Genomic DNA, 72,089 nt, shown 5'->3' with positions numbered 1-72,089 from the left:
TCGACGAAGTTCAAAGGCTCGTCGACGAGGAGAAGCCGAGAGGTTTCGAAAAAATCGGAGATCTCAGACTCGTTGACGAGGTCTTGGTCTCATTGACGATAAGACTATAGAGTCTCGTCGACGATGGCGCAATTCGTCGATGAGAAGTGGCCGGGTCAAGGGGCTATAAATAGAAGTTTCATTACTTCCAAGCTAAAAAAACTTAAATATCTTCTCTCTATCTCTCTAGAACTCTCCCTACTCTTCATCTCTCTAGATTTCTTCACCGTTCGTCATGAGAATCATAAATCTGAAGTTACCACCAGGATCGCGAAAGAATTCTCTACAAAATCTACGAATTAAAATCTTGTTTCGGAGATTTTCGGGTTTTGGCTTAAAATTGAGGTAAGGCTCGGTTTTCTTTTCTAATCCAGTAGTTTGGTAGAGGATGGCGTTGTGAGTATCGTCTCTACTATTGATTGTAGATTTTGGAACTCGGTTTGTTATTTAGGGGTCTTAGAGTTTTGGATTTGCTATTTGGGGAAAGGTAAGGGGAATTGTGTTTATATCGGTTATTTTTGAAATCGGACTCGGTAGAACTATGGTTCATGGTCCTGTGTGTGTTTTGGCTACTTATTTGGGGAGATCTAAGGAGGGAAATTATGGGTTTTTCATGATTACAGTTTTGGGAAAAAGGAGGCGACAGGCTGCATCCTTCGTTTTGTTGAAAACCTAATGTATATGTTGATTTATACTGTGTTATAGGGATGGCCGTGCCTTGGCTTGTTTTAAATTGTATGTGTGTAAAATCATCAATTTAGATTACCAAATGGGTGTGGTTTATTTGGTTATATGAGCATGCATGTGTGTGTGATTGGTTGAAATGCTAGTAGGAACATGGTTCCGAAATTGTTCCAGGTACTGAGTGTCCGGCTCTATATCCGAAGGCGTATGAAATTGTTGGCCATAGATTGGCAGAGTGTCTGACTCTAGATCCGAGGGCGTGAGCTTATTCCGGCAGATCAGGTCGAAGGGTGTGGATCCACCAGTTTAGCGCCAATACGATGCCATAGGAATCGGGGACTAGCCATGTGCCGGTGGCGCCGTGTTACGTGGGTTGGATATAGGCCAATGCCATATGTCGTGAGCCGGCTTTGGGCCGATGGGTGTGACAATACCGGGATTGCTGATCATGTGTGTGTGTGCGTGTATGCACTGTTTTGAAATTAGTACTGGAACTACATTTAACTATGCGTATGTTGCATCATGATAACACTCAAATGCCATACACCGATATAATCTGTGTTCTTCCTTACTGAGAGGTGTCTCACCCTTATTGTACGTACATTTTTACAGGTCCTTCAAGTAACCAGAACTAGCATCATGGTGTAGAGAGCGTAGTGGCCGGTGTACTGCGATTAGCGCTTGGGTAAGTGCTAGGACTATGTTTTGGTGGGTTGCCATTTGGAGATGTTTTAGGCACCCGGTTGTACATTTTTTATAGAGCCTTGTTTCTGCTCTTATATAGACTCTGGTATAGTATTGCATATGTATATAGAATGACCGTATTTTCGTTGCGTATGTTCTGTTACATTTGGATGTGTATAAGGTGCTTGGGAACCCCACGGGGTCGGACTCTCATCCTTTGTACTGTATCTGTAGATGATTTATATGATACAGGGACAAGTCAAATTACATTTTCACCCCTGGGTCCCATTTCCGGGTTCGGGGCATGACAAATCCTCCCTATAGGTCACAGATGCACCAAATAATATATATGAAGGCATGAATTTGTGCTTATAACAAAAAAAAATCCATATCTATTTATAGACCTTTAAGAACTGGATATAATGTTCAAGGTTTTTAAAAGAGCTTTAATATTCAAAAAGCATAGTGATGCATGTGAGATATTTATGCTCTTTTTATAAGAATGGAGCCGAGCTCCCCTGAATTCTTGATGATTATGTAAGGATGACGTTTAATTATTCAATTAATTTTCACTTATCCTTTCAAAAATATTTTAACATTCATTTTATCATAATCATCTTTGTACATGGTTTTACTTGGGAAAATTTTACTAAAATTTCGATAACATGTCATCTGCAAATCGAACATTTTCCCATAAAACTTGTACCTAATAGCTGGTTGTTCTCAATAGATAGATCATATAAAGCATGCAACAACCTAAAAACCATTACCAGCAAACATTATTTTTGTAGTATATCATTTAAGCACAAAATCACAAAGTACCAGAAATAAGCAACCATATAGATCCAAAGATATTAAATAATTTTAAAAATAGGGATCATATGAGAAAACAAATAACTGTGGCCAAGGAACATTTTAATTAAAAAAAAAATTCAAAATAAACATCACACTTAAGCACATGCAACAATAAATTCAGAACAGATCTAAGCCTATAATGTTGGCGAGCATAACAAGATAGAATTTTAGTTAAGGTGATCCCCCTATCAATTTGAATATGTGCTTAGATTCGGTTAATTACTTATACTATTTACTAATTGAGAAAATTTGTTAAAGTGATTGAACATTATAAGTCCTAGAGCACTCATGCACTAGAAGTCAAACATTTTAAGTTATGTGTAGTGTTTTGTGCCCCAAGAACAATCCATAGCAAATGTTGATTCAATAGGCGAGAGATATGATGTTCATGGTACCTAAAAAGGCTTCGAACTCAAAAAGTAAGCAATGAGAATGTGAGTCCATGGGGCTAGTGATTTTAAACCTTTTTCTTAATAATGAGGCTTAAACCCCCTTGGTATAATCTTAAGCACACATAAGTGCATTTAAGGGCAAGAATGAATTTTCATTTAAGCACATTTTGTCAGCTTTACCGTGATCCCAAGAGGGGGGGGGGTGAATTGGTATTTTTAAAATTTTAACCCCTAGGTATTCCTCATAACAGCAGTATATTCACAATCCTATGGTCAATCTAGTGCAAGTAATATAAATGTATCAGAAAATAAATAAAGCAGTTTAATCAATCACACAAACACCAGAAAGAAGTAAAGAGAGGGTGACACGCAGATATGTTATTGAGGTTCAACCAAATGCCTACATCCCCGCCTTGGCTAACTAGTACAAGGATTACCACAATAACTTGCCCACTTAAACGGGTGGAGCAACACCTATACAAACCAGGTCAATTAGCATAGGGCTGACCTCAACCTTTACACCAATCCTCACCGGGCTGGATTACAACCCCCTCAGGCCACGCCTGGAATCACTCAGTTATTACAATCAAGTGGTACAATATGAAAGTGCTTTCACGTAAAGCAGATTTGTACCCAAATGCATTCAATCACATACACCACAAAAGACTTAATATGTAAGCTCAGTGTGGTCTAGATAGTTCAACTCTCAAAGGTATTTTCTATTAGTGTAATGCGTACGTGAGAGTGTAAACAAGCAATCTTTGTATTTCAGTATGTTCTCAATCAAGATGCTCAAACAAAGATATCATGCAAGATTCAAATATTCCAAATAGCAGAATATGTCAATCACTTCAAATAGTGTATAAGCTTGGTTTGCAAAGGATATGTAATCTTTGTATTCAACAAATGATATAAACTTGAATAAATATTGCCACAAAGATTAGTATAACAAACACAAATATCTTTCCACAAAAATGTCAATATGAATACCACAAGATATTTGAGTAAGTTTGAAAATATTTTTGCAAGCCAAAAACAAATACAAACTTCCTAAGTTATTACAATGAAAATGCTACACTTGGAAGTTCAACAAAGTCTTCTTAGGATAGGCTTATGAGAAAAGCCTCCTAAGAATACCTAGGTTATGCTCTCGTAAAAATCGATTCAAACACTTAAGAAATGAGAGAGCAAACCTCTAAACAATAACATTCAATACACTTACAAATGATGCAGAGAGATGAAGAAGGTAAGTTTGAGTGAATTTAGAAAGAGTATGAGCAGTAGGATATATTTTGCTTGAGAGAAAATTTTTGAATATATTTGCTAATCCACTCTATAATTTTCCCAAATGAAGGGGTATATATAGACACCCCATGAATTATGACCGTTGGAGACCTATTAGGAATTATTAGGAAAGTTTAATGGCATTTTAAATATTTTAACCCTGTTTAAAAAATATTTAACCGCGGTAAAAATCAAGGCAACCCGAGAGGTCTGGTTGACCAGAACAGTTTTGGTTGACCAGAGTTCGTATGGTTCGGTCGACTAGGAAGTTTTTGAACTGAAGGCTCGGTCGACCGTAAGTGGGCGATTTCATATTTCTCCGAGGTTCGGACGATCGGGCCATTTTGAACTGGCTGGCTCGGTCGACCAGACAGTTGGGATTTTTCCTGAGGACCCTCGGTCGACCAGTTAGTTGGAGTACAAAATTGGCTCGGTCGACCAGATGGTCAAATTGTTGACCAGAGAGGTCGATCGGGGGATTTGAACTACTCTGATTCGGTCAACTAGGGCCTTGGTCAATTGTTGACCCAAGCCTGTTTCGATCGACCGGGGCAGAATAAACTGCCTTGGCTGGTCGACTGAAAGTGCACAATGTGTGCATTTCGGTCTAGTATTAAAACATACAAACTCTATTCAAGTGCCTAACAATCATAGGTGCAATGGTGTGTGTCCTAAGGTCACTTGGGGTCCAATTTTGTAGTCACCAAAAAAGTCTGGTGTTACGATGATTCCTGCGGATGCTCACGCAATGTGATTTCTGCCCAGTGCTCTGAATGTCAAAATGAAGAAATTCAACCAAGCGCGGGTAAACAGCGGGAGTAACTATGACTCTCTTAAGGTAGAAAAATGCCTCGTCATCTAATTAGTGACGCGCATGAATGGATTAACGAGATTCCCACTGTCCCTATCTACTATCCGGCGAAACCACAGCCAAGGGAACGGGCTTGGCAGAATCAACAAAGAAAAAAGACCATGTTGAGCTTGACTCTGGTCCGACTTTGTGAAATGACTTTAGAGGTGTAGGATAAGTGGGAGCCGGTAACGGCGCAAGTGAAATACCACTACTTTTAATGTTATTTTACTTATTCCGTGAATCGGAGGCGGGGTTATCGCCCTTTTTTTTGGACCCAAGGCTTGTTTCGATGGGTTGATTTGGGCAGAAGACATTGTCAGGTGGGGATTTTGGCTGGGGCGGCATATCTGTTAAAAGATAACGCTGGTTTCCTAAGATGAGCTCAACGAGAACAGAAATCTCTTGTGGAACAAAAGGGTAAAAGCTCATTTGATTCTGATTTTCAGTACGAATATGAACCGTGAAATCATGGCCTATCAATCCTTTAAACCTTCGGAATTTGAAGCTAGAGGTGTCAGAAAAGTTACCACAGGGATAACTGGCTTGTGGCAGCCAAGTGTTCATAGCGACGTTGCTTTTTGATCTTTCGATGTCGGCTCTTCCTATCATTGTGAAATAGAATTCACCAAGTGTTGGATTGTTCACCCACCAATAGGGAATGTGAGCTGGGTTTAGACCGTCGTGAGACAGGTTAGTTTTACCCTATTGATGACAGTGTTGCAATAGTAATTCAACCTAGTACGAGAGGAACCGTTGATTCGCACAATTGGTCATTGCGCTTGGTTGAAAAGCCAGTGGCGCAAAGCTACCGTGCGTTGGATTATGACTGAACGCCTCTAAGTCAGAATCCAGGCTAGAAGCGATGCATGTGCCCATTGCCCGTTTGCTGAGGTCGACCGAAGGGTAAATCCTAAGGTCTTTCTACGGTCACTTTTAGTTCGTATTTGATTTGAGCTTACATAATAAATCATGCATGTGTTATGTGTGCTTATTATAAACCAAATATCCTAATTACTATTATAGACCCTTTGTATATGAATTAAATACAACATGAAATAGAGTACAATATGAATTGGGTCTTCTACTTTAAGCTTTCACGTGCCATCAATGTATCTACTAATATAGATATGCATATGAACTAGATATTCATTAAATACATGAGTATTTGTCATTATCAAAACTGGGCGTAACCTATAAGGTCAACACATTTAATATATATTCATCCTTTATGAAAAAACTCAGTATGCAAGTGAGTATAGGCGTTAAGCTCTTATTCATTTGTCTTAAAGGTGGGGCTTAAACTTCCCTGTATATTTGCATGCATACATACTTGCATTAAATTCAATGATGATAGTCATTTAACACCATTCCTTATATATTCATCCTATCAAAGGATTTCAATATGCAGCAAATAATAAGCATTTAGCACACAACATGACATATTGCATTTTAATTTAAAACATGATAGCCAATCAAGGTTATACTTCAAAGGTAATGCAATAGGGGTTCAAAATAAGAATAACACAACTCAAAATACTCAATGAGTGTGTGTGACATAAACACTCCCCCTATGTCATGCAATTCTCCTAGTCTATGGACCATCATCAAGATATAAGATATTTAATTAAATAGATGATGCTTTACCATTTGGGTCCTGAGTGAGAGTACATAACCCAACGATTTGGACCAAATGGTGTTCATGAACTAAGTTCATCCTAAAATACAAATAAAATGTGTACATGTCTTCAAAATATATTGCGGTTTGGATTTAACATGTACATAACTATTTGGTTATTTTGCATGCGTTTTCAATTAAGGATGAAAAATTAATATTCTTTTATGATTTACTCATCCTTTCAAAAATTTTTTAGCATGCATTAGATTATTATCTTATTACATGATTTCATTTTTGAGAAAAATTCTACTGAAATTTTGGCAGCATGCCATCTGTAAATTGGACGTTTTCCCATTTTACCATGTACGAGAAACCTGATAGATTCAAGCAAGCAATTTATAATAATATGCATCATGCAGATACAATTCAGATTGAGCATACAAGAACCTATAATATCTACTACCAGCATGTAATACACATCATTGCATCAGCCATGCAAGAGGCATTCAATACAAGCATGCAATCCAGTAGTTCATGCAACAATTCAAATCAAATATAAACTATCCATCAAAAGATGTGATTGTTTTGTGAGTAATGGATTGTGGCATTCAGCTCAAAGCAGATCATATTTTAAAAAAAAAAACATATCCATCCATCAGAAAATATATTCATTTAGCACAAATGGACATTTGCATTCAACTCAACAAAAAATCATCCAAAAAGTGTAAGCATAAATTTAAAATGTTTATTGGATGAATTTGAGGCAAGGCTGCTCCTCCTCAGTTATGCAGCCAAATCATTAAGTGTCTTGGCCAATAGCTTTAAATTTTCAACTTGCAGTTATTTGGCATCTACCGATTAAGTTAAACAAATGATTTCTAATGGCGAATATGGGCTTCAAATGCATTTTTGCTTCATTATGAGTTTAGGGTTATGATATAGTATGATACTATGATAAATTCCCTAAAGCCCCACTCTTAGCATAATGGACAAAATATGCTATATTTAAAATTATTTATACTAAAACACATAGCATTATATCACCAATTAAAAGTCATTGTCCATCAAAAGGGGATTTTCAAATTTTAGCATGCAATAGCCAATATATTCATTTTGTAACCAATCAACACAATGATATATTTGTTAAGTGAATAGATTGGACATTGTCAATTAAAATTTTTCATGCTAGCTTGCTTTTCTAATAATTTTAGTATAATAATAGTGCATTCTAAAATTTAAACTTTTAAACATAAAGCACTATTTAAGCATTTAATCATCATTACCCCTTATTTTATCCTAAAATCTTATGAGTATCAGCAAAATTTTCTTCTTAAGTGCACCTCATAAGATGGCATGTTATAATCATAGAATTATCATATGATTCACGACAAAAATCTAACACAAAATATATCATGTAAATCATAACATAAATCATTCAATAAATTAGAAGGAGGATAGATGTACCTTTATGTTTTACTCCTTCTTAATTGTTTAAGCTCAGAGTGGCGTCTTTTTTTCTCTCGACTTTTCAAAAATCTTATGGTTCCCAAAATACTTAGCACTTAGAAAAAATATAAACTTGTAAAAGCATTAGTGACTAAGGCATAGTAAAAGTATGAACGACACACAAGATGGTATGCATTGAGAAACAGGTCATGCACATTTAAGTCATTTTCAGGTTTGGGAAACTATACATTTTAAAAACATTTTAATGGGATATGAAAGACATCGATGAGCACTTCAAAATTCTCCAAACAAATGATTTAAAAAAAAATTATTTTCAATTTTTAAATAGTAAAATGTTCACAATAGAAGCAGTGGAGGATTTGTAAAGGTTTAACCCTTAAAACAGGGACACTAAAAAATGAGCCGTTGCAATCTTTATGCAAATAGCGGTTAAACTTATTGCAACCAGGCTCTGATACCAATTGTTGGAATTGGTGTATACCCAAAAGGGGGGTGAATTGGGTATTAAAAATTTCTACTTGGTTGAACTCAATTCGCTGCTAGTATTTCACAACCTAGGGTCTGTCTAAGCATTTCCAATTAATCAAGTATGCAAATATTTAAATCAAACAAGATTTCTCAGTAAATTAAATACTTGCATACAATCACCACATCATATTCCATTTAATCTTCAAAGCGTGTATGTGAAAATGATTAAGCCATGAAAGTAAACATACACATAACACGCATATCTCATTTAAATATAGGGCATGTAGGCAAAAGTAATGACAACGATAAATGAACAAGCATACATGAGCGAAAATTAAAGTGCGCAAATTTAAACGAGATAGAGTGAGAGAAACACACGATATCTATTATCGAGGTTTGGCTAAACCAGCCTACATCCCCACCTTGGGCATACCTGCCAAGGATTCCACTATCCCTGTTCACTTAAATGGGCGAAACAGAAGCCATTACAACCTCTCCTTATGGGGCAAGGCAAATCTCAGCTCAATTACTAGGCTGAGTCCAAATGGTCTCCCTTATTGGGCAGAGACGCCCCAGTTCAATTATTGGACTGAACCCAACCAGTTTCATTTACGGGGCTGAGACTTTCCAATTCAATTAATGGGCTGAATTCAACCGATACATGGAAATATTTTTATACATATTAAAACGCTTCTAAATACAAGCATGGATGTACACATTAAAAGTTCAAATACATGCACTCTTTATTGATATGAAATGTGCTTAGTAGAGTAAGGGTACTTTCAAAATACATTTGCACAAATAAAATATATGTGTGTGTATAAAGATATATTCTCCAACAAAGATTTTTGCAGATAAAAATGTTTGGAAAATTTGGAGTTTAAGCTCAAGAATAATATTTATGGAATAAATAATATCTCGCAAAAAATATTTATCAAGAAAATAATCGAGAGAAACTAAAGCAATACTCTCAAAAATAATTTTCAAGATAAAAGCTATGTGAGAGTAAAAGCTATAAATTAACAATATGAATGCCCAAAAATAAATGTCATCTCTTCAAAAGAATTTTTTGAAATAAAAGAATGGAAGAAAGTTGGAGAGATTTGTTTAAAAGATTTTGCTCCAAAAGAGTAATTTTAGCAATAAAAATTTGTTTGGATTAACAAAAGATTAGAGAGAAATTTGGAGTTAATCAAAGTTGTTAATTTGGAGTAATGAGGGGGTATTTATAGATTTTCATGAAAAAATAATGGTTGGGGACACAGAGGTTTTTTTCGAAAAAGATGAATGAGTATAATTAAATTTAACCTCAGTTAATTACAGTAAAAATTTGCCAACTCGAGAGGTTCGGTCGACCAAGGGTAAGGGTCGATCGACCAACCTATGTAAATTTTGAATTTTCAGGCTTAGCTCAGTTGAGGAATTGAATAGGATGGTCGACTAAAAGAAAGGTTATTCTGAACCCTTCATGGGTTCAGTCGACCATGGCAAGAGGCTAGTTGACCATTCATGAGGTTTAATCGACCAAAGCAATTTTGAACTACAAGTCAGTCGACCAAGTGGTTGGAAAAGTAAATGTTAATGGATCGGTTGACCAAGGAAGATTAGTTAAAAAAAGGTCAGTCGACCAAGGCAAGTCAAAATGTTGACTTTTCCAAGGTTTGGTTGACCAAGCTGATTAATACTGAAACTGGTCGGTCGACTAAGCTCAGTAACTTTCTCAGTTTAAGCCCTAATTTGACCCTAAATCTATTCCAAAAACTTTGTATGATTTTATACTTTTTAGAAAATGGTTTTTGGTGCAGGTGTTGGGTCTCCTATGGTTAGCATAAAGTTGTTGTGAGCTTTCAAACATATCATGCAAATGCATGTATTATTACAGAACAAAAATATAAAAATTAAATGCAATATAACTAAAATCAAAATGTCTTCTTCCTTTGCTCTTCATTTTCCATGGAATTCGCCAGGAGTGTGTGAGCTTTATGTTCCTGCTGGCTTCCATTTTTCGGTATCTTATGTTCATGCTAAAATGACAACCTGTTCACACACTAAATGCACACATAAGATACCGATGCTTTGTCAGGATCAAAATAGGGATCAGACTCAAAAAGTCAACAATTTGTTAGCACATCGTATTTGAGAAATTGATCGATAGTTAAATATCTAGTTATTTCTTAAGGAGTAGATGTAGGTAAAGGTTGACCGAATCGTTATAAATTGGTTGTCTCTTTATATGTGTTGCATGTTTAAATCATTTCATTGTAATATTATTATTATGTTTTGTTGAAACTTGATTAAAATTTGAATTCCCAATTCACCCACGCTTACCTCTTGGGTGCTTTATATTGGACCAACATGTACTTATTAGGTGAAAGCCAATAAGAAAATTCAATGAACTTCATACATGTGAAAATTGGCATTAAATTTTGTCCTAAAGCCAAACCAAACCAAGAGGATGATGAATATAGAGGACCTACCCATCCATATTGTTTGTTTGTTTGCTTCTTAAATGCTAAATATGTGGCAAATAGGTGCCCCTCTTTATATATCTAATATTAGTGAATGTAGAATCCATTTGCCATATATTTAACATGTAAAATACAAGCACATGAACACATGAAAGGATAGGTTCCCTGTATAATTTCTCACGAATTAGGCTACTTAATAATTAAATTCAAAATTAAATGCAAACAAGCAATTAATGCAACTACACAAAAGTAAATACGATAGGCAAAAAAATTCGCAAACTTGTATAGTTGTCCGACTTTTTTAAGGCTACATCCACTCCCTTAAGGACAATCCTCCTTGAGGTTCCACTAAATCAATTTTCCTTACAATCCCCTTGCTTCACCCAGTAGCAAGGACACTAAATACAAGAGTTAAAAAATTACTAAGAGAGACCTCACAAGGTGTGTATACAAGTGAAAACACTAAATAACTCTCAAAGAATAAACAAGATACGTTCCATGAGTTTTGAGAATTCTCTCAAGAGTTAGCAAATTTGAGCTCAAATAGAGTTTTTTTAGAGAGGTGAGAGTTTGAGACTTTCAAATATGAGTATAAACATCTTAGATACTATTCATTAGGCTTTATAGGGCATATATATATTGTTGTATAAAACTCAAATTTGCACAACGCAAGTCAAACATAGCAATCAATGAAATAGCAAATATAGAACACAACCAAAGCAAACAAATGATAACAAGAACAACACAAGGAATTACGTGGTTTGGCAATGCTTACATCCACGGGAGCAATCGACAAAGAAATATTACGGCTTTCCCTCCAAACACCCAACCAACTTAACATTCACATTCAAAATTCAAAATCAGCGTCGTTGCCTAGAACACAACCATTGACAGTTTTTGCAAACTGTCAATATTTTGAGATACTGAGAGCAAATTGTCTCAGCAACATTCAGAATCCTAATTTTTTCATGTTAAACTCTTTATTCAATAGAGTCTTTAATTGATTTACCTCAGTTATATCCTTCGCAACAATTAGCATGTCATCAACATAAAAAAAAAAAAAAATAAGAGAACTATCATCAAGACTCTTTACATACATGCAACAATCATACTTATTCCTCTTATAGCTAATCCAAATCATGTAGGAGTCAAAACGTTTGTACCACTGCCTCGGAGACTGCTTCAACCCGTAAAGTAACTTCTTCAGTTTACAAACTGAGTGTTCCTGTCCAAGTTGACTAAACCCTTTTGGTTGTACCATATAAATAAGCTCCTCCAAATCACCATGGAGAAATGTTGTCTTTACATCCATTTGCTCTAAATGGATTTCATAATGTTCCTCCAATCCCAACACTACCCTGATGGAAGTGTGTCTGAAAATAGGGGAGAAGATTTCATCATAATCAACTCCTTTCTTTCGCGAGTAACCCTTTGCTACAAACTGAGCCTTGAACTTCTCTCCTTCCTTTTCTGATACTGCTTCTTTCTTCCTATACACCCACTTGCATCCTATCGCCATCTTCCCTTCTAGAAGCTCCACCAACTCCCACGTATGGTTCTTATGCAATGACTCTATTTCCTCTACCATAACACCCATCCATCTACTTTTCTCTTGGCTATGCACGCTTCTTAAAAAGTAGTAAGATCCTTGTAACTGGTAATGAGAACATAAGACACCAGATCATAAAATCCATACTTGAGTGGTTTTTCTGAGCTAGAACTCCTTGCATTCTAAACATTTTCATCATTGCCCTGAGTCTTTAACTCCACCTGCACAACATGCTTATTTTTGCTCTAGTTTTCTGGCATTTGTCTCTCTTATTCTTCCTCCTAAGTATGTTGCAACATGAATTTTTCATAAAAAATCACATCTCTACTAACCACCACCTTGCTTGCCATTGGATCCCATAACTTGACCCTTTCACACCTTTCTAACACCTTAGAAAAATGCAACGTCTAGAATTTGCATCAAGCTTTGATCTCTCCTTACTAGAAATGTGCACATAGGTTGGACAACCAAATACTTGCAAACTAGAGTAGTCTACTGCATTACCTATCCACACCTCCTCTGCAACTTTCCCCTTTAGTGATGCCCTTGGTGATCGGTTAACCAAGAAACATGTCATACTCACTGCCTCGACCTAGATGATCTTTGCATGCCCTATATTCAACTTGAGACACCAAATTCTTTCAACTAGAGTTTGGTTTATCCTTTCTGCCATACTATTCTATTGTGGTGTTCGGCATACTATGAAATTGTTGTCTTTTTAAGCTTTATCCCATTTTGATAATGACAAACGAAGGCATCTTAGTTGTGCTTTAAGTGTGTTCACATGAATGACAGTTTAAGTGTAAGCACAATGACCGATGCAAGGTGGAAGCCATGAATCATTAAAGATGATTTTACTTGGTCGATATCATGGAGCCCTTGAAGATTAAGTTTGAAGACTTGAAGAATTTAGGAGCTATGTAAGTATATTTCCCTTGAATATGATTTGAAGCTCAAACATGACCTTAGTTGGACCCTAGGCACTTAAGTTTTTGTGAAAAATCATTTTATTATAGTCAAAATAATTTCAAAGGCTTAAAATGTTTTTAAGCATGAAAAGCTAAAAAGAATTTGCTGATTTCAGGCTATTCGGACGACCGGAGCATAAACTCGGCTGACCAAAAATTGTGAGAATCGCATTTGGAAAATGGCCAAGAACCCAGGCGACTGAATTAGCAAACCAAAAATCGTGAAAAATCACATATGAGAAATTGCTGGGAACTCGGGCGACGAAACAAGTAACTCGGGTGATCAAACAGGAAATTCAGGCGATTGAATCTTAACTTGGTCGACTGAATCTATTGGGATAGTGGTCCAACGGCTAGAAAACAGTCGGATTTTCAAAAATAAAATATATAAAAATTTGTCTAACAGTCATATAACGGCTACAACTCAAGCTTGCCTATAAATACAAGGCTTCTAGAGTTGTTTAGAAGATGATTGACCATTGATTCATATTGAGAATATCATTTACATCATTTTCAAGTTCTCTCACACTTATATTTCTCAAAACCTTAGAGAACACCTTGTTTCTCCTTTGAGTTTCATTCAAATTCATTTGGGAGTGTGTTAGAGTTGTATTTCAATTGTACTCATTAGCTTTATTGAGGAGCACTCATCGTACACAATTTGATTCTTCATTCTACAACAACGGTTTAGGTGTGAACCATGTCAAGCAAGGGTATATTGCTTGAGGCTGTAAGGACATCTCCACCTAAGTGAAATGAGGGATTGTAAAGGCATCTTCGCCTGGTGAAGGAGGGGTTGTAAAGACATCTCCTCCTGAGTAAAGGAGGGATTGTAAAGGATTCTCCGCCAAGTGAAGGAGAGAGGTTGCTCCGCCTATTGAAGGAGTGGATAGTAAAATCCTTAAGTGGTTTTCTTGAGATAAGGACGTAGGCTGAAATTGCCGAACCTTGTAAAATTTTGGTTTCGCTCTCTCTTTCCCTATACTCTTTTATTTCCAGACATCTACGATTATATATTTTAAGATTGATTTTACATACTTGGAACACAAGCATAAATTGAGTTGATAGTTGTTTAAATATTTGATTAAATTTTTAAAACACCTAATTCACCCTCCTCTTTGGGATTAGACCAATTCTAACATAAATGTCTCCTTATGGCATGCTACTCGCACAACTCCATGAACCTCGACTTAGTGTACTCAGTTCCATTGTCTGACTTGAGGTATTTAATTCTCCTCTCGGTCTGATTTTCCACCTCAGCATTTTACAATTTAAACTTGGAAAATGTCTTTGACTTGTGCCACATGAAGTACACTCTGACCTTTTGTGAGTAATCATTGATAAAACTCACGAAGTACATATGTCCACTCGTGATGCTACTCTCACCAGCCTCCAAATATCCTAATGAATGTAGTCAAGAATACACCCTGTTCCATTTCGCAAGAACACAATACTTGTAAAAATTCACCCTACATGTTTTGACACCCTTCAAAAGATTCCTCTTATGAAGTTCCTTCACTCCACGCTCACCGATATGCTCTAATCGCATATTCCATAAAACAATATTATCTAACTCATAATCTGTAGCTGCAGCTCCACCTACAACTGTAGTACCCAGTAGTGTATAGATATTCCCTGCTAACTTTTGCCCCTTCATAATTGTTAGAACGCCTTTATACACCTTCATTACCCCACTTTCAGACTTGTAACTAAGCTCATTACAATCCAAAGTGTTTGATGAAATTAAATTCTTCTGTAGATCCGGTATGTGCCTAACTTCACATAATGTTCTCACAATACCATCAAACATTTTAATCCTAATGTTTCTTATTCCAACAATTTGGTATGAAACATTATTTTCCATTAGAACATAACCAGAATTAACTGACCTGTAGGTGATGAACAAATCTTTATTTGGTGTCATGTGATGAGAGCACGCCAAATCTAGGATCCAAGAATCCGTGAGGCCATTTGAACTCGATGAAACAGAAAGCATATCACCATCACCGCTCTCTGAGTCTCATTCTTCTACTACATTTGCCGATTTTGAAGAATCATCTTGATTTTTTTGCATTCCCTTTCTTCCTTTCTGGATACTCCGATTTTATGTGCCTCTTTTTCCTGAATTTAAAACACCATATATCCTTCTTCTTCTTGGACTGCGACCAGGACTTATTATTACTCAATCCACTCTAAAACTTGCTTCTCCCACGTTCTTGGTTATCCTTCACATCAAGCCCTTCACTTTGTGAACTCTCATTACTGACCTTCTTTCTTTAATGTAAACCTAGTAGAGCGCTTGTTACCTCTTCCAAATTCAGGGTTTCTTTTCGCTATGTTAGAGTCGTAACCAGATTTTCGTACGTATGAGACACAGGTAGGGAATTCAATAGCATCAACACCTTATCTTATTCCTCAAACTTCACATCAACCCACATAAAATTTCTTATAATCTAATTGAATACATTGATGTGTTAGTTCAAATCCGAACCCTACGACATCTTAAGCCAATAAAACTTCTACTAAAGATACAACTTATTCTTTAAAGACTTAGACATATACCGGCTTTCCCATTTCTACCAAAAAACCGCAGGAGATTCCTTATCCATGACGTGATACAACACGTCATCAACCAAACAAAGCTTGATAGTTGGCACAGCCTTCACTTCCAATTCCTTTCAACTTGTTTCGTCCATACCTTCCAGTTGACTTTCGTAATTAGCCTTCACCATACTTTGTTACACTAACATATCCTTAACCCTTCTTTGCCATAGTCCAAAGTTTCTCATTCTATCGAACTTTATAGAAGAAATCTCAGAAGCCATTGTAACCAAAAACTCTGATACCAATTTGTTGTGCAAATTAAATGTGCAGCAGAATACTGAATCACACAATGCAGCAATCAATAGTAAAATATATAGAAAAACACAATCATGTAGATTATATGAAAGCAATAAAACAATGAAATGAAGAATTACATGGTTCAATAATGGCTACATCTACGAAAGCAAAGACAGTAAATTTTCACTATTTTGTGTCCAAAGACATAAAGTTACATCATACAACATGTATATATAAAATTCCCGGAGGTTTTTCTCCTGAAACCCAATCTATGCAACTTCCCAATTCAAAATTTGAAAACCAACATTGAATAATCGAGCAAAATCGTCGATAGCGTTAGAATTGATGTATTCCCAAGAGGGGGGGTGAATTGGAATTTAAAATTTATCGCCTAGGTTAAACCAGATGAACAACAGTATATACAAAACCTAGGGTCAGTCTATTCAATTTATGAATGTGTTGATAAATATAATATGGAATTTAATTCATACACATCATTCACCCATAATAACATACATGTGCGGTAAATATGCGGAAATGTAAATGAACACACAATATGTTATCGGGGTTCGGCCAACTGTGCCTACGTCCCCGCCTCTAGCTCGCAAGCAGGAGGATTTCACTAATAGTTCACTTAAGGGTGGAGCGGCACCGTTTACAACCAGGTCAAATTAACACAGGGCTGACCTCAACCTTAACTAGGTCAATTAGTGGGGCTGACCTCAACCTACACGCCTTAACAGGACGACGCACCTAGCTTTCCTAACCGGGTCTAAGCCAATCTGGGACTATTCCAGGGCTAGTCTCCCTCTTTAGGCCCGTGCCTGGAAATACAACAGTATTTGAAATACAATCAAATGGTACAATGAATAAGCTTTCGTGTAAAGCAGACATGTACCCAAATGCGTGCGATAACATACACCATAATATGAAATAATATGTAAGCTCAATGTGGTCTAGATGGTTCAACTCTCAAAGTCTATTCTATCAGTGTAATGTGTACGTGAGAGTGTCAAACAAACAATCTTTGTATCACAAGATATTCAAAAATAGGTTCACACAAAGATGTCATGTCTCCAGTATTTCAATCAAGCATGTTAGTATTAAACGATGTATATGCTTGGTTTGCAAAAGATATGTAATCTTTGTATTTAGCAAATAATATATGAGTGAAAGAATATTGCAACAAAGATCAATATCACATAAACAAATATCTTTTCAAAGTTATATCAAAATAAATCCCATAAGATATTTGGAAATGTTTTGAAGAGATTTTTGCAATCCAAAAACAAATACAAACTACACAAGATATTGCAATGAATGTGCAATACTTCGAAGTTTAATATAAATCTTCTTAGGAGAGACTTATTAATAAAGTCCCCTAAGAATACTTGGGTTGGCTCTCAATTAAAATCGTCACAAACAACTACCACACTTGGGAGAGCAACCCTAGAAAGCAACAACACTTAAATCACACTTACAAAATATATTTGAGTGAAAGATCTGGTAAGAATAAGTGTTGAAGACTCAATAAATGAGTATTATAAACTTTGGGATTTTCAGAGAATTTTTCTTAATCAGATGTCTTAATCTCTTGCTAATTTTCTCAAATGATCTCATATATATAGGCATAGGAGAAAATATAACCGTTGGAGACCTACTGGGTATTATTAGAAAAGTTTAATGATGTTTAAAGCATTTTAACCCTATTTAAAAAATATTAACTGCGGTAAAAAATCAGAGCAACCCGAGAGGTCCGGTCGACCAGAAATGGTTCGGTTGACCAGGACTCAAATGGCTCGGTCAACCAGGGGACTTTTGAACTGAATGGTCGGTCGACCGGGGCAAGGCGATTTTCCAAATTTTCGAGGTTCGGTCGACCAGACCGCTGGGAATTCTCCCGAGGACCCTCCGGTCGACCAGGTAGTTGGAGTACAGAAGTGGTCAGTCGACCGGGAGGTCAAAATGTTGACTCCCAAGTGGTTCGGTCGATCGGCAAGAAATGAACTGTGAAGTTCGGTCAACCGGGCCTTGGTCAAACTGTTGACCTAGGGCTGGTTCAGTCAACCAGGCCAAAATGAACTGTGTTGGCCGGTCGACCAAAAGTGCACCAAGTGTGCATTTCGGTTTTGTATTGAACCAAACAAGTCCTATTTCAAGTGCCTAATAAACATATATGTACATGTGTGTGTCTTAAGGTCACTTAGGTCCAAAATAGAGACACCAAAAAAGTCCAGTGTCAGTCGACCGAAGGGTACACCCTAAGGTCTTTCTAAGGTCCTTTCTTATTCATGGTTTGTTTGAGCTTACGTAGTAAATCATACATGTGATGTGTGTGAGCTTATTACAAACCAAGTACCTACTTACTATTACAGACCAATTAAATATATTACATTATGAAATAAAACTTTGGTCTTCGGGCTTTTCTTAACTTTGTGCACATCTTTATTTTAACACCTTTAGTTCCTGCACAAAACCTCAAACACTCATTAGATACCATGAGTATTTGTCATAATCAAAATCGGACATGACCAATAAGGTCAACAGACAGTTTCAAATATACCATCGACGATTTAAAGTTAAGACCAATCAGTTGATGTAACACTACAAATCCATCGACTGTTTCTTCTGCACCTGGACAAAACCGCTGAAGGTTTCAGGTAAACCATCACTAGTTTCTTCCTGCAAGTTAGCATATTTGTTTCCCACCATGTTTTCTCTTTGTACATGCATTTTACTTAACATATAAGCCACATATTACAACGTATTCCTATTGGAGGAGCATGAAATTTTAAAGGAATTAATTTTGGAAGGAGACTTGTTATAGGTTTTCTACTCGAATTAATATATAATTTTCATGAAAATCAAAAGGAAGATGAAAAATCTTTTACAAAAGTAAGATAATTAAATGAAATTGATGTCTCAATTAAAGTACATTTGTCAATTGATGATATTTCATTCCTGTTCCATGTCTATATAAGGAGGATAGTTTGTCAAAGAGAAGTAAAGAAGAAAATATCCACCTCTTCCTCCAATGTTATAGTCTCAGTCCTCATTTAGGAGAAGTTAAGAAAAAAAGTGCTTGTAGCACTTATCACTTAAAATAAGTATTTTTACGGAAAAAAAAAAGTGACATTTGACTTATACTACAATAAACACTTATTGCAGTAAGTGCTTTTTCAAAATCCCTTTTTCAAGAACTATTTAAGTAAATTTTTGGAAGTAGTTCAAGATAACTTTTGGCCACTTATAAGTGATACTGTTCATAAACATGTTCAATTTTCTAAATATAATAAATTTTAATGACTATTTTATAATTTAAAAAAATACATTAGAAGATAATCATATGTTATTTTACCCATGCATTATAATATATTTATTATTAATGAAATATAATAAAATTTTAGAATAAAGAAGAAAAACAATCTATTAATTCAAATTCATATTAAAAATTAAAAATAATAAAAATGATAATATTATTTTAACATAAATTAATATGATAATTGATTACGCGTCAAAGTTGCATAATTAGGTATTTAAAAGCATTAATTAGGAATTGCAAATTCACTTAAATGCCTAATTATGTTCAGTATTTCAACATTTAGTTCAATTTATAATATTTGAATTTTTATTCTATTTTTATTCATAAATTTACGAGTAATTATATTTAATTTTTGTAAGGTATTTTCAGGAATTAAAGAAGAAACAAAGATAAAAATGCAAAAAGTGTAGTGGGTCATGCAAAATGATGCAAATAGAGGCGTTAAATGCAAAACGAAGCCAATTGGACGATTATGGACAATTTCAACATCGCTTCGTAATCTGAGTATAACTCTCTCATCCGAGTTCTGATTGAGATGATTAAAGATGTCATGGAACGCTAAGAAAAAGTTCTACAACTTTCATGTTTTGAGTTGAGAGATACTGGCTGTATTAAGGTCAAAATTAGGCTTTAAGTTGCTGCACCTGCGACACCAACTGTGCATGCGGAGAAGCATTTGCATGGGCCATGCATACGTAACCCATGCACACAAGGGAGCTAGAAATTAGAGAAGCAGCACGTGAAAGGGAGAAAGAAGCCACTTGAGGCCCATGCATTTGCATGGGCCATGCATACGTGGGCCGTGCACCACAAAGCAAAGAAGGGAGGCCATAGGGTTTAAAGAAACAGCTATGTGCTGGAAATTTCAGGTGGGCTGAAGCAATGGAGAATTCGGGCACTGGGAGAATGGGCCATGCGCTGCAATGCCAATTTGGAGAGGGCCGTGTGCTGTGCGTGGAAACAAGTCAAGACCGTAGCTTTTGAAGGGTAGGCCTGGGAAGAAAAAAAAGGTAGGAAGGGAATAGGGTTTTTATGGAATAAGAGTAGGGTTAATTTTTTTTTATTTCTTATAATTTCCATTTCATGTGATGATAGTATTTAATCCTAGAATCTTGTGCTGTGCTCCTTTTCTATTCACTGTAATTTACTTTTTCACATTCTATGTTCTTCCTTTATGTCTCGCGTTGTTTTAATTTTGTCACAAACTCTTAAAAACCTTAAGAAATTGAATCTGAACTGTATTTAGTAAATATTTTTCTTATTTTCTCTTTGTTATTTTTAACGCGAGTTTGAAATTAATCTGCATTCTCTGATAAGATGATCTGACCTTTTTGGCTAATTATTACACGATAGAACTCCTATAATTGTGATTACTTTTGTTGCTCATTTTAGAGTGAGTCAATAATCATATGTTATGAATATATATATTAACAACAAGATAATTAGTAATCAAAAAATAATATTTTATTTTCGTAATATAAATATTTAAATAATAATTAAAAATAATAGTTAAAATAATTCTTAATTGAATTGTTAATTAAAAATTAATCATATATTATTTTACTATGCATTATAACATATTAATTATTAATAACCATTTATAAATATAAATTAATATTAAATATATTAAAAATTTTAATTTAGTTATTAATACTATTTTTAACATAAATTAACTATGTGATAATCATATGTTATAAATATACATTAATAACAATATTATCATTAATTAATAAATAATATTATATTATTTTAGTTAATATAAAATATTTAAATTTTAATTAGAAAAATAATATAATTATCATTTAAATTTTTAATTATAAAGATATTATATTTTTATTTAAAATATATTTAAAAATACATATTAGTTATTATAATTCAATTATGGATTGAACAAGAATTATTTATTAATTTTTATTAACATTAAATAAACTAAAATTTTAAATTTAATTAATAATATAATTTCTATCATAATTTAATATGACAGTAATATGTTATAAATATACATTAATAACAAGATTATTATTAAATAAAAATAATAATATTTATATTATTTTTTAATAGAAAAATATTTAAATTTTAATTATAAATAATTAAAATGATTATTAATGAAATTGTTAGTTAAAAAAATATTAATATTTGTCATTTAAAATACGTTTAAAAATAATCTTATAGTATCCTAAAAAAAAAATTAAGTGTTCAAATATCACTTATTTTAAACACAAGCAAACACCAATTATAACTTTCAATACTTTTCTAATTTAGTACTTTTTATCAGCACTTATTAAATTCAACACTTTTTTTAAAAAGTTCTTCTACATGAATTGTTCCAAACGATCCCTAAGAGTCTAAAGAGTCCTTAAATAGTTCTGTGAGTGTTAATTTTTCATGGACAGTTTTGTTCAAATGTTTTGTCGAGTATTTCCTAAAAATGTCATCTTAATTTCTTGTTACTTTTGTGATTTCTATAACTCGTACAAGAGCCAATAAGATTCGAGGGAGTCCTAGTCTCTTGTAATAAGAATATTTTCTTAGTAATAAAATAAATTCCCAAGAACAACTCACAATTTGCATGCATGGAGGAGGTAAGGATTTACATTAAACCTAGGTTTTGAAGCTACTTAACCATGCATGTACGTATAGTAGACATATACTAAAATCAAATATCTGAAGTAAAATTTAAAATTGAGCCTAAAATTAGGCTTTCAAGTCCAGTCGGGCTAATTCAAGTGATAAGAGTGTCTTGTAATTTTGGTGACCCATATGCACAACCAAGTTATAAAACTTGATTTCAAAACCAAGTTACCAAATCTTAAATGAAACTAAGTTTTCAATACTCAGTTTCACTTTATTATATATACTCAGTTTCACTTTATTATATTTTTAGAAATATTATGCCACCTGTCATATATTTATATATATATATTTAATAAATAAAAAAAACTCCAAATTGTGGTGGCACTTCATAAAACAAATAAAAATCTTATTAGAAAAATAGCATGTAAATGCAGCCCCACTAGTAAATGAGATAAAAGTAAAATGGAGATAAAAAAAAATTGCCAATCTTTACTGTGTGTGTGTGTGTGAGAGAGAGAGAGAGAGAGAGAGAGAGAGATGGACATGATTATTAAGTGAGAAAGATATATATATATATATATATATATATATATCAAATTAATAAATAAATTTTAATTTTACACATTCTTAATATTTATTTTTTCTTAATTTTTCATCATATTAGAATAATTTTTTATTTTAAATGGTATTTAACATAGAGAGAAAATATAGTAAAAAATAAATTTCCTTCTTATATTACTTCTTTCTTTTTTCCAAACAAAATCTTTGATCCAGATTGGTCATAAGTAAAGAAGGAAACAATTCACGTAACTTTAGTAAATAATTATATAAAATTTAGAAATTCCCAAATAACTAAGTCTAACTAAAATTAACCGTAAATGACATAATCCTTCAAAACAACAATGAACTTTTTTCTGTTACAAAGATTGAAGTAGAGAAATATTAGAAAGAACGCAAAATTTAAAATGAACTAACTATAATATGTTACAGTAACATTTGACCATACAATTTTTTTCTGATGATCAGAGAAAATGATCCCTGCAGTCTATAGGGCATGAATATCAATTAAAATCAGAGTGTAATTTGCATATAATGGGGGTCGTCATAGTACACATTTAAAAAAAAAACCAAACCAATCATATCAACTAACCAAATTATTATTATTATTATGAAAAGACTAGGCCTCTAAATTTCAATGGGCCAAGAAACAACAATGCACAACCAGGCATACAAGCCCACAAAGCTCTAACCACACCCACCAGGTAGGCAACAGCTGGTCCATAACCACGAGACAATATTAAAATTTATCAACTACGAAAAACCCAAGGGAGCTATATGCTCATATACACTCAACATGTGTATGATTCAAACATAAGTAATGTGTTTGATATATAAAAAGTTTTGCTGAAAGATGGCAAATATCGGTGGAGGGTGTGAGCATGGGAGGAGTTTTTTTGGGGTTCGGAAAATAAGTGAGGACATGAAAAGGATCCGTGCGGTCCAAAATATAGTTAGTCAAGAAACCTATGAGCATCGGTCCCAAATTAGGCTCAATGAGGGGCGGCGTGGCACTCGTCGAGAGCTCTCCCTTAATCGAATCAGTCAATTGATAATCACTAGTTCAACCTTTTAGACATAAACACCATATAAGTCTCAACAACCACCAGAAATGAGAATCACGTTAATACAAACAACAATAGAACAGCTCTTCCCTAATCGAATCAGTCGATAGATAATCACTAGTTCAACCTTTTAGACATAAACACCATATAAGTCTCAACAACCACCAAAAATGAGAATCACGTCAATACAAACAACAATAGAACAGCTCTCCCCTAATCGAATCAGTCGATCGATAATCACTAGTTCAACCTTTTAGACATAAACACCATATAAGTCTCAACAACCACCAGAAATGAGAATAGCGTCAATACAAACAACAATAGAACATATAGGCAAGACATTTGGGTATAAAGAATATTCATAACACAATAGGATGCATCTTAAACTTATGCAACAAAACATGACAATAAAAAAGACTACTTGTTTTATTTCATTAAAAGAACAACCACACAAGTATCGTCACAAGTAATTCAGATATTCATTATAAATCTTTGGAGAATACATGTAAAATCATCCCTCCCCATTTAACCCACAATACTTTGTCACCCCCTAACACTAAGCATGACTACCCTTTTTTTTTTTTCATAAGTGAAAAACCATGAACTAATTTCTAATTTTTTTTTTTTACTGTAGTATATTATAGTTTGTACTATATTGCTATTTTATAATTTTAGTTATATTTTAATTGATTAAGACTTTAAATTTATTTCCAATGTTTGACTTGAGTGCAGCATTTTTAAATTTCTCAGTGTTGGATGAATAATTTAATTTTATGGTGAATAAAAACGTTAGGTTAACTAATTGTTATTCGATCAAAACATATGACGGCGAAAAAGAGATTTTAAGAAATGACAGATTTATTCGCTCTATCAATAACAAAACCGAATATGGTGTATCATATGAGATTTATCTTTTCAATATGGATTGGATAAAAACAATTCTTGAATGAGATTAAGTTTTAAACTTATTCTTGTTCTAAAAAAATATGACCGAACAAGTTAGTTTTCAATTCCTAGTCATAATTTTAAATTTTAATTGTCTTTTCAGCTCTAGTTTTCATAATTTTAACAACAATACTAGACTGCCCTAAGTGATTGGGCTTTATATAGTAATGCATATACATGTTATAATGAAGATTAACATTGTATAGAAATTAAAAATTCTCCACTCAAGAACAAATATAATTAACTGAGCTTCAAATTCCCTAAACCATGCTAATAATGTTCAATGCACCCGTTGGAAAACCTTTTGAATGTCACAATCAGTATTTTATCAATATATTAGTAATCCCTAAATATTGACAAACGTCTAATTGTAATTACATGTTGAGTGGAATAATAGGCAACATACAAAGAATAACAGTCACCTACATTTTCAAAATTTACACTATATTACATCTTATTTCAAAAAATAACTATTTTGCGAATCCCAAATGGCCTAACTCTAGTAGTTGATGGTTGCAAAAAAATTATTAAATTTCAGAAATCCATTAACATAAGTTTCAAATTATGCTTTTTGCAACTACGATCTCCAAGCATAACATCAACTCCATCAACCACAATGGTAATTGCAACTGTATCCGCAGTTGGCCAACCATGATCACAATACAAAACAGACCCTATATTTCTATGAATTAGACAATTCCATTGCTCCCAACCTGTTCTAGAGGAGCATCCCAGGATGAACAGACGCTTTGCTCTTCAACTACTTTCCTTCCCATTTGATATTGAGCATGGTAAAACACACCAAGGTCTTCCCAGCCTAATTTTTTTGTTGACAAAAGAAGTCAAAAGCAATACAAGGCAGAATGTCAGCATAGAGCAGTAAACAAAACATGACCATTTTCTTCACTCTGCTTGCATTTGCTGTTCTCTGAAATGTTCCTGTGTTCTTAGAACATCATAAAAGAGCAGGTCATTTAACAGGCTTCTGAAAAGGGCAAAAAGAAGAGGTTACAAGAAGAGGATGAGCACATGCGAGACTGATCTGTGAATCACCTGGGAAGCATCTGTGTTACACTGTGAGAGCTGTCAAAATTGGTTGAAGTAACAAAAGGATTAGCCAACTGCTTCCCTTTCATCACCAGGGAAGAAGATGTATCGTGTGAGCTACTAGCACCCACATGCCGCGAGGTATGTGCCTTGTACACCCCTGGCTCTGTTAGTACCTTCTCATTTAGGCTTACCTTTTTGGAAAGCATCTCCACAACCTGCTTCATGGAGGGTCTTTTGCTTGCTGATTCTTGTGTGCAAAAAAGTGCAACTTTTATGAATCGTAGTACCTCATCTTCTGGATATTCTGTCAGCTCTGGATCAACAATTTCCAGAAGTCTTTCTTCTTTCCTCAGTTTCCATATCTGCAATATTTTTTATATTTCAGTCAGCATATGAAAGGAATTCTTACTTGTAAAGAAACTCAAATGATCCTAAACATTCGGAAGGACCATGGATCAAATTTTTTCTAAGCTCTAATGAATAATATATCGCTGATTCCCCATCCATGTATTTGCATAGACTTAAGAAATCTATGGGATGGATGAAATCTGAATGGAATATCCAATTCTTTTTCACATGCATTGCTAGTCCATGAAGACAGCGGATTCTGGCTAATTCCCCCCTAAGGGATATTTTCAAGTATGCTGTATGCATTAAATTGGGCACTGACCCCCATCAGATACGTAGGAAAACAATAAAAATGAATGTGGGTGGGAAAAAAATGTTAGAAAAGAATCTGTTATTTTAGTAATTAGCTGGTGTAAAGTGGGGGTATTTTCGCCTAATGTTTTTCTTTATAATATATAAAGAGGGCAGCCCTGGAGCCAGATCTATGCCCAGGAGACTGCAGACTGGTCCTTCCGTCTAATCTATTCTTCTGTTTTCTATTTCTCCATTGTTAACCCCAAGTGCGGCATTTTCTTCATTAAAACTTCAATTTGTTTCAGATTTATGACTTGGTATCAGATTACTAAATTTCTCTAAACCTAAGTAATCTAACATAGTTACAGCTCTTCTCTCCCTCTCTCCTTTTCTCTCCTTTGTCAACTCTTAAATGTAGAGATTTTCTTTTCCCGATTTGAGAGACATTTTGGGTTTCACATCCTACTTTTCTCAGCCATAAGCCACTCCTCATGGCAGTGTGGCCATGGTAGTTTGCTCATGTAAAGACAGCTTTCTGGTAGAATGCTGTTGCTGTTTTGATGCTTTCTCTGACTGGTGGTGAAGTGATGACACTGTTATCATACTGTGCTCATTTCATGCTAGCATATACTTCTATCTGCTCCGGGTGTTGTTTATTGTCAAAGTTGAAAAAAGACTCTTTTCTATATCAAATATTCAACGTTACAGTTTGTATCTAATACATGAGAAAGGAAACAAGATCCCAAGAATAATTCCACGAAAAATGCCTAAATATTTGCTAACCAAGAATAATGTCTAAATATCTGCTCTAATAAATGTACAATAATCTATAGAAGGATGGTGAAGATATTTCTCTAATACTCTCCCTCAAGTTGGAGCATGGAGATCAGTAATGGCCAATTTGCGTGATAAGTCTTAGGAGGGTTCACAACCCAAAGCTTTGATGAAGATATCGGCAAGTTGACCGTGGGTAGGAATGTGCTTAGTGAAAATGAGGCTAGCCCGTAATTTTTTACAAACAACATGACAATCAATTTCTATATGTTTTGTACGTTCGTGGAAAACAAGATTTTGGGTAATGTGAAGAACTGCTTGGTTGTCACAATATAATAGCATAGGTTGGGAATGTGGTACACCAAGATTATTTAAAAGAGTTTTGAGCCATGTAAGTTCACAGGTAGTGGAAGCAAGTGTCCGATACTCAGCTTCGGCGAAGAAGCGAGAGACTGTAGTTTGTTTCTTAGTGCGTTAGGAAATGGGGCTAGGGCCTAGGTGAATGAAGAAACGGGTGGTGGAGTGGTGAGTGAGTGGACAACTAGCCCACTTCGAATTTGAATAGGCTGAGACTTGAAAAGTGTTGGTAGTAGAAAAAAATAAGTTTTGGCCTGGAAATGCCTTAATGTACAGAAGAACACGTACAACAGCATCATAATGTGGTTGTTTGGGCGGGTGCATAAATTGGCTTAGAATGTTGACTGGAAACACAATGTTGGGAGGAGTGATGGTGAGATATATCAAATGCCCAATGAGTCGTCAAAACAAGCTTGGATCGGAGAGAAGATCACCATCAATATTATTGAGCTTGATGTTTTGTTTTATGGGAAAGTTGGCAGGACGAATACCAAGATGACCGCTATCTGTGAGGATGTCAAGAGCATATTTTCGTTGATTAAGAAATATGTCAGTGGGAGAGCGAGCAACTTTGAGGCCAAAGGAAATATTTCAGTTTGCCAAGATCCTTGAGTTTGAATTTTTGAGCAAGCATGGCCTTGAAATTGCTAATATCGGAGAGATCATTGTCTGCCATGAGAATTTCATTAATATAAACAAGTATGAGAATAAAAGACTTACCCTGAGAGCAGGTGAAGAGAGAGTGATTAGCTTGAAATTGGGTGAAACCCTCAACAAGTAAAATAATAGATAATTTGGAGAACCAATTGCAAAAGGCTTGCTTAAGGCTATAGAGTGATTTCTGAAGACGACAAACACGAATCTCCCCCTATGTGCAATAACTCGGTGGGAGGGGTCATATAAACCTCCTCATCGAGGTCACCGTGGAGAAAAACGTTGTTGACGTCCAATTGAAGAAGATGTCCATTCCAAATTGTAGCCACTACAAGAACACACCTAACAGTAACTAGTTTAGCAATAGGAGCAAAAGTGTCATGATAATCCAAATCTTTTGAGTGTAGCTGTTGGCCACCAAGCGAGCTTTGTGTCATGATTACGCGTCAAAGATGCATAATTAGGCGTTTTAATTCATGCATTAATGATTATATTTTTAATTAAATGCCTAATTATTCTCAATATTTTAACATTGTGATCTATTTATAATATTTGAGTTTTATTGGGTAATTTATTTTTTTTTTTGGTATTTTTTTATTGTAGGGCAATTATTGGAAGCTAAAAAACAACCGTACTTCGTATTCTGGGCGTAACTTTCTCGTTCGAGCTACAATCGAGACGATTCAAAATGCTGTAGAAAACCAAGAAAGAGCTCTACAACTTTCGAGTTTGGAATTTTGAGAGTTACGGGCTGTAGGAAGGTCGAAATTGGGTTTGTGCGTTGGGAAATAAAAAAAATAAAAAAGAAGAAACAAGAAAACAAAGAAAAAAATAAAAAAATAAAGTGGGTCGGGTCTTGATGTGACCCAGGCATGCAAGCCTAATATGTGTGTGTTTTGGAGTGAGTGTGCGCTGGTTTGAAAAGGAGTAAAGGCAGCAAAGGGGGCAGCAGCAGGGTCTTCTTGCTGGGAGTTCCTGCGCCGCACAGGGAAGCATTCTCCCTTGGGAAAACCGAGCAGCTCACGGCCTCTCTCACTCTCTCTCTCTCTCTCTCTCTTGTTATTTTACTATTTAGTTTATTTTTATTTCATTTAAATACTGCGTTTGTAGTTTATTTTTATTTAATCCAGCATTGACGTTTTTTTTTTTTTTTTTTTTTTTAGCATTCATTTGGGATTTATTTTAGTTAAACCTTGTTGAGTTAATCATTTTTATTGAAGCTATTAATGGGAATTATTGTTGCTTGAGTTATTTTTGATTTGAGTTACTTTATTTCTGCGGGTTATTTTTATTGTTAAGTTCAAGTTATTTTTATTTAAAGTTCCCCTTATTGTCATTTAATTGCTTTATTTCACTTTAATGTCATTTTTAAATATATTGTTGGTACTTCGTTGTTTATTACTTCACTTTAAATGTCATTATATCTTGTGGGAATTCTTTAGTGGTTTAAGTTTAGTTATGTTTATTTAAGATTTTGTTGAGCTTATTTGTTGTTTAGTTTAGTTTACTTTCACTTAGTTGAGTCATTGTTAAATTCAGCTTATTTTTAGATGTTATTGGATCCTTTTTTAATTTACGTTATTAAGGTGTTGAATTTGTTTGAAATTGTTAAGTTTAGTTTGCCTTTATTTGATACCGATTAATGAGGTTCTTGCTTTTGATTTATTATGTGAAGTATTTAATTAGTGAATTGTTTGGTTAGTTTATGCATGTTAGATTCGTAGTTCAGATTTTGCTTGTTTTAATTTCGTCATAAATATTTCAAAACCCCAAAGAAACCGAATATGAACCATGTTCAGTAAGATTGTTTTCTTATTTTCTTTCCCTGTTTCGCGCTAGTGTAAAACTAATCTGCATTCCCGTGGAGACAATCTGGCCTATTTGGACTAATTATTACACAACGTAACTCCTATACTTGGGATAGCCATAGTGCTACTCATTTTTAGAAGTGAGTCAAGTTTTTGGCGCCGTTACCGGGGAATGTTAGTATTAGTTTCAAACTAGTGTTTTTCCCGTTATTTTGATTTTTCTCATGAAAAAAAAAAAAAAGTTTTAAAGAAAATATGGCTGCACCTGCACAATACAATTTTATGGAGTTTTTGCAGCCTACATGCACCACTGTACTATTTTACACTGTTTTATCTGATAACGCACTTAATTTCATGACTCAGTGTGGGAGGACGTCATTGATACCTCAGTTCTATGGGATGCAATCCGAGTGTCCTTATTGACACCTGACGGAGTTTGAGTTAACTTGCAATATTTTTTTTCCTAGTGCTAGAACTGATGAATTTACTAGACTTCGTTTATTTACTTCCTCTTTGAAGGATAGAGCTAAGATGTGGTTTAATTCTTTGATGTCTCATTCTGTCACTAATTAGGCTGATACAGAATGTGAATTTTTGCATAAATTTTCTCCCTCACAAAGAATTCAATTTTTGCAGGAACAAATCAGTCAATTCAAGTATGCACCCCCTTATTAGTCGTCATATCATCAGACTGTCTTTTAGCATCAGTATCAACCACAACAGATCTCTCAAAGCTATGCATCTCAAGGATTTCAATCTAATGTAGCACCTACTCCACCGGAGAAGTCTCTTGAGGATACACTTCAGCAATATATGCAAACTGTAAATGAATTGCAGGGCACCATTAATAAGATGAGCATAGAGTTAAATATCTTAAAAAAAGGGGAATTTCCGATAGAACCTTAGCCTAATCCTCACGAATACCAGCAGCAGCAGCAACAACAAATATATAATGTTTCTTTTGAGACAGCAGAGACCGTTATTATTTCGAGAAGTGGAAAAGAAGTTTTCCAACCTGAGATACTCATTGATAGACAAATAGTTGTCCCGGCACTTGAAGTTACAACTGAGATAGATGAAGTCAAAGAAAAACCAGAGGAAACAAGCCCAGAAGTGAAGAAGTCAATAAATGAGGAGGCCGAGACTAATAAAGAGTACCAACCTGTGGTACTTTAATCTCAGAGATTGCCAGCTGTGGAACCATCTCTCTCTACTAGAGTCAATGTCAAGGAGTGCAATGCTGAAACAAATCTTCGCAATGGTAAGGTGACTGATGCACTAGATAGGGAGGCTGAACAGAATGGTGAGAGCTTAAATTTCAAGAAACCAGGTAAAAATTCTGATGTTGATGTTTTTGAAGAACAGAAGGTAACTATTCTGACACTTTTTTTTCAGAGACTAGTTCTTAAAGAATTGAATTTCCTGAAAAATATACTGAATAAAAATCCTTTCTTGTTAAAACAAGGAAGCTAACCTGCACATGTTTTGTCTGGTACCTTAGAACGCATTGACTTATTTTAGGCTAACTCTCGTGCAGGTGACAAAATTGATTCATTGTGGCTACTCAAATTTGGAGACTCGCCGATTTAATTTATAGACTTGCACCCACCAAAAATTCCTCCCGAGCCTCCACCAAACATACTGTGATGTTTTTCTTTCCTTTGCTTTTCATTTTGTTTTATTTTGTCTTATTTTAGTTTATTAGCAGGTACATTTTCCTTTAGTTCCAGTTTTTCTTTTCCCTTACTTCTCTACCTAGGTACGCTTCTACTTCCCTCAGTATCATTCTTTTGCTTCTCTTTTCAAACATTGAAGACAATGCTATATTTTAGTTGGGGGTAGAGCATTTGTAAGTGATATTGTGTGCAATTGTGTGCTGCCATCTGATGAGTTTCAATGTGAAAATTGCATGTGATGTTTGCACATTAGTTAGGTCCACCTTTTGGGAAATACTGGTATTGAGCTCAAAGCATGCTGAATTCCTTATTTGTGAACATTACATGCCAATTTTTTTTTTTTTCTTTTTGAGGATATGGAACATGTAGGATGTAGTATAATCATAGTTTGAATCAAAAGAGAGCTTTATCCATTTCGCTTAGTTTCAACCAAGAGAAGGATGTTGAAAGTCTTGCTTCACACACTACATAGGTTAGAAGACTTAAAAAGACTACCTTAGATCATTTCTGGTTGATATACATTTCAATTTTTTGGGACTCTAATGAACCATATCCTAATGGCTTAAAAATAAAAAATAAAAAATAAAAAAATTGAAACAAATGAAAACAAGAAACAAGCTAGGGATCAATTGCATAAAGAAAAGAAAAAACAAATCAAAAAGAGGGGAACAATTGTGTGTTGGAAAGGGCAATCTATTACCGGGGTCTTAACTAAACAAAAAGTGAGTACCTTTTAAAGTGTAGTAGCGTGACCTACTATCGAGGTCCTAACTAATCAAGAAAGTGAGTGTCTTTTAAAGTGTAATAGTGTGAAAGCCGCCAGTACAATGGTTTTGAATTAGAGTAAGACCGTGCAGTTGTCTATGATTAATTGGTGTGTTTAAAACCGTTAATGTTTGCTGGTGGTTAATCTTGAAATTCTGATCCTCTCTTGTACACGTGAGTTCTATTACACTCAATTATCTTGGTTGTTTTACTAAATGATGTATAAATTTCTCAGTTGATACGTAACTTGGATTAATCTGTGTTCTGCGTTCCTAAACTCATTAAACATATTTCATGGCATGTGATTTTCATAAGTATTGGAATTTTAGTTATTTTTCCCCTAATTTGATTGCATTCACGTTATTTGCTAGAGACTAATAAAACGTTAGTTGGGGGGTGTGATTATACGTCTAAGATGCATAATTAGACGTTTTAATTCATACATTAAGGATTATATTTTTAATTAAATGCCTAATTATTCTCAATATTTTAACATTGTGATATATTTGGCAAAAGAGGGCAGATATAATCGTCCAAGTAAGAGGGATGTGTGATAGCTCGTTTTGACTGTGAATAAATAGGTGCAAGGGGTGGTGGGGAAGAGGGTGAGGGTGAGGATACCAAGGGATAAAAAGGGAGAGATGAGGGACTAGGGATAGGTATGTTTGGTTAGGTAGGTAAAATGTAGGAAGGGTGGATATCAGGAACGGGAAGGGGAAGGATTGGAGAAGATGTAGGATTTGGAGATATGAGATGATAGGGAAAAACACTTTTCTTCAAAAGTGACATCACGGGAGACGAAATTTTTTTTGTTTTCAAGATCGTATACACAATAAGCCTTATGATGGGTAGGATAGCCTAAGAAAACACATCGAAGAGCATGAGGAGAGAATTTATTGCGATGTTGGTGAGCGGTTTGGGCAGAGCACAAACACCCAAACACTCACAAGTGTGTATACGATGGTGGAATATGAAAAAAGAGCTCATAAGGTGACTTATTAGCACCGGAGGAGTTCATGGGTGGATTTGATACACATGTGTGAACACCAACTTGACCCAAAAGCTTAAGCCTATTGAGTCTTGTGCCCAACCATGTATATAAGCACCCATCACTCAATTTTTCCAATGAGGTACAAACTCACAAGTGAAATTCTTAACAATCTCCCCCTCAAGCCCAATTCCCCAACAGTTGCTCAAGTGAGCCTTACCACTGGCGCCTTACGTGCCTCAAATTGCATTCCACGTGCCTTCGAACCAATCCTACCTCCCACATTTTGACCCTATTCGAATCCATCATAGGCCTAGATGATCCTTATTGGCCTTGGTCACACACTTGGTCCTCCAACAGTTAGCACGTCAGGAGAATTGGCTTCACGTCTCGACTTTTATAATGTCGTTTACCCAGAATTACAAACCGTCGGCTCTGATACGATTTGTTAGGACCGAAGGAGCCCATGGGTGGGCTTGATACACATAGGTGAACACCAACTTGACGCAAAGGCTTAAGTACTTATGAGTGAGACTGGGTGAAGGAGTACACTTAATTAAATAAGTGGCTATGAGAATGCATTCACCCCAAAAAGAGATGGGAAGATTCTCTTGAAAACATAAACACCGAGCCACATTAAGAAGATGACGATGTTTACGCTCGGCAATGTCATTCAGTAGAGGTGTATCCACACATGTGCGCTTGTGAAAAATGCCTTGATCGTGTAAAAAGGTTTGAAGTTTATTGGATAGAAATTCTTGACCATTATCAGTGTGCACATGCTTAATAGTGCAATTGTATTGATTTTTAATCATAGGGCAAAAATTTTTAAGGCAAGTGAAAGTGTTAGATTTCATGTGCATAAGATAGACCTATGTAGTACGTGAGTAGTCATCTACGATTATCAAAAAATAATGTGCACCAGAATGTGAAGCTATAGGATAACCACCCCATATGTCATAATAAATCCGATTAAAACAAAATGAGCTCTTATTTTTATTAAAAGAAAAAGGTAAACGAGTGTGCTTTGTTCAAGCACAAACATCACAAGCCAAATGAGAACAAGAAATATTTAAAGTTTTTGGAATACATGAAATAGAAGGTTACCAAGACGTTGATGCCAAGGAGTAGGGTTAGGAACACGCTGAGAATGGAAAACTGAGGCGGAGAAAGGTTTATAGTGATAAAGTCCATCCCGTACTTCACCTGTTCCAATCAGCCTCCTCGTTGATAGGTCCTAAAAAACCCAAAAGGTAGAAAAAAATATAGCAACACAATTGAAAGCAATGGTGAGTTTGCTGATGGACAATAAATTAAATTTAAATGAAGGCACATAAAGAACATTAGAAAGAGAGAGATTAGGAGAAAAACATAGAGTGCCAGTATAAGTTACGGGAACAATGTCACCATTTAGAAGCTTAATGGGACATGGCTGATTAAGAAGTTGAATATTATCAAGAGAAGACAAATTGGAAGTCATATGACCTGAGGCACCTGAATCAACAATCCATTCAGTATTAGAAAAATAAGTAGAATGACAAAAGGCAAGGTTACCGGAAAAATTGGCAGAGTTGGTGTTCGAGGGTGATAAAAGATCCAAGAGTTGACGGTATTATTCGCTGGTGAGGCCAAGGACAGCAATCCGAGAAGAAGTTAAAGAACCTGTGACAATGTTTGCAGCCAATTGAAGAACCAGATTTTCCATTAGGTGTTCTATGAGATTGAGACTTATTGCTGGGATAACCATGCAGCCTATAATAGTGGGCTTTCCAATGACCATCACAGCCACAGTGGTCACATTTTGGACGACCACGCCCTCGCCCCTTGCTATCAAGAGGATGATAAAAATTACTAGGAACCACCATGGTAGCAGATTTTGTTGGAACACTAGAGATATGAAGAAGGCGCTACCTCTCTTCTTGATGCAAAATTGAATAAACCTTGGTAACAGGAGGTAAAGGATCCATGGCCAAAATTTGGCTAAGAATTGAAGCATATGAGTCATGTAACCCCATCAAAAACTGAAAAACACGCTCAGTATCTTACATTCGGGTTAATTCTTTTAAGACACCACAAGTGCACTATGGTGTAGAGGCAAGCATAGCGAGTTCATCCCAATGACCTTTAAGTGTTGTAAAATACACAGAGATGGTCATGGAGCCTTGGGTGAGAATAGCAATGTCACGCTTCAACTTGAAAATTCTAGGATTGTTGCGTTGAGAGAAACGATCCTCAAGATCCAGCTATGCATCACAGGGACATTCATGATAGATCAAATTGTGAACAATGGATTTATCAATGGAGTTGAGGATCCATGATAAGATCATATCACCGCAACGTTCCCACAATTGAGTTTCTGCTGAGGAGGATGTTGGTTTGGGGAGGGTACCATTAATGAAACCAAACTTATTTTTGGCATTCAAGGCCATTTTCATGGCCCTCTTCCAGGTAAGATAATTGTCACCATTGAGAAGGGTGGAGATTAGGATGGCACCTGGGTGATTAGCAGAATGGAAAAAATATAGAAAGACATATCCGGAATTGATGGGGAGGTTGGATTGGAGGAAACCTCCGGAGATGTGATGTTGGACAAGATTGCAAAAAAAATAAAAATTCAAACGGTGTTGAAAAAAAGGCATACGTAGAGAACCTGCTCTGATACCATGTCAAAGTTGAAGGACTTTTTTCTATATCAAATATTCAACGTTACAGTTTGTATATAATACATGAGAAAGGGAACAAGATCCCAAGAATAATTCCAAAAATAATGCCTAAATATCTGCTAACCAAGAATACTGCATAAATATTTGCTTTAATAACTGTACAATAATCTATAGATGAAAAGTGAAGATATTTCTCTAATATTTATTGAGTGCTTATACTGCTGTTTAAGTGTCTGCGATGCTTCATTGTAGTTTGCTCAGTTGTGTGTGGTTAATGACAACTTTGGCAGGACGAGTGGGAGACTGTTTATGTCTGTAATTCCTCCTAGGGTAATGTAACTTCAATTTTGTGGTTGTGCCTGATTCTTGAAATTCTAGACCCAGTTTTAGAATGCTGTTTTGTGCTAGTGAGTGTTGCATTGTTGCCATGTTGTTCATTTCTGAAAATGGTATGTGCGGATTGTGGTGTATTGGGGGTTGTTTGGGTGGTTTGTACAACGAAAGCTTTAGCTGGTATTGGTTATTGTATCATAGTCTGGTCCAAACTGGTTGGATCCTCCAATTACTTATGGTCTCAAGCAATGTGTATAATAACACAAAAGGTAAAAAGTCCAATTATTTGCTACATTTTCCTCTGGCTCTAGACTCCAAGGCTTATAAAGATTGGATGGAGAAGAAATGACATATTTCATGTGTGGCGATGGAATGTTCATACTGTGGACTGGTCTATTTTTGTAAATCCTAATCCTAAAAAACCAACGAGTCACACACTAAGCATAGAAATTCGATCAAATGGTCAATTGAATTTTTATTTAACACTATAGAATTCGAATTGCTCATCTTGTTTTGCTTTGATTGAGCATAAAATAATGAAAGAGTTTCTCATTTTTTCCCATCACGGGCCATGAATTGTCGTGAATGTGAGGTTTCATAAAACACCCCGAAGTCATATGGGATGATCTTCATGAAAGCTTCTCACAAAATAAATTCGTGTTTAAGACCTATATGCGAAGTTATTCAAATATGACCAAGAAGGTACATCGATCAATGAATATCACAACACTCTGAAGGGTATGTGGGAGGAATGCAATATACAACTAGTTAGGCCTAATGATAAGATGATAAAGACGAAATGGGCAAAGTTCTAGGCAGCCAAGTTCCCATTTGGATCGAGTCTTGAGCATCAACCAATGTGAGATGAGATTCTTGCTGGTGAATCCATAGACCATACCATCCATGAGTGAAGCATACACTATAATACAGCCGATCACCAAGATGGCTCTGACTCTTTTTCTTAAGCTTCTTTCCATGATAATTCATCCATGGTTCGCACTACTGTACTATGGCAGGGAAAGTGTTAGATGATGAGGACAGGGATTAGATGGCATTTGTGGCATGCATAGCGTGCCAAGGCAAAGGATTCATCATGGCAATTCTTGCATTTGCACACATTATGGCAAGGACAATTATACAGTGCATGGAAAAAATTGACTTGGGCCAATAAGTCTATTGATGACGTGATTCTATTGACACTTCAAGTGCACTTGGCCACTCTAGGTTGAGTACATTGTTTACCATGTCCTAAGAAAAGTATAACAATTTTATCTGCATGATTCAACATCTAAAAACTCAGTGTTCTACTCCTAGTGCTATTGTGGCTCATTTAGGTACATTTGGGATCTTGCCTCTTCATATCATTTTTTCCTTCTTATTATGTCATTCAAGATCTTCAAACAAAGAAGGGCATCGGTGGAGGGCTTGAGATGGATGTCTTGTATTATTTCGTTAGTAGTGGTAATGGTACATCCAGTTCTTGTCACAGGGATTTTTTTAATTTAAAGTCACAGTGTTCTCTGGATCAATGGTGTGCTTTTTAGGTCATCCATCCTTTCAAAAACTGAAACAAGTTTTTCCCATGTTCAAGTTTATTTCTTGTTTTGAGTGTGTATGTCATTTAAGAAAAGCATACTAGGACATATTTTTTCAACTAGAATCAAATCTCATAGTAATTTATTGATTTCTCTCATTCATTCATACAATTAGGGTTTGAGCAAAGTCGAGAATTTAATTGGTCATTAATATTTTGAGTCCTATGCGGATGATTTTCTCGTATGGGTTGTATCTCTTTGTTAGAAGATAATTTCATGCATGCTCAATTCAATTGGGAAATAAAAACTTAGTTTGCATTGGTATGAAAATTTTCCAATCTAATAATGCACTTGAATTCGTTCACAATTAGCTTGAGTCTTTTTCCTCGGCCAAAAGGATTATTCATCAAGGGACATGTGTTCATACTCCTCATAATGGTAAAGTTGAATGAAAAAATAAACATATAGTTGACATTACATGGTTTCTATTGTTCATATCCATGTTGCTAAAACCTTTTGGATTTAACTCTCCTTACAACTTGTTTTTTTTTGTGCTTAACAGTCCTCCAGTGTTTTAGGGGTGCAGATTCCCCATCTGTGCCCTCTGTTGTGCATCATGTATTTGAATACACATGTTTGGTTCATATTCCATGTTTTGATAAAAAAAAGTTCTCTCTTTGTGACATTAAATGTGCCTTTGTTGTGTATTTGAGAACTTAGAAAAGTTATAGATGTTATGATCCCCACTCGCTGAAACATGTTAGTGCAAACGTCACTTGTTTAAGACAACACCTCATTTCTCTAGTGTCAACTCCTCAATGAATCTATTTTGGGTCCATCAATGATTCTTCGTTCCCCTCATGTGTTGATCCTCTTATCCCTAGTTTCCTACTCTTACCACTTTGGAGAAAGCTTCCTGTCATTCTCCAAATCTATCAACTAATCTAGAGAAATAATTAATGGTTCATGACTGACGGAAATCAAGCACAATCAATCAGTTATTGACCCAAAGAAACAATTAAGGATTTATGATTATTGATAAGCAAGCACAGGCATTAGTACTACCATGCACAGCCACCTCTTCCAGCCTTCGTAATCTAGATTTCTGGTTTTGGAGATCCATCTCAGCTTGACTTGGATTTTCAAATTGCTCACATAAAGGAACATGAACATGTAGTTAGTAGTCCTTTCTTATTCTATTGCTTATATGTTAGTTCTTCACTTTCCTATTGCTATGACTTCATTTTCCTTGTCTATTTCCTCTAATTCTATCCCTCTCTTACATGTTGAAGTACTTGCTAGGTGGAAGCATATAATGGATGTAGACATGGATGCCTCTGGCCACTCAAGGGACATGGGACTTGTGGATCTTCCTATTGTTAAGGAGTTGGTTAGGTGCATTGGGTCTACACTATCAACTATCTTCTTAATGATTCTGTTGAACAACTTCAAGCTCGATTGTTTGCCAAAGGGTACACTCAAAGATATGGTATTGATTCTTTGAGAACTTCTCTCCCATTTCTCAAGTACATTCTATTCAAGTATTAATCTCGTGGCTGTTAATTTTGCTTAGCCCTAACACTAGTTGGATGCAAGGAATGCCTTCGTGTATAGAGATTTGTAGGAAGAGGTATACATGGAGCAACCTTCTAGGTATGTTGCTTAGAGGGAGGACGGTAAGCATGTAGGTTAATAAGCTCATTCATGGTTTTAGGCAGACTCCTTGAGCCTAGTTTGACAAATTTAGTATGGTCATCATTGCATTTGATCTTATTGGGTGCTAATCTAACCATTTGGTCTTTGTTTGTGAAATGAAGACGCAAGTGGTACTTCTCGTAGTTTATCTTGATGATATCATGATCATTGGTAGTGGCCATAGTGGGATTGAACACTTCATGCAACGACTTTAAGCAAAATTTCAAATTAATGACTTGGGTACTCTGCGTTACTTTCTTGGTATTGAGATTGAATAGTGTAAGAAAGGGTTGAACATATCTTAGCTAAAAAACAACTTGGACTTGCTAGGTGAGATTGGTATATTGAGAGCTAGATACTCTTATGGATCCTAACATAAAGTTTTCATAGATGTTGTACTAGAAAGACAGATGTTGATGTACGCAGTTGGTTGGAAAGTTAATCTACTTGACTATCACAAGACTTGACATATCCTTTGGTGTGAGGATGGTGAGTCGCTTTATAAAGATCTCAAACAGCCGAATTAGGATGTTGTTTGTAGTATAAAGTATTATGTGGTATCTCCAAGGCTACCCTAGCATTGTGAGATCATGGGATATACTCTAATGCAAATTGGGTTGGCTCTATTGAATACTAAAGGTCTCTTACTTGATACTATACATTTATGGAATGTAATCTTGTTATCTAGCATAACAAGAAACAAACTTCTCCAGCTAGATCTAGCGCTAAAGAAGAATAATGAGCTATGGCCCACACCGTAGTGAGCTTATTTGCTTGAAGTCTCTTATGCCAGAGATGGGATTCTTGGCAACGAAGCCCATAGATATGTTTAGTGATAACTGTTAAAGCATGATGTTAGATTACTACTTTACCTAAAAGTTTAAGCTATAAGATGGTGCGCCAACAATGCATATCATGCTTTAACCCTCCCCCACACAAGCAACCTAATAGCACATGGAGAGATAAAAAAAAAAAAAGGATAAATAACACCCATTATAGGGAATACAAAAACTTTTAAACACCACAAAATTAACACATGCAACAAGACTAGAACCTAGGACCTCTTGAAAACCAACTCTGATATCATGTTAGATTACCACTTTATCTAAAAGCTTAAGTTATTAGGTAGTGGGTCAACAATGTATATCATGCTTTAACAATAACCAAGCTGCTATTTATATCGCTAGCAATCCATTGTTTCATGAGAGGGCAAGGCAAATTAAAGTTGATTGTCATTTTGTCAAGGATGCTATGTTCAAGAAGGTTGTAAGGAGTCCATTTGTGAAATTTGTGGATCAATCAGGCGATGTTATCACAAAGACCTTATTTAAACCTACCTTTGTCTAACAGTTGTAAGACGCTAGAGTTAAATGATATTTATACAAGTCTAGCTTCAGGGGGAGTTTTAGAAGAGAATACATTCTTTTAGTAATTAGATGGTGGGAGTGGGGGTATTTTTGTCCTTCATGCTTTCTATTATTAATATAGAAAGAGGCAGCCCTGGAGCAGTATGTATGCTCTAGGAGACTGAGACTGGGCCTTCTCCCTCTAATTTCTTCTCTTCTTATCTTCTCCATCTCTAACCCTAAGTGCTGCTTTTTATTCATTGAAACTTCACTTCATTTCAGATTTACAACAAAAATAAAAGAATGTCCAACAATTAAAAAGTCATGAAATCAAACTAATTTGTAATCTATAAATTATATAGTGGAGACCCAATCCATATTTTTATCTTGACATGGTAAATTTCTTGATTATTTCTAAGTCACTCCTATTTGCTAAAACAAACATGAATGTACAGGTTATGGGACTCCTATGTTAATGCGGCCCATATCTTGATCAACTGTAAGGATGTATACAAGAGTAGCCTAATCTGACACACAAGCTCAGTATCAGTGTCTTTCACGCGTAGAAACCTTCTTAAACATATTAAGAAAAACTCTTGTATTTGCCATTAAGTCGCAGGAAGACAGGAGAATTTCTTTTTCTATGTCTTTTTTGCAGTTAAAAAAAAATGAAATGTGGTTCTTTAACTTGAGCCAAAATGGATGACAAAAGTTTAAAATGTTACCCATTCCACGAGAACCAGCATGTCCTCACCAAATGCCACCTTACTGCTACTATTGCCACTGATTAGTTCTAGGATAAGCACCCCAAAACTGTATACATCTGCCTTCTTTGTAAGCTGTCCAAACATTGCATACTCTGGAGCCAGATATCCTCTGCAAGTGCATATGAAATGAGTAATGAGATGCAATCATAAAGAAGAAAATAGAAGGGCAGCCCAGTCCACAAAGCTCCGCATATGTGGTGGCCGGGGAAGGGGCGTATCACGATGAGTAATAATAAAACAAAACAATATAAAACTAAACATAAAGTCATATTACGATAGAATATTATCTCTGAAATTCCAAGCTCCACAAAATTAAGCCGCATGTATGTTACACATGCAAGATGATTAAATTGTAAAATTATTTCTACACGACATAAAGCCAACCACAGTGATATTTCAAAAGCAGAATTGTTGCAATTGTTATAGGTATTTACTGCATTCAAAATTTTCCTAGTCATAGCTTGCTGCTTGTTATGATATTGTTGCACCTTTTTACAAACTATTTGAGGAGAATCAACCTTCGATAAAAGTTCGCAATAAGTGATTGGTGTGAATGCAATATGCATGTGTCTGTTCCCCATTACCCATTTGAAAAGTACAAATCAAAAAATCTACATCACACTCAACATATATGACTAGCATACTCCACATGTTTATGCTAAAATCATATTAGGAGTAGACAGGTATGTGGAGCATAGTCATAGAATTCTGAATAATTTTTTTGAAGGTAGAATCCTTTGGAGCATACACAAAAATTTATTCCACTTTTTGAATGCACAATAGGGTGAATATTCTGTATATTACACAACAGATACATCTTTAGGGCACACTTAGGGTCCACTTCTAAAGCCTAATAGTAACAGATAACAAATGGACTTCTAAACTTTGGTAGTACGGAAACTAATGATTCTCCATTCAAACAATGCAGGTAGCTAACCAGAGAAGGAAATGTAGTCAAAGTTATACTTGCACTGCTTCTGCAGCGGAAAACAAAAGGTTCTGCTTACACTGTTCCTGCCACTCTTGTGCTAAGATGAGTGACATTGTCTGGAAAAAGTTTCGCCAGCCCAAAATCTCCAATTTTAGGATGAAAGTTCCCATCAAGAAGAATATTGCTAGCCTTAATATCTCTGTGGACAATATGTGTCTCAGCTTCTTCATGAAGAAATGCTAGACCAGAAGCTGTGCCCATGCAGATAGCGGCTCTCCTAGGCCAGTCCAGAGCAGCATGTTTACTTTTTGATCCTTAAATAATAGATGTCATATATTAGCATAGTCTGAAGTTTGACAACTCATAAACTAGAACATTAATCCCAAACAGAACAATATCTAGAGCAAATCAAATCATGATTTGCACAATGCAGATAAATGTGGAAAAATGACACAGACATAAAATTTAACACTTTACTTCAAATGTTATGATTGATTAGGCTGGACAGTTCACTGCCCATGATTTTTTTAGAACACTGCCAAACTTGAGAGAATAGGATAAGGTGGACATTAAGTTACAAATTAATTTAATTCTAAACAAAAAAACCACAACTTTTTGCATATATCAAATTCCTTCCAATTAATACGACTCACTTTAACCTAAATTTCTGATGTGCTGATAATTACCAAGTAAAACAGTAGCAAGGCTGTTGTTTTCCAGGTATTCATATACCAATATCCGGTTATTGCCCTCAACACAGCAGCCAATGAGCTCAACAAGATTTGGATGTCGAATATTTGATATCATGTTAATCTCAGTCAAGAATTCCTCCGTTCCTTGTTTAGATTCTGCAGAAAGACACTTGATGGCCACTTGAGTGCCATCTTTTAAAGCTCCCTGCAATTACAATGCCAAAGTTCTGCAAATGCTAAGATAGACAGATCTGGACAGACCATTGCAACTGAAGGAAACTCTTCCTCTTGCTCTTTAAAATAGTGTTGCGACAACAATAAAGAAGACTCAATAATTTACAGTCCATTACTCACCCTATATACAACTCCAAAACCACCTCCACCTATTCGGCTTGATGGATGGAAGTCCCTCGTTGCTGATCTCAGTGAATTACAGGAAAAGAGCTTCACATTGTTGGTAACAATTTCTGACCATCCACAAACAAATAAAATCATATGAATAAAAAAAGCTAGTCTAAGTACAATTTTGGTAACATTCTAACAATGCACAACCCAACATAGAGAAGCATGTAAAGACATTGTCAGATGAATTTCATGAGCTTGAAACCAAGAAAATAACCATAAGAGAACCAGAAAATAGCATATTGGATTTGAATAAAAAACATCGCTCAATTATCTTGCAAATTTGAACCTTAAAAATGATCTATGAGATTACATCAGTACCGGAGCCAGGTATTTTTTCATTGAGCCTGATTGGGTGCAGCAAGGTTTGCAGCAGCTAAACCATCACGTAATAAGAAAACCCTATTAATTCTGAAATATTGACTAAACTACGTGACGATCTCTTATTAATATGAAAATAATAATAAAAATTTAAAAATACAAAAAAAAGAGTTTGATACTAGTCACACAAACATCATTCCAAATAAAAGTTTTTCTCCATTTTTTTTCCTTCTTAAAGATTTCACAACTCCAATAAAGTTTGGACATTATGATATTATTTTACACCCTGAATTCTTTTCAATGTTATTTTGTCAATGACAGCTGATTCCAACACAAACAAAATTCCATAAAACTCTTTTTTAGAATTGTGCACTGAAGAAATGTAGATTGTATAATGACAGACATACAAGTAGGTCTGCAAAGTTACACACTAAGTTGAAGAGTTTTTTTCACTTTTAGTACAAACCCAATCTCCTATTTTAGACTAACTGTTGAAAACTAGTATCAATTTGGTGATGTTTTCCTGTTAAAAATTTTATATCTCAGGACTTCAGGACTTTGTTGGTGTTTGTTTTGATGGAAATCTTCCGTTTTGGAAAATATAAGGAAAAGGATAAATCTTCAGTTTTATGGGAAGGTAGTTCAGGAGGAAGGATAAATCTAGTTGACAATTTGATAACAACTAAAAACAGAGATTCCACAGCCCCCCCCCCCCCCCCCCACCAAAAAAATTCAAAATATTTGGAATTTAAAACTAAAACATTTTGCACTAGAAATTCTTATTCATTTTCACTATCCTGAACATGCTTGCTTGTCTCAATCATCATTTTTAAACATGCTTAAGAACCTTCAAATGGGACTGATCTTGATGGACTTGCATCCAAACCTCAAGCTAATTAATTCAAGTTATGGAAACAGCCTATACAAATATGGAGGTAAGGCTGAATGGTCCTCAATATAGTGTGGAAGCCTTATGTATTAGGTGTTGCGGATTTTAAGAACCTTTAAATATGGTTTACAAACTCCTATACTATCTAAAATATTTCAAGGACAAAATCAATCCTACAAAAAATTTCTTCTTCTTCTTCATTTCCAACCACAAAATAATTAAATAAAGGAAATCCGCCAAAGACAATAATAACACCCAGCACTTCATTAATTTCAACATAAATTTTATATGCAGAGTTATTTACATTTACATTGCATTTGTCCCATAGAGGCATTAGCACAAAATCTGCATTTGCATGAAGTAGAAGGATGCTTATAGAAAATGTTGCATGTTGCCACACATTGTACTATAAAAGTCACATATTTAATATAGGTTGTGTGGTTAGAGACATGAACAAGACAGTGATAAGCTGAAAAATATAAATTCAAAGCCTTTGTGTTTGAGTTGGCGTTTTAGAAGGCAACATGACCAATGATAATATATCTTTCTTCTAGGTAGCTCAATAAACTAACAATGCCTCCAACTTGATTTAGAGTTTCATCACAAACAATTGGCTAGTTTACGTAAATGATTAAAGTATAGCATCTTTTCACTCAAGCTAACATGGGTTTGACACAATTTGGTTGGACTTGCCCCTGAACGCAAGAACATGCACTGTTCAACTATTTGATCTGAAACGAGACAAAGGCTGACTGTAAACGGAATTCAATTTCTGTATTTCTTGAATTCAAAATTATCTATATCCCAATCTTACAATATATAATACAATCAAATATTCTAAACAAGGAAACAATCTCCCTACAGAATAATATACAATCTTCTACTTTTACCCACTTTCCTAATTTACTCACTATTCCCACGGATACTCGGGATTTCAACACTTCCCCTCAAGTTGGATCATAGATATTAATCATCTCCAACTTGCTAATGAGACCATCAAAGTTCTGTCGTGCTAACCTTTTAGTAAAGATATCTGCAATTTGTTCCTTGGTAGGTACATAAGTCATACAAATAGTTCCTTCTTCAACCTTTTATTTGATAAAATGTCGGTCCACTTCCACATGTTTAGTCTTGTCATGTTGAACTAAATTGAGAGAGATACTAATGGCTGCTTTGTTGTCACAATAGAGTTTGATAGGAAATTTCATCGGAATATATAGCTCTTCCAAGAGTTTCCGTAACCACAGTCCTTCACATATTCCTTGAGCAATTGCCTTGAATTCAACTTCAGCACTACTTCGAGCCACTACATTTTGTTTTTTGCTTCTCCAAGTTACCAAATTTCCCCATACGAAGGTGCAATATCCGATGGTAGACCTTCTATCTTCCACTGATCCTGCCCAATCTGCATCTATAAAAATTTCTACTTCCTTTCACATTTCTTGAAGAAGAGTCTTTTGCCCGGAGAGCCCTAGAGATATCTAAGGATCTTGTACACAGCATCTAGATGAGCCTTTTTTGGTGAATGCATGTGTTGACTTACCACACTTACCGCAAATGCAATATCGGGTCTGGTATGTGATAGGTGGATTAGCTTACCAACTAATCTCTAATACCTCTCTTTTTCAACTAGTATTCCGCAGTCTTCAACCCTCTTTACTACTTCAATCGGGGTTTCACTAGGTTTGCATCCAAGCATGCCAGTTTCGGTTAGGAAATTAGTGATATACTTTCGCAGAGAGACACTAATACCCTCTTTTGATCTAGCAACTTCCATGTCCAAGAAATACCGCATTTGTCCCAAGTCTTTAACTTCAAACTCAGTAGCTAGGACTTTCTTAATCTTCCCATCTCTACTGTATCATCCCCAGTTAGGATTATATCATCAACATACACTATCAAAATCGTTCTCTTACCACTTTCAGACTGTTGGAAGAACAAAGTGGGATCTGATTGCCCTATTTGATATCCTTGGTTCTTTATTACTTTTGCAAATCTATCGAACCAAGCTTTAGGAGATTGCTTGAGTCCATACAAGGACTTCTTGAGTTTACATACTCTGTTTTCTTCACCTTTCTTACTGAAAGCCGATGGTATTGTCATATAGACTTCTTCTAACTCACCATTTAGAAATGCATTTTTAATGTCGAGTTGCTATAGTGGCCAATCTAAGTTGGCTGTCAAGGACAAGAGGACCCGAATTGTATTCAAGTTTTCTACTCGTGCAAATGTCTCCGTGTAGTCAATGTCATCAGTCTGTGTACATCCTTTTGCAACAAGTCTGGCTTTATATCGTTCAACTATCCCATCAACTTTATATTTCACTATAAAGACCCATTTACAACCAACTGGTTTCTTCCCTCGCCGCAAATTCATTACATCCCAAGTTCCATTTTTCTCCAGGACCCACATTTCCTCCATGACAACCTCCCTCCATTTAGGAATTTCCAGGGCTTCCTGGATATTCTTTGGAATTTTCATCCTATCAAAGTTAGAGGTAAAAGCACGATATCATGTAGACAAGCTTTTATAAGACATGTATTTAGACCAAGGATACTGAGTATACGACTTGATTTGTTTCCTGAATGCAATAGGTAAATTGATGTAATCAGGTATAGACTTATCAGAAGGGAGCTCATGACTATCTATTACCAGATCGGGATTGGGCGTGGACTCATGGTTGCTCGAAGCTATCACCGGTTCCAACACTCTTGGTGCCTCAGGTGTGAGATTCTCCCTATTCTTTGTGTTTGGCTTTCGTGAGTAAACAAGTATTTTTGTGTTGTTTTGCTTTTCTGCATCTCCCCCTTAGGTTAAGTGATCTTTTGTGTATGACAGGTCAGGAAATGATGCAATGACTCAGTAGATGGGTCAGGGAATGAAGGAATGGGAGACGTAGTAGATGGCATAGATTCAGTAGTAAAGAAATCAAAGAACCGATCTTCACTCCACTTCTCCCCCTAAAGAGAGGGCTTTTGGAAATAAGGAGTGATTTCAAAGAACGTGACATCAAGGCTAACAAACATTTTTTTTGAGACAGGGTCATAACATTTGTAGCCTTTTTGGGTAGGAGAGTAACCAATAAAGACGCATTTAACGGCACAAGGTTCCAATTTATCCCGATTGTGAGCATGAACATGAACAAATGCTATACATCCAAAGATTTTCAAAGGGAGACTGGAATGGAGTCGAGAGGTAGGAAAATGTTCCTGGAATTTCTGGAGAGGAGTGGCAAAGGAAAGAACTCGACTCGGCATTCGATTAATGAGATGTGTAGCTGTTAAGATAGCATCTCCCCAAAAATAGTTTTCCATATTTGTAGTGAACATCAATGCTCGAGCAACTTCAAGTATATATCGTTTTTTCGTTCAACGACCCTATTTTGTTGAGGGGTATCCACACAAGAACTCTGGTGAACAATCTCATTTTCTTGAAGATAATTTCTCAGATATCATTAAAATATTTCGTACCATTATCAGTACATAAAATTTGAATGCTAGTTTGGAATTGTGTTTAAATCATAGAGTGAAAACTGACAAAAATAGAACGAACTTCAGTTTTATCTTTCAACAAGTAAACCCAACAAATACGAGTACGATCATCAATAAAAATAACAAACCATTTTGTATGGGTGCAATTGGGGGATCGTGAGGGCCCCACAAATCACTGTGAATCATAGTAAATGGGTGGGATGGTTTGTACGTGGATGTTGGGAAAGAAGTACGCTGGTGTTTTCCAAGCTGACACACTTCACATTGAAAATCAAAAGATGTTTTGTTTGGACAAATAGAAGGAAATAAACATCTTAAATATTGAAAATTTTGGTGACCCATCCTAGAGTGCCATAACAAAAGTTCACTATCTCTAAAAATAGATGCAGAATCACAAATTGCAGTATTTCATTATTCACTCGTTCTTGCCTCCTCAAAGTAGTAGAGTCTCTCATATGCCTTAGCACTGCCAATCGTTTTTCCCAAGGATAGGTCTTAGAAAATACAGTGAGATGAAACAAATTTAGCAGAGCAATTAGAGTCTTTTGTTAACTGACTAATGGATAACAAGTTGCAAGATAACTTGGGAACATGTAGGACAGATTTTGAAGTTATAGAATCAGATATGCGAATACTTCCTTTGCTGGCAACTGGTGAGAGAGATCCATTTGCAATTTTAACTTTCAGATTTCCAGCATATAGTGAATAGGATAAGAACAATTGATAAGAATCAGTTATATGATCAGATGCACCCAAGTCAATTATCTATGGTGATTTGTAATGGGATATAGTATTTAGGGCTGACAAAAAATTACCTCGGTGAGCTAAAGAACCAATGGAAGACTGACCTGATGTTTGAATTGAGGAAAACATTTTATATAGCTGATCCAACTGCTCAGGATTGAAAACACCACTTGGAGTGGTATTATTGTTTTTCTCACCTTGTGACCTTTCAGTTGAAGTATCAATAATAGCCTGATAGCCATGATTTTTTTGATATTGTCTTGGCTTCCATTTTGCAAACTTTCCATGAATCTCCCAGCAAGTATCTTTTGAATGATCTAGCTTACGACAGTGCTCGCATCATAATTTTCCTCTTTGTGACTTTTGCCTAGATCCCGCAGGGCTTTTTGAAGTTAAGGCCGAGACATCAGGCCCATTTGAATTTAGGGCTGGTATTTCAGGTCCGAAACGATCCACTTGTCACCTCAACATCACACATCGTCAACTCTCCTCCCGCATTACTTCGACAAACACCTCTCGAGTTGATGGCAGAGGTTGTTGACCAAGGATTCTTCCCCGTACGTCGTCCACATCTCGGTTGAGGCTGGCCAAGAACTCAAAGACCCATTCGTTTTTGAGTCATTTTTTGTATCGTGCGCTGTCTCCGGAGCACTCCCATTTCTCTTTGATGCTCAGATCAAGCTCCTGCAAGAGATGAGTCATATCCATGAAATACTCAGTAACGCCTCTCTCACCTTGCCTCATCTGCCACAATCGGGTCTTGATCTCGAAGATCTGCAAGTAACTCTCGACGTCGGAATATGTCTCACGACCAGCGTCCTAGATGTCCTTCGCCGTTGGCAAGAATAAGTAGATTTTTCCGATTGACGGCTGCATCGAGTTGACGAGCCAAGCGGTGACCATGGAGTTTTTGGACCTCCATTTTTGCAAAGCTACAATGTCGGTAGAGTCTGGTTTCCTCCGTTCGCCGATAAGATAATCTAGCCTCCCTTTCAGTTCAATTACCAATTTTATGGATTGAGTCCACTCACGGAAATTTTTTCCATTTAATTTCTCCACTAAGAATGGAAAGGTTGTATTGTCTAGCCCATTCGAACCCCCAATGGATGTGGCCTCTGAGTCACCGTCGATATTTTTAGAAGAGGTCGACCCTCTGCTGTTGATGGTGCCGCTGGCCATAGTTAGCTAAGGTTGAGAAACCCTAACTCTGATACCATGTAAACGGAATTCAATTTTTGTATTTCTTGAATTCTAAATTATGTGCATTCCAATCTTACAATATATAATACAATCAAATATTTTAAACAAAGAAACAATCTCCCTACAGAATAATATACAATCTTCTACTTTTACCCACTTTCCTAATTTACTCACTATTCCCACACATACTTGGGATTTCAACAAAAAGGCTGCATGCATACCACCATCATCAAGGAAATACAAGCAATACGTCTGACAGGGTTTTCTAAAATTGAAATATCTACAAAGAAACAGTTTAGATTAAACATTAGATAGTCACTATAATTTGAACTCACTGAACAACCAGAAAATTTATAACTCGTTGAAAAAGAGTTTAATGTTGAAAATTTAATCTCTTACAAGAGTTTTATCACACGCAGCTACTTACCTACTGGTTTTTTCTGATCACGTTCCCTCTTGCCCTCAAGCCATTTCCATGCAGGAAAGCAGCTACAGTTCATCGCTTACGCCGTTACAGACCCACGAACCAATAAATCCTCAACCACATCCTTCCATGAACACCACATCTATCGACATATACCAAAAAAACAAAAGACTCAAAAAAGATAAATCGAGCCTATGTCTGGCATCTGAGAAAACAGGGAGTCCACCAAGGAAAAAAAAAAAAAACTCGAACCAGCTGAGCCAAACAGCTAAAGTACGCAGAGTTTGTAGTTTTCTCAGGTCCCAATTTCAAGATAGTGTGAAAAGACGGACAACAAAATTAAAAGAACGAGCAACAACAGGATTAACAACATCAAAATTTTTTCATTATCTTCCCATGTTTTCCAAAAACCAAACAGAGCAAACACAACCAACCCAACTTAAACAACTCAATTAAATGCCCCAAGATTACCTAGAGCGATGAAAGTGCAATAATGATAGTAACTCCAGTACGAACACTGACATGCATAAAGAAGACAGTGACCCGTAAAGTCATAACAAAATAATACTACAGTCCGCGCAGTGAAGTGAAAATAAAGCAGAAGTAACTGCACAAAAGTTGGGAAATCCTCAATTACCTAAGTGACCCCCAAGCGGCCAAGCCAAGCGACTCCAAACCGCGGTGAATCGGAACGGGAATACTGAACCGTTGCTGTGAGCAGTCGAGGAGAAGAAAAAACCCTAGAGCTAAAGCACGGGGAGTTTGGGGAAAGACCCATAACGTATAAAATGCGAATGATGATGACTGAAGTAGTGGGTTTGCTTTTCTTGTGCAGACTGAAAGTTGAAAAATCAAAAATGGGAAGACACAGAAAGGGTCATGGCGGGCGAAAGCATAGCCATGAACAGAGAGGAATGGGAGAAAATGAAATCTTGATGGTGACCTCTTGCCTTGTGGTTTAACCTGAGAACAGAAGCCGCAACCACCCCCATCATTTCCACACCAATCATATAAAAGGTCGATGGTTGGCGGCCGACGCTCTGCTTCCCTCAGCTCAATGCCAGCCGTTTACGCTCACCGCTAGTTGCGCCCCGCGCGCGCGCACACACGCTTATTCTTCCTTGTTATATTATACTTGTCTCTTAAATATCATGCTTGTTCTTCCGGGTTAACGACGGTATTTTCGAATGATAATTATAATAAATTAATTAATAAATAAATATTTTTAAAAATATAATGAATAAATATATTAAAAAAAAAGACATTATTTTACGTTAGTTATATAGATATTTTCTAAAAATATTTATAAATAATTGTAAAGGTACTTTAAGATACTAAAAATTAGGGTACAAAAGGAAAATTCCTTTTAATAATGGAGATTATTTTCGTCCATACTTTGATACACAATAAAAAATAATAGATAGTTATAAGTATAATTTTTTAGATGTTAAGTATAACATTATTTAAAATATATATATTATTTTTTTATTTTTTATTTTTTATACATTAATTTTAAATGTGCATCCATATATTTTGTAATTTTGTGGGAGGAAGGGAGATTATTATTGCAGTTGTTTTATTTTCTCTTGCCTTTCCTTTTTTCTTTCTACGCTCTCTCGGCCTCTCCTCTTTTGTCTCATTTTTTTCTTTTTTTTTACTCTTAAAATGGCGTTTAGCTTGTGATATTTTCAATATTTGCTATGATGTTCATGACATCTTATTCCTATGTTTGGTTGAGCATAAAAATTTGTCATCACGAAAAATATTCACACTCCTGTGAATGAAAGGATTTCCACGAAACATGGACATCCTATTTCTAGCTCCTCCCATGGGTAAGTTTCATGAGAATCTCACCCATATCAGAAATCCTACTTTTTAGACCAAATTACCCTAACTAATTTGACTTTTGGACAACAATGTCTCTATAATATAATATAATCACACTCTATTATTATATTTAAATAAAAAATTATTAATAATTTTTTAAATGATTATAAATATTAATTATTTTTAATTATAAAATAAATCTAATGTTAATTAAAATATAAATTATTTTAAAAATGTATATTCAAAGCGTAAATGTTGACCCTATAGGTCATACCTTGTTTTGATGATAACAAATACTCAGGTATTTAATGGTTGTCAAGTTTGTGTGCAGGTTCTCATAAAGGCATATGACAACCTGATGAGAAGTGAAGACCCCGACACATTTATTATTTGTTGTAATTTTAATGGGTCTGTAATAATTTCATTTATATCGGGCTGTAATAATCTCTGTATATCATGCATGTAAGTATGTGTAAGCTCAAAATGACCATAAAATAATCATAGGAACCGAATGATTTTAGGACACCCTTCGGTCGACCGACGCTAGATTTTTGGGACCATCACAAAACAGCCTCGGTAAAGACCCTAGTATGACCTTAGGTCTCAACACTCATACACATATCATATAAAATATAGGAGTGTTAAAAATATGCTTAAATTGAATATTTATAAGGAATTTAAGAGAGCTCGAGTGACTGAACCCCAGGTGAACAAATCACCTTGGACGCCCGAACTATTGAGAAGCCAACAGTTTGACCAGACTTTGGATGACTAAACCTATTTCGTGCACATCGCCCTCGGGCGCCCGAACCCATTGAAAATGACATTTCACCAACTTTGGCACCCGAACCTTTTAGTTGAAATATACCCCCGGGTGACCGAAAACCTATGTTCGGGCCACCAAACATTTGATCGGGCACCCAAAGTCACGAAGTTTGGCTACTGACTTTGATTCGGGCAACCAAACTTAATTGAGAAACTTTTTAAACTGTGTCTATTTGGGCGACCGAACCATGGTTCAGCCACCCGAACCTCAGCGGATTAAAAGTATTTTAACCATGGTAAATTTGGGTTAATTTGGGTTATTTGTGTTTAAACTATTTGAAACTTTTCTAAGAATACCCAATAGGTTCCAAACGGTTATATTTTTAACATTGTCTATAAATATGGGTTCATTTATGAGGATTAGATAGAAATTAGCATAAAATCATAAACAAAATCCTCTCTACTTCAAAATCATATTCTTGCCCAAATACTCTCAAATTTCTATTCGCTTGATACATTTTAGTGTTGTGAGAGTATATTGGTTGTGCTAGTATTGCTAATACTCCCAATGTGCTTGTGTGATTGATATATTGTTTTTGGGAAGTTTAACTTAGGTTTATCCCACAGATTTTCATACTATAAATCTTGCGTTGGAATAAACTAGCAAGCTTATTATATTCGCATTGTTATTGCAACTTTCCTATAGCTTTGTTTTTGGTCGTGTAAAAATATTTTCAAACAAACAAAATATTTTCAAACTAGTAGTGTGCCTATTTCATTAAAGAAAATCTCCTTGAACTAGTTTGAATATTTGATTGATATCTTTGGAATATCGATGTGCTATTGATTTGTGCTTTACTTAAATTCCAAAGTATTGCTTGTTTAGAACACTCTTGAACATTATTGTGATCATATCTTGTTGAGTGTTATTTGCACGTATATACACATCACTGAGCTTATATCTACCTACATTGTTGATGTGTATGTGATTGATTAAGTATACTGCGCGTATTTGAGTACATATCTACTTTATATGAAAGCATAATCACTGTACCATTTCATTGCATTTCAAATACTGTTGTATTTCTAGGCACAAGGCCTGAAAAAAGAGACTAGCCCTTTGAAATAATCCCAGATTGGCTTAAACCCGGTTAGGAAAGTTAGGTGCGCCATCCTGGTAAGGTGTGTTAGTTGAGGTCAGCCCCTTAATTGACTTGGTTAAGGTTGAGGTTAGCCCTATGGTAATTGACCTGGCTGTAATCGGTACCGCTCCACTCGTTAAGTGAGCCATTAGTGAAATCCTCGAGCTTGCGAGTTAGAGGCAGGAACTTAGGTACAGTTGGCCAAACCCTGATAACATATCGTGTGTCTATTTATATTTCTGTACTTTATATTTACCGCACGTATATGTTATGGTGTGAATGATGCGTATGATTTAATTTCCACATCATATTTATCTGCGCATTTGGAAATTGCATAGACAGACCCTAGATTGTGTAAATACTGCTTCTGGATAGATTAACATAGGAGAAAAATTTTAAATACCAATTCACCCCCCCTCTTGTGAATACACCAAAGCTAACAGTAAATATTTATGTTAACTAACATTTTAATTTACTATTAGAGGTGTGATTTATTAGATAAAAGTAAAATTTTTATTGTATTGTAAAATTAAATTGCCCACAATAATTTTGATTAATCAATTATAATGTGTTAAATTTTTTAAACTTTTAATTGTTGAAAATTTTAGGATAAAGATTTGTTAAATGCATATTTTTAGTAGATTTTTAGGTTAAAATTATAATTGTTCTCCATATGTTAATTACACACATGTGAAGAGCATAATGTTGATCTTCTTTAAGTAACTTGTTAAGATTTACATGTTGAACTAAATATTTACATATAAATTCTATGTACATTTTTGGGAATCTTACAACACAAATAATATATATTCTCACGAGGCAAACATCGTAATCCTAAGAATGAGATTTCTGGAAATGTCATTCCTTGGGAGTATTTTCAATGTTACGAACCAAACATTCTCTCTGCACTCTACATCAATATGGCAGGCGCTGACATAAAGACATAAACAGGCAGTCTTCTTAAGAATAAATTATATATTGATTTGATTCATAAAAAAAATGTCATATATATATATATATGTGTGTGTGTGTGTGTGTGTGTGTGTGTGTGTGTGTGTGTGTATATAACTCAGGAAAAAATTCTTTCTTATTTTGGGAGTTGTATTCTAGTAATTATTTCAGTTAATAATATCACTATTATTTTAAAGATGTTGTAAATGAAATAAAGAAAGAATTATAGAAAATTTAAAGTAAAGAAATTTAGAACTATAGAAATTCAGTAGTCTAGTTCTTTAGGAACTAGATGTTGCTAATCATCTTTTTATCTCAATTTTAGTTATAAAACATGTCCTTATATAGACAAAGATTATATTAACATTCCAAAGGTCAATTTCATAATGAACCATTATGTGGGCATACCAAAAGTTATAACATATTCTCAAGATAGTCATCCATATGTATAATATACACGTTTTACAACACTTCCCCTTAGAGGACTATACACTATGAATATGTCTCGTTAAAACCTTCATTAAGGAAAACCTTGTAGGACAAAACCTTAACGAAGGAAAAATAGTACAGTATTCATACTTCCCTTCAAAAATACAATCAATTAAGAAATGTCCTTAAGTTGTCACATTCCAATGTTATGTACATGCTTTTTGAAAATTTAAGTTGACAATGCTTTTGTGAATAAATCTGTTGAGTTGTCACTTGAACGAATTTTACAAATGTCAACATCTCCTTTTTTTAGAAGTTTATGAGTGTAAAAGAACTTTAGTGAATATGTTTAGTTCTATTTCCTTTTATGTACCCACCTTTGATTTGTGCAATACATGTTGCATTGTCCTCGTACAATATTGTTGGCTTGTCATTCTCCAGTGATAATCCACTTGTCCCTTTAATGTGTTGGATTATAGTTCTTAACTATACACATTCACGACTTGCTTCGTGAACTGCCAATATTTATAAATGGTTTAAAGAGGTAGCAGTGATCGTCTGCTTTACAGATCGTCATGAGATAGCAATATTGTAATGACCTGCTTATTTTACCATTATTAATTTTCTTGATAATAAAAAATCAATATAATAAATCTAGTAGATCATAATCAACCTGAACCCGTGGGTACCAAGGATACATTAGAAATACAACACGGAAGCCTAAGCAGCAGAAAACATAAAATCATATACGTCTCAAAGTACCATTCAACACAATACCAGAGTTTACAACAACCATCATATAGATATACACATCTCAAAAGTATCCACACAAGTCCTAGTGTCTCTGCCCAAAAATCTGTCTGACCCTAGTGTTAGCTTTACCGTGATCCCAAAAGTGGGGTGAATTGGTATTTTTAAAATTTAACTCCTAGGTATTCCTCCTAACAGCAGTATGTTTACAACCCTATGATCAATCTAGTGCGAGTAATATAAATATATCAGAAATTAAATGAAGCAATTTAATTAACAATACATGCACTAGAAGAACAATAAAGTAAGAGTGACACACATAAATGTTATCGAGGTTCGGCCAATTGCCTACGTCCCCGCCTTGACTAACAAGCACAAGGATTACCACAATCACTTGCTCACTTAACCAGGTGGAGCGGCACCTATACAAACCAAGTCAATTAGCATAGGGCTGACCTCAACCTTTACACCAATCCTTACTGGGCTGGATTACCGCCACCTCAGGCCACGCCTAGAATCACTCAGATTTACAATCAAATGGTACAATGAAATAGTGATTTCACGTAAAGCAAATTTGTACCCAAATAATACGCTCAATCACATACGCATCAAAAGCAAGGATACAATGTAAGCTTTGTGATGCAAGATTTATTCTATCAATACTCTCAACACTATATAGTTAATATGAAGTTCAAGAGTATTCAATACAATACAATCAATATGATGCTCAAGAATAATCATTACAAGCAATGACTTGGAATCTAAACAAAATATTTCAACAACACGTCAATATTCCAAGTATACTATGCAGATAATCAAACTAGTTTCTAAACGATTTTCTTCATTGAAATGAGCACAAAGCTAGTTTGAAAAGGTTGCTTGCTTGTTTAAAAATTATTTGCACACCAAAAGCAAAGATATTGAATACTTGCAATGAAGTGCAAATATCCTAAGCTTTTTTGGTTTAATCCCACACTAAATTTATAAATGAGAAAATTTGTGGGATAAACCTAAGCTATGGTCCCAACAAAATAAATCTCAGCACACGCAACAATGGGAGTATTAGCTCTGAGCAACAATCAAATAAACACGAATGAAACCCTCTCAATCTTGGATTTGATCAAGAAGGTGCAAGTTTGAGAGTATTAGGGCAAAAAAAATTGATTTTCAAGAGAGACAGAATTTTTGCTACTCACTTTTTGCTAATCGTCATCTAATCATGCAAATGAGAACATATTTATAGCCAGGTGAAAAAATATAACCGTTTGGGACAAGATGGGTATTATTAAAAAAGTCCCAAAAGATTAAGATCCAATTAGCTTGAAATAACCTTATTTTACCGTGGTTAAAATAATTTTAACCAAGTGAGGTTTGGGTGGCTGAACCTTGGTTCAGTCGCCTAATAAGACACAGTTCAAAAAGTTCTTCAATTAAGTTCAGTTGCCCGGATAAAGGTTCGGTAGCCCGAATCAAAGTCAGTAGCCAAGCTTCGTGACTTCGGGTGCTTGATCAAATTTTCGGTGGCCCGAAGGCAGGTGTTTGGTCGCCCGAGGATATTGATTACGCGCTTAAATTGCGTAATTAGGTGTTTTAATTCATGCATTGGGAATCCTATTTTGTATTTAAATGCCTAATTACTCTCAATATTTTAACATTATGTTTTATTTATAATATTTGAATTTTATTAAGTAATTTATGAAATTTTGGTATTTTTTCTTGTAGGGCAACTATCGGAAGCCAAAAACCGACGACACTTTTTAATCTGTGCGTAACTCTCTCATCCAACTTCCGATTTAGATTATTCAAGATGCCATAGAAAGATAAGAAAATGCTCTACAATTTTCATGTTTTGCATTTTGCGAAATAATGGATGCATCAAGATCGAAATCAGACGTGAAATTAGCATACGCCATTTTATGGATTATTTTGACAATTCTTCGTAATCTTGGCGTAACTTTCTCATCCAAGCTCCGATTGAAACAATTCAAAATTTTGGAAAAAGATGAAAAAGAGCTCTACATCTTTTGTGTTTTAAGCTTTGAGAGTTACGAGCTGTAAGAGGGTAGAAAGTGGGCTTGAAAGGGGAGGGCAGTTCGTGTGCCTTCAAAAAAAAAAATGAGATGTGACCCGGCCATGCAGTCGGGTCATCTCAGAAGGGTGAGGCGCTAGGTACATAGAAAGGAAAGACAAAAGAATGGAAAGACAAAAGAAAGGAAAGAAAAGAAAAGAAAGACAAAAGGAAAGGAATGAAAAAAGTCAATGAGGAGGGTTTCCTTGGGTGAGGGCGGTGTGCAAGAAGAGGAAGAGAGAGCAGTGTGCGCTGGGCTGGAGAGAAAAGGCCGCACCATAGGAAAAAAAAAAAGAAAAGGATTGATTTTTCTTGGTTAGACACACAAGGGAGGCAAAACCACCAAAAAAGTTTCTTGGAAAAATTATTTTTTTAGGAACTTTCTTGTGGTTTTCTTTTGGGGGTGCTACGAAGATACACACACAGCCAGTAAAGGAGAGTGTGAAGCACGCAAAAATAATATCTTTTCAGAATCGGAAGGCAGCGAACAACAGCGGTGTTCGGGGTGTTCGTGACGCGCGACGGCGGTGCGGCGAATGTTGATCTTTCCCGTACGCTCCAAATTGAAGAAAATATGGTGAAATCTGTTATGTTGGATTTAATTTTCGGAATGAAATAAATTTTTGAATTCTAGGAAAACGATGTAGTCAGTTTCGAACTATGCTTGCTCTTTGATGCTAATCTGAAGTAGTTTTCATTAATGTTTATTTGAGTTATTTTGTGCCTAATGCTTTTAATTAACTGACCATTAATTAAATGATTTTAGTCTTGTGATTTGCTACCGAAAGGGGGGATTATAGGATACATCTTGGATAATTCAGCGTAGGTAAATATAGAGATCGAAAGACTTGTATGATCCTACATAGCATTAAAAATCGAGGGTCTTACTGCGTTGTTGCGTTATTAATTTGCATACTCTTATGTTAAATAATAAACAAGAATAGGTTCTGATTGACTATCGAAAGAGGCTTTTGGAAAAATTGGCGATTTGCTAATAAATAGAGAAAACGAAGTTAAATTAGCTAAATGAGTAAAGCATAGTGAGAAACTAGGTGAAATCGGTTTCCTAGAAGTTGTCACCATCATCAATTTGACACACGATATCCAGTTTTAAATTCTCTTGAATAGTTTATTTAAAGTAGCTTTGTTTAAATTTCGCAGACTAAAATTATTAATTTTTCTAAATAAAATCAAGGTTAGTAAAATTTCGGTACTTGGTAAAATTAAGACATCAATCCCTAAGGACGATACTCTACACATCATTATATTATAAAGCTACGATACTGTGCACTTGCAGTTTGCACCGGTCAAGTTTTTGGCGCCGTTGCCGGGGGATTCAGTTTATCTTATTTTTGCCAATATCGATACAAAGTAATCTTGGTTTTAATTTAGAATTTTGTTTTTATATTTTTATTTATTTCTTTTCTTTATTTTATTTTATTATTATTTTTTTGTATTTCTGGTATGTTTTTTATGTTGGATGCACAGTGTTAGAACACGTGCCATTATTCCTTTTGATCCGAAGATTGAAAGAATGCTCAGAGCACTAAGGAAAAAGAGGGTATTAGCCATGGAGAACGGACAAGATAATGCACAGTGACACGCCTTGAAGGACTATGTGCGACTAGTTATGAATGACAATTATTTGGGTATCAGATGCCAGCCCATTAATGCCAACAATTTTGAGCTCAAACCCGCATTAATCAGCATGGTGCAGCAGGCCCAATTCAATGGATCGCCACTTGATGATCCCAATATCCATCTGGCGATGTTTTTGGAGATTTGTGATACTGTGAAGATCAATGGTGTTACTGAAGACACCATTAGATTGAGATTATTCCCTTTCTCTTTGAGGGACAAAGCAAGAGGTTGGCTACAGTCGCTACAACCTGGGAGTATTACTAGTTGGTAGGACATGGCTGAAAAATTTCTGGCTAAATTCTTTCCACCTGCAAAAACAGCTCAACTCAGGAGTGAGATTGGTCAATTCAAGCAACATGATTTTGAATCACTTTATGAAGCATGGGAAAGGTATAAAGATTTGATTCAACGCTGCCCACAACATGGATTGCCTGATTGGTTGCAAATTCAAATGTTCTATAATGGATTAAATGAGCAAACGCGGACTTTAGTTGATGCTGCATCTGGGGGAACTTAGATGTCAAAGACACCTGAGGGTGCTACTGCTCTTTTGGAAGAAATGGCCTCAAATAACTATCAATGGCCAACTGAAAGAACTATGGCTAAGAAAGTTGCTGGAATTCATGAATTGGAGTCATTTGCTGCACTTTCAGCTCAAATTGCTTCTCTGTCTCATCAAATTTCATCTTTGACAACCCAGAGGATACCACAAGGTGCAGAGTATGTGGCAACTACATGTAGGACAGATCCGAGCAATGGAGAGAGTCATGAACAGGTTCAATACATCAACAATCGGAACTACAACTATAGGGGTAATTCAGTGCCACAATATTACCATCTAAGGCTTCGAAATCATGAGAATTTGTCTTATGGAAATACAAGGAATGTGCTGCAACCTCCTCCAGGACTTGATAATCAACAAAGTGAGAAGAAGATGTCACTTGAGGATGCCATGATATCATTTGTTGAGGAGACAAAAGCAAGGTTTAAAAATACTGATTCATGGCTAGACAACATCTAGACTCATTGCAACAATATGGGAGCCACTATGAAGAATCTTGAAATGCAAATTGGGCAACTGGCCACGACTATAAATTCTCAACAGAGAGGAACTTTTCCTAACAACACAGAAGTGAATCCTAAGGAACAATGCAATGTCATCACACTTAGGAGTGGAAGAGAAATTAAGAAGTCACCAGCAAAGGAAACCATGTCCACACCTACAGCTAAAAATAATGGCCAAGGCAAGAATAAAGTGGAAGAAGACGAGATGGTGGATGACACACCAAGAGAGACTAACACGTCACCAACAATTTCATTTCCTGACAATCCTCCTATTCTCTCTACTCCACTTCCTTATCCTCAATGTTTTCAAAAACAAAAATTAGATAAGCAATTTTCTAAGTTTTTGGATATTTTAAAGAAAATTCACATAAATATTCCTCTTACAGATGCCTTGGAACAAATGTCAAACTATATCAAATTCCTGAAGGACATCATTTCAAAGAAAAGAAGGTTGGAAGAGTTCGAAACAGTGAAGCTTACTGAGGAGTGTAGTGCTATTCTTAAAAAGAAATTGCCTCAAAAATTAAAAGATCCAGGGAGTTTTACTTTGCCTTGCACTATTGGAAATTTATTTTTTGATAAAGTTTTATGTGATCTTGGAGCTAGCATTAATCTTATGCCACTTTCTATTTGCAGGAAATTGGGACTTGGAGAGATGAAACAAACAACCATTTCTTTGCAACTAGCAGACCGATCCATCAAGTATCCACATGGAATCATAGAAGACGTATTGGTAAAGGTGGATAAATTTATTTTTCCTGCTGATTTTGTGGTGTTAGATATGGAGGAAGACCAAGAAGTTCCACTAATTCTTGGCTGACCATTCTTGGCCACTGGAAGGGTGTTAATTGATGTTCAAAAGGGCGAGTTAACATTGAGAGTGGACAAGGAAGAGGTTATGTTCAACATCTACCAAGACATGAGATTTCCAGAAGATCTAAGCACTTGCTTTCAGGTAGATGTCATTCAGCAAGGTGTAGAAAAAGTCTTTCAAAAAGATGTACAAGCTGATCACCTAGAACGATCCTTGCAGCAGATTACAACACAACAGCGTGTGGGGAGGCTAGAACCTATGGTATCAAAGACGGATTCTGTAATCTCTAAAGAAAAGATGCAGCAACTTATATCTCCAGAGTTGAAACAATTCCCTGAGCATCTTTGCTATGCATTCTTGGGTGATGCGTATGAAAATGCAAAAATCTACAAAGAGCAGACAAAGAAGTGGCATGAAAAACATATTCTTAGGTATGAGTTTGCTCCAAGACAACAGGTTCTACTCTTCAGCTCACGATTAAAACTCTTCCCAAGGAATATATTCAGAGTTAATGATCAAATATTGAAGCACTATTATGGAGAACAAATGGAGAGGAACTGTGCATTTGTTCCTCTTGGAGATCCTAATTGATGAAGATTGAATCGTTTGGATGGAGACGTTAAAACAAGCGCTTATGGGAGGCAACCCAAAGAGTTTTTCTTTTGTTTATTTCTTTTATCTTTATTACTTTATTAATTTATCTATGCACTTTTGAATAAATTAGATTTTCGATGCAGGTTTATTTGGCATGAGTACAGAGCTGAAAATTAAACTCCTCAACGGATTCACCAATAAGTCAGGGAAGTTTCTTTCTTTTCTTCAATCCTTCTCATTTTTGAATAACATTGAAAAAAAAAATGGTGAATATGGATGATTAGGCCATGTGTGACACTACTTATGCCCTTCATATACTTGCATATAACCTAGGGGTACACACTTGGGTCATTTATGTGTAGTTTCTATTTATATGGCTCAACTAGGACTCATTGAAAGTTGATTGGTAGTGCAATTGTGTTAATCTGGTCATATAAACTATTGTGTATACATGTTATCTCTTGAGGTTAAAAAATACATGTTCACGTGACTTGTAACACTTAGGGTTCCTTGTGAACACTGAGAGAGCGCCCGTGGAGACTTTGACACCTTGTGAGGTACTGTTGAGCCATTTATCACTTTTTTGAGTTTTAACGTCAACTCAGAGTTCATGAAACTCAACTTTCCCTATTTTTTCTGGATACTCTTTGTACACTAGTCTTGGTTTTTGAATTGCTAGCCTAGAGGTGACATCTAGTGAGGAGATAAAAACTTAGGTCTTGTAGCCTACTCAAGATGTGAAGGTCGAACCACCCCTAGAAATAGACTTATTTCATGGACTCTTGTTCGAGCTTAATGCACATGGGTGGTATGAAAACAATAAAAGAAGTGTTACGATTGTCCTAATTGACAATGAAAAGAAAGAAATTGAAAAATGAGCAGAAGAAAGAAAAAGAGAAATAGAAATACCCTAGAAGAGGTGAAAGATTAATACCTGCTCCACACAACTACAACAAAAGTCAAGGACAAGACACGTGTTATCCACATATGAAGACTCTTCACTCGCCTAATGCCTCAGATGTATTCATGCCTAATTTGTGAATAAGTAGATCTAGGGTGGTCTAGGTTGGACATGGCGAGTAGGTAAGAAGATACTAGGGTGAAAGACCCGACACCTCCTAAATAGGCTTGATCCTTTTCAGACTAGTCCACTCCATACATTTAGCGTTTGTTCCTTGCAGTATGTGGGATGTTTGATCATGACACTCCTCCTCACATACGATGAGTGAACCCATCCTTTTTGAGTGTTTTTTAGGGTATATTAGTTAGGCCGAGTCAAAGCGACAGTTCTTTAGGTGTCCATGGATATTCTGGGTGTAACGAGTCACACACATTACACGTGCTTCAAGATTTCGCCTATTTATACTTGAATTTATATGGCTACACTAACTCTAAATTGTGCTCGCTGGTTAATTTTACGTGATTTTACTGTTCTTAATGGCTATATAATGATGAGATTTGCATGAATGACTTACTTCGGAGTTACGTGAATTGGGTATGAATGAGTTTGTGTGTAATTTGGTTATATTCCTGTATGTGAAAGGGTATGGTTGTGTTGCCTATGTATTCATTCATTGAAATTGGTATAACACCATCCTGAATTGTATTCACGTTATTTGCTAGGGACTAGCAAAACTTTAGTTGGGGGGTGTGATTTCGCGCTTAAATTGCGTAATTAAGTGCTTTAATTCATGCATTAGGAATCCTATTTTGTATTTAAATGCCTAATTACTTTCAATATTTTAACATTATGTTCTATTTATAATATTTGAGTTTTATTAAGTAATTTATGAAATTTTGGTATTTTTTCTTGCAGGGCAATTATCGGAAGCCAAAAATCGACGACACTTTTTAATCTGTGCGTAACTCTCTCATCCAACCTCCGATTCAAATTATTCAAGATTCCATAGAAAGATAAAAAAATGTTCTACAATTTTCATGTTTTGCATTTTGTGAAATAATGGATGCTTCAAGATCGAATCAGACATGAAGTTAGCATACGCCATTTTATGGATTATTTCAACAATTCTTTGTAATCTTGGCGTAACTTTCTCATCCAAACTCCGATTGAGACGATTCAAAATTTTGGAAAAATCTGAAAAAAGAACTCTACATCTTTTCTGTTTTAAGCTTTGAGAGTTATGAGCTATAAGAGGGTCGAAAGGGGGCTTGAAAGAGGAGGTCAGTTCGTGTATCTTTAAAAAGAAAAAAAAAAAAGAAAAAAAATGAGATGTAAGCCAACCATGCAGCTGGGTCATCTCAGAAGGGTGGGGCGCTGGGTACATAGAAAGGAAAGACAAAAGAATGGAAAGACAAAGGAATGGAAAGAAAAGCAAAGAAAGGAAAGACAAAAGGAAAGGAATGAAAAAAGTCAATGAGGAGGGTTTCCTTGGGTGAGGGCGGTGCGCAAGAAGAGGAAGAGAAAGTAGTGTGCGCTGGGCTAAAGAGAAAAGGCCGCACCATAGGGAAAAAAAAAGGATTGATTTTTCTTGTTTAGACACACAAGGGAGGCAAAACCACAAAAAAGTTTCTTGGAAAAATTATTTTTTTAGGAGCTTTCTTGTGGTTTTCTTTTGGGGGTGCTGCGAAGATACACACACAACCAACAAAGGAGAGTGGGAAGCATGCAAAAATAATATCTTTTCAGAATCGGAAGGTGGCGAACAACGGTGGTGTTCGGGGTGTTCGTGACGCGCGACAGCGGTGCGGCGAGTGTTGATCTTTCCCGTACGCTCCAAATTGAAGAAAATATGGTGAAATCTATTATGTTGGATTTAATTTTCGGAATGAACTAAATTTTTAAATTCTAGGAAAACGATGTAACCAATTTCGAACTATGCTTGCTTTTTGATGCTAATCTGAAGTAGTTTTCATTAATGTTTGTTTGAGTTATTCTGTGCCTAATGCTTTTAATTAACTGGTCATTAATTAAATGATTTTAATCTTGTGATTTGCTACCGAAAGAGGGGATTATAAGATACATCTTTGATAATTCAGTGTAGGTAAATATAGAGATCGAAAGACTTGTATGAACCTACGTAGCATTAAAAATCGAGGGTCTTACTGCGTTGTTGCGTTATTAATTTGCATACTCTTATGTTAAATAATAAACAAGAATAGGTTCCGATTGACTATCGAAAGAGGCTTTTGGAAAAATTGGTGATTTGCTAACAAACAGAGAAAACGAAGTTAAATTAGCTAAATGAGTAAAGCATAGTGAGAAACTAGGTGAAATCGGTTTTCTAGAAGTTGTCACCATCATCAATTTGACACGCGGTATCCAGTTTTAAATTCTCTTGAATAGTTTATTTAAAGTAGCTTTGTTTAAATTTCGCAGACTAAAATTATTAATTTTTCTAAATAAAATCAAGGTTAGTAAAATTTTGGTACTTGGTAAAATTAAGACATCAATCCCTGAGGACGATACTCTACACATCATTATATTATAAAATTACGATATTGTGCACTTGCAGTTTGCACCGGTTAGGTTTTTGATATATTTGAACTAAAACCATAGGACGCCCGAGTTGGTGAATAGTCCATTTCGAAGGGTTCGGGCGCCCAAGGAAGATGTGTGCATTTAAGGTTTGGTCACCCGAGGATTGGTCAACATTTTGACTTTCAAAGTTCGGGCGCCCGAGGAGTTTTATACTCCAAAGGTTCAGTCGCCCGACTCCTTTTATTTTGCTTAGATTTGTCCAATTTTAAGCACAATTATAAGACACTCATATATTTTATGCTATGTGTGTGAGTGTTGGAGCCTAAGGTCTTGTTATGGTCTAATTGAGCTTATGCTATATCATGTATGCATGATGTGCAAGTGATAAGCATACAATCACAGCCTAGTTTACTATTACAGACCCATATAAATTATTATAGACGATATGAATTACAATTACAAGTACGAGTCTTCGTGGTCTTCTTGTTTCTTTAAGTGTCCTTCCTTGGGATATTTATTTGAAACTGCATAAGCACTTGACAATCATCTAATATCAATATTTGTCATTATCAAAACCGGGTGCGACCTATAAGTTCAACATTCTCCCCCTTTTTGATGATGACAAATACAACTAACAAAAATATGGGTTAATCCTAAGAAGGCTCCCCCTTTTAATATGTATTCTAAACAAATTATTTTACCCATTATTTTTGCCCCCTTTTTCCATCTCCCCCTTTTGGCAACAGCAAAAACGGTCAATTAAAGTAAATCAGGCAATGGGTAAATGTTACGAATATATAAGAAAAGTTGGAAAGATTTATAAAAATTTTGGTAGAGTGCCGTTTGTAAATTGGACTTTCCAAAAAACATCCTGTATAATTGTAACCTATTTGAGTCTAAATATGTCCTAGCAGTTTAGCCACAACTACTCAAACAATTCAGTATGGTCCAATCAAGCAAATGAAATTTCAATATGATCATGAAGTGGACAAGTTGTGCATCACAAATGATAATCAATATAAGCATGCGATAGAAATATGAATTGTGCACACAATCACTCAATCACCTTTCACAAAGTCTAAAGCAAGAAAATAAGTTAATCATTAGTATCAGTTGCTAAGACTTGGCAAGTTCCGATGAAAGAGCTCCCCTTAAATTTATGCAAGTTATGAAACATTTAAGTTTTAGGAAGCTTCTCTACTATGCATTAAGCCTAACTCACGTCTAATTTGTATAAACCTATCCTCGGGTAGTGGTTTAGTCAATATATCTACCTATTGTTCATTAGTGCATACAAACTCAAGAGTCACATTTCTTTTTTGCACATGATCATGAAGAAAATGATGTCTAATCTCAATGTGTTTAGTTCGTGAGTGTGAGATTGGATTTTTAGAAATGTTGATTGCACTAGTATTATCACATTTAATCGATATTGTTTCATAGTGCAATCCAAAATCCACAAGTTATTATTTCATATAAAGAGTTTGGGCACAACAACTTCCAGCCACAATATATCCAGCTTCGGCTGTGGATAAGGCAACTGAGTTTTGTTTCTTGGAGAACCAAGAAACAAGAGATTGTCCTAAGTAATGACAAGTGCTGCTAGTGCTTTTTCTATCAACCTTACTATTGGCAAAGTCAGCATCAGTGTAACTCATAATCTCAAAGATGGTATGCTTAGGGTACCACAATCCTAATTCAATAGTCCCAACTAGATACCTAAGGATTCGTTTAACAGCTTTTAGATGAGATTCCTTAGGAGCAACCTGAAACCTAGCACACATACATACACTAAACATAATATCAGGCCTACTAGTAGTGAGATATAGGAGACTTCCAATCATTCCACGATACAATTTTACGTCAACAGGGATTCCTTGCTCATCTTTATCAAACTTAATGGAAGGGTTCATAGGTATACCAAGAATTTTGCAATCTTCCATATTAAATTTCTTTAGCAAATCCCTGATATATTTAGATTGGCATATGAAAGTTCCATGATTAGCTTGCTTAATTTGTAGCCCTAAGAAGAAACTAAGTTTACCCATCATGCTCATTTCAAATTCACTTTGCATGTATTTGGAAAACTTATTACATAACTCATCATTGGTTGTCCCAAAAATGATATCATCCACATAAATTTGAACAAGGAGCATATCATCATTTTTGGACTTGATGAAAAGTGTAGTGTCAATCTTGCCATGGGTAAACCCATTTTCTAGTAGAAAACCACTAAGCCTCTCATAGCAAGCTCTAGGAGCTTGTTTCAATCCATACAAGGCTTTAGATAACCGGTAAATATGATCAGGATATTTATGATTTTCAAAACCAGGTGGTTGTTCTACGTATACCTCTTTATTTATGTAGCCATTTAGAAAAGCGCTTTTAACATCCATTTAAAACAATTTAAAATTTTTAAAAGCGACAAGGGCAAGTAGCATACGAATGACTTATAATCTAGCAACAGGAGCATATGTTTCATCAAAGTCAATTCCTTCCTGTTGGTTATACCCTTGGAAAACTAGTCTAGCTTTATTCCTAGTTACTATCTCATTCTCATCTTTCTTGTTTCTATATACCCATTTAGTTCCAATGATGGTGTGCTCATTAGGCCTAGGAACTAAGGTCCACACTTTGCTTCTTTAAAATTGATTAAGCTCTTCTTGCATGGACATCACCCAAGACTCATCTTCTATGACTTCTTTAATATTTTTAGGTTCTTCTTGGGATAAGAAAGCAGAATGATTCACTATATTTCTTTAGGAGGATCTTGTGGCTACACCACAGGATGGTTCGCCTATGATTTGATCTATAGGTTGATTTCTAATGAATTTCTGGTCTCTAGGCAACTCCTGATTTCCATTTTCATTATCTTAAAGTGATTTTTCATTTGCTTCTTGATTTTCACTTGCATTGTTTTCAATAGACATTTTCTCTAAGCATTTTCTAATACCATCAACATCTTCTTCATCATCTTTATTAGAAAATGGATTAAACTCATCAAACACAATATGAATAGATTCAATGACAGTTAAAGTTCTTTTATTGAAAACCCTATATGCTTTACTATTTAATGCATATTCTAGGAAAATACCTTCATTAGATTTGCAATCAAACTTTCCTAAATGTTCATTATTTCTAAGCACAAAACACTTACAACCAAACACATGAAAATAGGAAATATTAGGCTTATGGTTGTTCCATAATTCATAAGAGGTTTTATTAATTGATGGTCTAATCAACACCATATTCATAACATAGCATGCAGTATTAATAGCCTCGGCCCAAAAAAGTTATGCTCATTCAACATAGTTCTACCCATTTCTTGCAGTGACCTGTTCTTTCTTTCTACTACACCATTTTGTTGAGGTGTCTTAGGTGCAGAGAAGTTATGTGATATACCCTCTAAATCACAATATTTTTCTATGCTTTCATTTTTGAATTCCGTGCGTCTATCACTTCTAATGTGAGTGATTTTATATCCTTTTTCATTCTGAATTCTCTTACAAAGTTTGGTTAATTGTTCACATGATTCATTTTTATGTGCAAGAAACAACACCCATGTGAATCTGGAAAAGTCATCCACAATTACAAAAGCATAAGATTTACCACCAAGAATTTGCACAGAATTAGGTCCAAATAGATCTAGGTGAAGCATCTCCAAAGGTCTAGTAGTAGATATAAATTTCTTTTTCTTAAAGCTAGATTTTGTTTGCTTACCCATTTGACATGCATCACATATTTTATCCTTTACAAATATCATCTTAGGCAAGCCTTTAACCAATTCTTTTCTAACAAGTTTAGACAGTAAATCCATGCTAGCATGTCCTAAATGCCTATGCCATAACCAACTAGCTTCATTTATGATAGAAAAACATGTTACTTGTTGTGAAACTAGATTATCAAGAGAGGTAGTATAAACATTTTCATATCTATCAGTAGTAAAAAGCACTTTGTGATCTGTTTTATTTTCTATTATGCGTTTGTCATTTTCAAAAGATACTTTATATCCTATGTCACACAACTGACTTATGTTAAGTAGATTATGTTTCAGTCCATCAACCAGCAAAACATTATCAATAGTAAAAGAGGAATCCTTACCAACCTTACCTACCTCGATGATACGTCCTTTGGCATTGTCCCCAAATGTTACATAACCTCCATCGTTGGGGGCAATTGATGTGAATTTGCCCTTGTCGCCGGTCATGTGTCGTGAGCACCCACTATCCAAGTACCATCTGTCCTTGGAGGAGGACAATCTTAGGCATACCTACAAAATAAGCTAAATGACTGATGTTGGTCCCCAAATTTTGTTGGGTCCACGGGGGTTAGTAGCAGGATCTCCCTTAACTACTCATACCTTCCTAATTTTAGCATGCTTATTCCTAAGTAGATAATCAAATTGAATGTAACCAATCTGTTTACATTTAAAATATCTTAATCTACACTTAGGTTCTTTAGGGGGAATATGAGATTTTGACTCACGTGTAAAGTGTCTTAAGTAAAGATTAGGTTGTCTAAAATTTTCAATACCATTAAAACCAAGACTCTCTTTACTTAAGGAGTTTCTTTGGGCACCAAGTAATTTTTCAAGATATTCTTTACCCTTAGTGAATTTAAAAATAATTTTGGAGCTATCCTCCAATTTCCTCTCAAACTCAACAATAGTAGCATCCTTTTCTTTTAAGATAGAGGCATGAGAGGTTTTCGCAATATTAAATAGTTTTGACCAATTCTCACATTTCTTTTTCAAATCTTCGTTTTCTTTGGTCATTTTGCCTAATAATTTAGATACACGAATGTAGTCAAGTTGTAACTCTCTAAAAGTAGGCATGCAATCAGAATCAGAATTAGATGAATAAAATGAAGATAATGATCTAGAGAACAATACCTCATCTTCATATGCCATTAAGCACAAATTAGCGACCTTTGTGTCACTATGATCTGTTTCCAAGTCACTACTGCTGTATTGGTCCAATGAAGTGCTCGCCTTCATAGCTTTCTTCTTTTTCTTGATTTCCTTTTTCAGCAATGGGCAGTCTGGTTTGATGTGCCCAATTTTATTGTAGTTATAACATGTGGGAGCATTTGAATTTTCTTTTCTTTTGCCAGGCTCTCCATTTTCAGTAATAGATTCCCTATAATTTTTGAATGGCTTTCTATTTTTCTTGAAAAATTTGCTAAACTTTCTGGTTAGCATAGCTATATCCTCATCAGTTTCAGAACCATTGCACTCACTAGATATGTTCGTGGAGGTTTTTAATGCAGTAACTTTCTTAGCCCTGCTGTGCTCATTAAGCCTTTCATTTGTGGACAATTCATAAGTAATCAATAAACCTATCAATTCATCTAAGGTCATGGCCTTCAGGTCTGTACCCTCAGTAATGGTCGTAGCCTTGGCTTCCCAAACAGGAGGTAAGCCTCTAAGGATCTTCCTAATCATCTCATACGTGGGATAGGTCTTTCCTAATGCACGTACTGAGTTTATGATGTGTGTGAATCTAGTGTACATGCTCTGAATGGACTCACCTACATTCATCCTAAAAGCCTCATACTCACTGGTCAACATATCTATCCTACTGTCTTTCACATCTCTAGTACCCTCATATGTGACCTCTAACTTATACCATATTTATTTTGCAGATAATATGCCATAATCCTGTTAAAATCATTTACATCAAGACTACAGTATAAAATATTCATGACAGTGGCATTAAGACTAACAACTTTCATATCATCATCATCATATTCATCCTCAGTCTTAGGAACCCTAGCTGCACCCTCAGTTTTCATAGGGATATAGTTTCCCTTAGAGACAATCCTCCAC

At 35.5% G+C, this 72,089-nt stretch overlaps 1 protein-coding gene and 1 non-coding gene across 4 annotated transcripts; both read right to left on the bottom strand.

Moving 5' to 3' along the window:
* Positions 1–25,136: 25,136 nt before the first annotated feature.
* LOC131168660 (putative serine/threonine-protein kinase) lies at positions 25,137–51,878 on the bottom strand. 3 transcript variants are annotated; one of them, XM_058128267.1, is made up of 8 exons: positions 51,415–51,878; positions 51,249–51,294; positions 50,781–50,919; positions 43,661–43,773; positions 43,301–43,511; positions 42,691–42,928; positions 41,642–41,792; positions 25,137–26,042 (listed from the first exon to the last, which is right to left on the bottom strand). In XM_058128267.1, the coding sequence occupies exons 3-8, from the start codon at positions 50,851–50,853 to the stop codon at positions 25,680–25,682; spliced, it is 1,149 nt and encodes a 382-aa protein (XP_057984250.1). In that variant the 5' UTR covers positions 50,854–50,919; positions 51,249–51,294; positions 51,415–51,878; the 3' UTR covers positions 25,137–25,679. The 3 variants fall into 3 exon arrangements, with proteins under 3 accessions (XP_057984250.1, XP_057984252.1, XP_057984251.1); XM_058128269.1 differs by lacking the exon at positions 51,249–51,294 and adding an exon at positions 34,452–34,581 and having other exon boundaries at positions 51,415–51,872; XM_058128268.1 differs by lacking the exon at positions 51,249–51,294 and having other exon boundaries at positions 51,721–51,872.
* An 8,794-nt stretch (positions 51,879–60,672) lies between these two features.
* LOC131143638 (small nucleolar RNA R71) lies at positions 60,673–60,779 on the bottom strand. The gene has a single exon (XR_009133622.1). It is a non-coding gene; the product is annotated as a small nucleolar RNA R71 (small nucleolar RNA).
* Positions 60,780–72,089: the final 11,310 nt, after the last annotated feature.

The sequence above is a fragment of the Malania oleifera genome, chromosome 11, assembly GCF_029873635.1.
Source record: "Malania oleifera isolate guangnan ecotype guangnan chromosome 11, ASM2987363v1, whole genome shotgun sequence".
Lineage (NCBI taxonomy): Eukaryota > Viridiplantae > Streptophyta > Magnoliopsida > Santalales > Ximeniaceae > Malania > Malania oleifera.
Note: the sequence above shows the minus strand (reverse complement) of the source record. Positions and strands in the feature narration are given on the sequence as shown.

Bases quoted from the DNA above. Each gene is read 5' to 3' on its own strand.
- LOC131168660 (XM_058128267.1), bottom strand. From the start codon at position 50,853: ATGAACTGTAGCTGCTTTCCTGCATGGAAATGGCTTGAGGGCAAGAGG. The intron at 41,793-42,690 runs GTAAGCAGAACC...ATGCACTTGCAG, and splicing joins ACAAGAGTGGCAGGAACAGT to AGGATATCTGGCTCCAGAGT. The intron at 26,043-41,641 runs GTAACATTTTAA...AAAATATTGCAG, and splicing joins TGCTGGTTCTCGTGGAATGG to ATATGGAAACTGAGGAAAGA.